General features: G+C 37.7%; 2 protein-coding genes across 3 annotated transcripts; both read left to right on the top strand.

The window, feature by feature from the left end:
• The first annotated feature begins 8198 nt into the window (after positions 1–8198).
• Positions 8199–10990, top strand: LOC128869270 (uncharacterized). Of its 2 annotated transcripts, XM_054111805.1 has the most exons (3): positions 8199–9070; positions 9132–9514; positions 9582–10990. In XM_054111805.1, the coding sequence occupies exons 2-3, from the start codon at positions 9347–9349 to the stop codon at positions 10932–10934; spliced, it is 1521 nt and encodes a 506-aa protein (XP_053967780.1). In that variant the 5' UTR covers positions 8199–9070; positions 9132–9346; the 3' UTR covers positions 10935–10990. The 2 variants fall into 2 exon arrangements, with proteins under 2 accessions (XP_053967780.1, XP_053967781.1); XM_054111806.1 differs by lacking the exon at positions 9582–10990 and having other exon boundaries at positions 9132–9571.
• Positions 10991–24927: 13937 nt separating this feature from the next.
• LOC128870074 (uncharacterized) lies at positions 24928–25781 on the top strand. The gene is made up of 2 exons (XM_054112672.1): positions 24928–25142; positions 25197–25781. Exons 1-2 carry the CDS (start codon positions 25008–25010, stop codon positions 25779–25781), a joined length of 720 nt encoding a protein of 239 aa, XP_053968647.1. The 5' UTR covers positions 24928–25007.
• Positions 25782–72089: the final 46308 nt, after the last annotated feature.

The raw sequence follows: 72089 nt of genomic DNA on the forward strand, positions 1-72089 counted from the left end.
GAAAACTTCATATTTGATATTGCAGCCATGGAAGTTATCGACTGCAGGCCACGACTCGTAAAAATGATTTTAAGTTTCAACTGAACCTGCTTGCTTTATTTGATAATGTCCTATATAGTACAAAATTGCTTACTTGCTAATACAATTTGCTTACTTACTAATACAATTTGCTTACTTACTAAATTCCTATTTTGCTACAATTTACAATGAAATTGCTTACTTGCTAAATTGTTATTTGTGTAATTCAATATTTTATAATTATTATTGTTGTTGTTGGAACTCGCGGCGGCTTATATTCCGTTGCGATTGCTTCCGCTAAATATTGCATGTAAGTGAATATTGGCTAATCATCAAATTGCAAATGGAACAGGTAAGTAAGGTTCTTCACATTTTGTCGCGATCACTTTCGTTCGCACAAAATGTGATTTAGCTGTTTCTGCATTTTTATGAACAGAGAATATAAGTAAGGTTCTTCACATTTTGTCGCGATGACTTTCGTTCGCACAAAATGTGATTTTGCTGTTTCTGCATTTTTATGAACAGAGAATATAAGTAAGGTTCTTCACATTTTGTCGCGATGACTTCCGTTCGCACAAAATGTGATTTTGCTGTTTCTGCATTTTTATGAACAGAGAATATTGACTGTGTTAACTCCCCCCTTTTTAAGTATCAGCGTCTCGCTGATAAAATAAACAAAGATGATATAATCTAACATTTACTTATTGCGATTGGTTTGAAATCTATTATTGGAGGAGTGAATTCAAATTTCCTGTGGTAAGCTGATCTGGTGTGGAAATAGAAATTATAAATAATACAAGTCCAAGAAATATTGCTAAAAAACTGTAACTTATTGACATAATAAACTTGGATGAGATGTAATCTAATTTTTTTACATTCGTCAGATGGAGTTGGTGAAGGTATTCTAAATCTATTTTTATCTCTTTTTCAGTTAAGTCGCTTGAGAGTATAGGAGGTAAGATTTGGTGAGACGTGGTTTGCCAATTTGTATAATTTATACCGCCTATAGTAATAGTTTCGTTATAAAAATTTATGATAAAGGTCCCGTTTAAGACCTGCGTCAAATTATTGTATGTCAAATTTCCTATAAAGTTAGAAAAGAAGACTGTTCCATCTGTGATTAATTCTATTACAGGATCATTTCGAACTTGATAGTCGCAAGTTGCTTTTCCTCCCGCAAGGATTTGTGGAATACAATGGTTTTCAGCCAAAGGTTCTAATTGATTTCTTTTGCAAATTGTTATATCGTCTATGATCATGCATTTTTCACGAATGCCGTATTTTCCTTCCTGTGCAATAAAAAAATTACTAAATTGAAGGTAAATTTGTTTGTTATTTTTTACTGTCGACCGGATAAGAATTTTGTTATACAAAATATCTTCGGTTTGTGGCAAGGATATGACGTATAGGAGAAGCGAATCTTTGACTATCATTGACGGTTCTGCGTATCTGAGAGCTTCTAATTCATTTTTGAAAGGTACAGTTTCGGTTTGGGAAATTATATTGGCTATATCTGCTTTATTTAATAAATGAGAATGAACTATACCTTTTTTTGCAAGTTGAGTAGCTAAAACTATTTGCGAGATTTCATATTTTATTAATCCTAGCTTATTATATAAGGATTGTTCGAATCTAACTGTATCGTTTGCGTCGATTTCGTCGAGTATTCTATTGTAATTATCCAGTATTTTATTAGTCGTTTTAATTAAGTAGTTATTGATCGTGTACTGCTTGTTACTATTTCCTGTGAGGTCATTCGTTGTAGTCACGATTTCGTCCCAGTCGGTTGCATCTGGATTACCCGCGAGCCATTTCCAGGCTGAGCCAATCCAATTGATTGATCGTGTGTTCTTTTTAACGTTTCTAGTCCGTAACTGGTCTAAGAGGTTATCGATTTGCGAAATTTGGTAGTCGAGTTGCGGAGTTAGAGGACTTCTTCTGCTAGTCTGATAGCGTATAATGGGTTTAATGTCATTGAGAATACGTTCATAATCGTCCAAGTCGATGGCGTGTATGATTTTGTAGTAACCGTTTGCTATTTTTCCTGTGCCCTGTTTTATAGTCACCAATGAGCTTTTGTATTCGTATATGTTCACTATTGCTTTTGTAAACCATGGTTTCAACCTAGTAAACGAAAATTGTCAATTCTTCAGATGAGATTTATGAATCTTTCTGTTATTAGTAGTGGTGATTGTTATATTATTGTCTTTCCCTGCGGTTTCTTTTTTATAAATAGGTTTATTTTTCTTTTTGAAGTGAAAACTTCTATAGAATCGTTGGGAGTGATTTGAGAAAAAGTGAAACGAAAAAAGCGACACTCTTGGCTACGAATATTACATATACACGTAGCGACGAACTAAATAACTTTTAGGCCAGCGCCGACAGCATGGCGCGATAGCCGAGCGGCTAGCAATGTGAGCTTCCGATCCAAAATCCTTGGTTCGAATCACAAGAAAAAAATTTTTTTTATACATTTATTTTATTTTATTTTATGATATGTTTATGAGGAGCTTTTTTTCATGGCAGAAATACACTCGGTGTTTTGCCATTGCCTGCTGAGGGGTGAGCGCTATTAGAAAAATTGTTTTCCTTAATTTTGGTGTTTTCACCGAGATTCGAACTGACGTTCTCTCTGTGAATTCTGAATAGTAGTCACGCACCAACCCATTCGGCTACGGCGTTTGCTTAATTTTACTGATGCAAAAATGAGGAAAAATATATGAATAAAGTTTGCTTACTGTTTACACATTTTCCAAAAGGTGACGGAGAACCAAAAAAAAAAGTCGATTTTCAAACATATACGAGTGCATATGTGTAATTGTGTTAGAGTTTCGGTCACGCCCCAGCAAAACCTGCGTGCATATGTGTTTGTAACATTCAAAAAAATGTAATTGTGTTAGAGTTTCGGTCACGCAGGTTTTGCTGGGGGCGCTCATAATAGCAACCGCGTGTGTATTTTTATATTCGTAAATATTTTCATTTTTAAATATTTACCGCAATTATGCCCAAAAATAATGCAGAAAAGTGTCGTGAATATCGACCAAAAAAAATCAATAAATAGCATCACGGAATTCATTCACGAAAATTTAATAAAGTATACACCAGAAGTATCGCGGATACTTAGAAAAGATTACAATAAAGTTCCAATGATTTTAAGTGGGGATTTTAACGTAAATTTTGCATTGGACACAGCGGTTCCTTTAATTGACGTTCTCAATACAACATTCAATTTAAAAATGTGTAACAATCGCACTGAATCGACAACACGATCAAAAACAACCATTGACGCGGTATTTCAAAGACATGTTGACAACATCGAAACCAAAGCATTTGTATCATATTTTAGCTATCATAAGCCACTCGTATCATTTGTTGAAATTGAAAACATTGAGGATGAATAATAATAAAATGAAGAAAATAAAATATGAACTTTATAGCAATATTATAATGAACCTATAATTATCTTGCTCCTAAAGCTGCTTTCGTCTTATTCTCTCTCAGTTTGTTTTACGGAAGGTTTCACTTCTATCGCGTCTAACCGTTAGACTGGTGTTTTTTTTTATCTGTTTATCTTTCTTGAAAACGATTTCGCCTGGTTCATATGTTTTAATTTTAGTTCTTTTTTTGTTGTGCCAATTTAGCATATTTTTTTGGTTCCTGGCGAGTTCGTGTTTGATGTCGTTATTAACAATATCCTTGAAGTCCTTTAGTTCTTGATAATTTATTCTGTTAATCCTGCCAAGGAAGACGTCAGATGGTTTCTTGTTTGTTGCCGAATGGATTGTATTGTTATATCTGTCAACAGCTATGTTAATGATTTCATTAACAGAAAAGTCGGGGTATTCGGCTTGAAGACATCGAACTATTTCGATTATGGTAGAGTGGACGCGTTCCACCGCACCATTTACTTCGCTTTTCTGAGGAGGGGTCAAATAGATTTCTATTCCTAAGGCCTCCAAGTAGTTCAATGTGATTGAGCTAATAAAACTGCCCTCATTATCCATTACCAACGTTTTCGGGACAGAGTAGAAATGAAGAAGTTTTATCAACTTGTCTCGGATATGTAGAACAGATTTATTTTTTATTCGGAAAAATTTCACATACTTTGAGAATTTATCTAAGCAGGTTATATATTTTTCCCCTGCAATTTCGAGAATATCTATATGGAGAATCTCAGTGGGATATGATGGAATGGGTGTGGCTTGGATTTCGGGTTTGGGAGGTCGGCGTTCGTACTTGTTACAATGGCAAATTTCACACGATTTTGTGTAATCTTTGATTAATTTGGCCATTTGAGGGAAATACAATTTTTCCAGTATTTGTTCTTTATTTTCTCTCCCGTTCCGATGAGCTCTTTTGTGTTCTTCTTTAATGATGCGGAACTTCTCTTCATCGCTAGAGACGTCGCTCACTATCCTCTGGGTGATTCTAATTCTAAATTTTGAAAAGTATTCTTTGAAGATTTCTTGTAACAAGGGAATGTGTTTTTCTGGGATTTTGACCCCATTGACTAAATTTGGGCTGAGGTTATTTTTTAATATTGTTCTTATATCCTCCTTGTTAAGTCTTCTTTTTGACACGTAGTGTCTTTGATAATTTAGGTGTGGCTCTTCATGATGTTCTAGTTCTTGTCCTTCAGAACTGATTATCTGAGACTTAAATACATTAATAGGAGCCTCGCAATGAGGAATCAAATCTGTATTGTCCTCTTCTGCGCTATGTTGGGAATTATTATCTGAAGACGTTAAAACGTTAACTTCAGTTGGTAATCGCGATAGAGCATCGGCCACCGTGTTAGTTTTCCCAGGTTTGTATAATAATTTATAGTTGTATTCCTCTATTCTTGCCTTCCATCGTTTTAGTTTAGCATTGTTATTGCTATTGCTTAAGGCGAAGGTAAGGGGTTGATGGTCAGTTAATATTTTTATTTCCTTAGCACCGTAAAGGTAGGTCCTAAGCTTGTCGAGTACCCATATAATAGCGAGCATCTCCTTCTCAATCGTTGAGTAATTCTCCTCGGTTTTATTAAGGGATCTGGAGACGTATGTAATTGGCTTATCTTTGCCAATTTTGCCCTGAGAGAGGACAGCTCCAATAGCTACATTGGAAGCATCTGTTGTCAGGATGAAAGCTTTGGTGAAGTCCGGAAATGTAAGGATCTCCGAAGACACAAGTAACTCTTTTAAGTCATTAAAAGATTTCATAGCTTCTTTGTTTAGTGAAATGCTAACCCTTTTCGATTGATTTGCTTTTGTTTGAGCGTAAATACCTCTTGTTAGGTTTGTAAGGGGCTTAGCAACTTTCGCGAAATCCCTTATAAATCTTCTGTAGTAAGAAGCTAAACCTAGGAAGCTTTTTAGTTCCTTCAAATTTTTGGGTGGCAATGTCCTCTTTATGGAGGAAATTTTTTCAGGGTCGGGTAGGATTCCATCCTGTGTGACAACATGCCCTAAAAATTCTACGTGTGCCCTGAGGAATTTCGATTTTTCGTAGTTGACTTTTAGTCCTGATTTTTGAAGTAATTCAAACACAAGTTCTAAATTTTTTATATGTTCTGCCATATCTTTCCCTACGATGATAATATCATCAATGTAGACGTAACAGCTTTTGCCGATTAAGGGTTTCAGAACATCATTAATCATCCTTTGAAAGATGGATGGCGCGTTTCTAAGTCCAAACGGTAGCCTGGTAAACTCGTATTTACCATTGGCCGTTGAAAACGCTGTTTTCTTCATATCCTTTTCCTTCATTTTGATCTGGTGAAATCCAGATGTTAAATCTAGTGTGGTGAAGTACTTGGATTTGCCTAAACTTGCTAATGTGTTATTTATATCCGGTATGGGACATGTGTCAGGAATGGTTACTGCATTTAAGCGTTTGAAATCTATAACCACCCTGTACCTTTTTTCCCCAGATGGCCCTGGCTTCTTCGGCACTACCCACAAGGGAGAGTTATAAGGACTTTTTGAAGGCTTAATTATGCCGTCCTTTAGCAACTCTTTTATCTGTTTATCCACCTCTTCCCTAAGATTCGCTGGGTAGGGGTATGATTTTGTGTAAACGGGTTCCTCTGTTGTTGTTTTAATTTCTGCGCGGACACTCGTGTCAATAGTGCCGCTGTCCGAAACAGGACCAAAAATTTCAGCGTATTTTCGTTTAATAGTTTCTATATCATTAGTAGCAGTGGTTAGGGTATTTACTTGCCTACCCGTTTTTTCTTGTAATTTAATTTCGGTATCATTTAATCGTAGCGTATTATTTTTCCTATCAATTATAGCTCCTAAATTTTTTAAGGGGATTATGCCATCGAAAGATTTTAAATTTGGCAATACGAAAAAGTCGAGTTTAGTCATAATGCCCAAATTTTTGAAAAATTGACCACTTACTTTGTGGGTTATCAGTACCTGTCCGGCTGCAGATTGCACGGTAAATGGTTTATCTAACTTTTTGGAGCCTACAGAAATTTTATCGGAAATGAAATTTTTGTTAGCTCCAGTATCAATTAGGAATTTTAGAATTCCATTGTTTTTTATGTGGTAATTTATGTAAGGAAGGCTTGATCGGCGTCTATCATAAAATTTATTTCCTCGCCATTCTCTTGTTCATCAATTTCTTCGTTTTCTGACTCAATATTATACAGTTTTGCTTGTTTCCTTGGTATATTTGAGGTATTCTGTGACCTCGTAGCGTATGCATGGTTTGGTCTGTTTATATAATTTACCTTTTGAGAATGCAATGATGGATCAACCTCCATTGGGACAGGTGGTTTTGGCTGTGTAGGCCGTGGAGGTGGTCCTTGTAGTTGAGTTTGCCTAGCGTTATTTTGGTTTTTAAAACTATACATTTTATTCTTTTGTCGAACGTTCAATTCGTTTGATGAATTTGGTATTGCGGAATAATTGTTTTTTTTGTAGTTCGCATTGCCGGAACTTTTTGGATAAATCGAATGATTTCTTAAGTTCATATTTTGAATTTCTAAGCAGGAAGCATAGGCTTCAGGTAATGTTTCCGGCTTTTGGATTATTAATATCCTCGAAAGCTCACCTTGCACTCCTCTAATGAAAACATCGAGTGCCCTAGTCCTGTAGCTATCTATCAGAGCGCTTATAGCTTCCTCTGAATGTACCTGAGCCTTAATCTTATTTATTATAAGTGAGAGTTGGTAGTTAATCCTGGCGTAAAAGTGGTCTACACTAGAATTTCTCTGGCTTAATGTTGTTAGTTCGTATTCTAGAGTTCTGAGATCACGCTTGTCTGCGTAGTGTAAGGAGAGGCACGTCTTAATTTTTTCCCAGTCATCGTTAAATATGTTGTAAGAGATTAGGGCTGTATCCGCCGGTCCTCTTATTTTATTCCTAATATACTGCATTATAGCACGAAAGATGGGCCTGGTTTTAACTACCCCGTAATCTTTTAAAATAGATTCTACACTAGAGATCCATGAAATATATTGAATCGGATTTCCGTCAAAGATTTGCAGATATTTCACGCAGTCTGGCAACCTCCTCATTTCGTTGAGTTCCGCCTCTGTTGCTGGCGCACTAGGTACGGGGTTATTTGTTGAAGGAGGACTAATCCTATTTTCTAATTCACCTATTCTACTGCTCATAACCCTCATCTGCTCGATTTGCAAATTGAGCGCGCCTGTTAACTGCGTTATTGCATTTTCAATACTTTCCATTTTTTTATTTTTAATTGAAAATAATTTAGTTGTGATTTTTTGTATAAAGATAATTTCTTAATATATAAATAACTTACAATAATATGAGGAACAGCGTTACTTTGGTCATCACTTGGACGTCCTGATTTTTCCTTTTTTGGAGGTTTATTTCCTTACTTGGGTACAGGTGGTGTCACGTTACAAGGTAGTAGGCGGCTGCAGGCGGTTGTACTTCAATGCGGTCTCATCGATATTTGATCCTGATTTTTAATAAAGTTTTTATGGCTTAAGGATTTTATTTCACGCTTTTTTGAGAGCTTAATTACTCAATAACCAGGAAAATTTTGTATCCTTTTTAAATAAAAATCTTGTAGGATTTATCCGTTTCACACTTTTTGAAAGCTAGGATATTTGATCCTGATTTTTAATAAAGTTTTTGTGGTTTAAGGATTTTATTTCACACTTTTTTTTGAGAGCTTAATTAATCACTCAATAAACTAGAAAATGTTGTATACTTTTTTGTTTTTTAAATAAAAATCTTGTAGGATTTATCCGTTTCACACTTTTTTGAAGGTTTAATTTATGTTGGGCGCCAGTTATCGACTGCAGGCCACGACTCGTAAAAATGATTTTAAGTTTCAACTGAACCTGCTTGCTTTATTTGATAATGTCCTATATAGTACAAAATTGCTTACTTGCTAATACAATTTGCTTACTTACTAATACAATTTGCTTACTTACTAAATTCTTATTTTGCTACAATTTACAATGAAATTGCTTACTTGCTAAATTGTTATTTGTGTAATTCAATATTTTATAATTATTATTATTGTTGTTGGAACTCGCGGCGGCTTATATTCCGTTGCGATTGCTTCTGCTAAATATTGCATGTAAGTAAATATTGGCTAATCATCAAATTGCAAATGGAACAGGTAAGTAAGGTTCTTCACATTTTGTCGCGATCACTTTCGTTCGCACAAAATGTGATTTTGCTGTTTCTGCATTTTTATGAAGAGAGAATATAAGTAAGGTTCTTCACATTTTGTCGCGATGACTTCCGTTCGCACAAAATGTGATTTTGCTGTTTCTGCATTTTTATGAACAGAGAATATAAGTAAGGTTCTTCACACTTTGTCGCGATGACTTCCGTTCGCACAAAATGTGATTTTGCTGTTTCTGCATTTTTATGAACAGAGAATATTGACTGTGTTAACTTGGATGCCCTAGGTATAATGAAAATGCAGGAAGATAAAGACTTTCTTTTGCTCCAAAGAAATAGAGGACGTCCAGGTAGTATGTATGGTGCCGATACTGTACTCACAGGAAAAGAAAAACGCAAAGAGCAACGAATGGAAGGAGAAAGAAAGCGCGTAGAAAAGCATTTAGTTCATAGTAAGTTTATTAAAGTTAAGCTTTACTGGTTCTTTTTTTTAATATTTGATTTTATTTTAAGCTAATTATGCTCTTGAAGTCTCTGATACCGAGGATGCTGAAAAGGATATTTCAGCTGGCGAAGAAAATGCAGCAAAAGATATGAATGAAGGCGAAGATACAGACGGAAGTAACATTAATTTACTACCGAAAAAGGCAAATCGAGGAAAAATTAATTTTATTGATGATAGAATGCTTGCATGCATGTACAAATGTAACCTCTAAACAAGAGATGCCATGCATTTGGTGAGTGCAGCGGTTGCTGCCTTCATAAATACCATGCAAAATGTTAATGGAACGCCGTCAATAAAAATGGAAGATTTAATTCTTAACCGAACAACATTACATTCGATGAGGAGAGATTATTGTCGCAGACAAGCTCAAGAGATTATTAATGGATTCAATGTAATGGTTTTACTGAATATGTTTATAAGATTTTGGATTCTTGATCTTTCTTTTTACTTGTTTGTAGATTCCCGACGTTTTTGTCCTTCACTGGGATAGCAAGCTGCTTGCAGAAATCCGAGGCACAGAAAAGAAAGATAGATTGTCTCTCGTTGTCACAGGAGAAAATATGGAGAAACTGCTGGGGATACCAAAAATTGAAAGTTCAACGGGAGATGCAAGAGCTGCAGAAATACATAATTTTTTGTGCAAGTGGAAGCTCAATGATTTAGTAGAAATTGTATCATTTGATACAACAGCTGCTAATAATGGAGCAGCGTTCTTGCTTGAAAAAAGGTTGGGCCGAAATCTACTTTTATTTCCCTGTCGTCACCATGTTAGTGAGTTGCTAGTCAAAGCAGTGTTCGAACTAAATTTTGGCAAATCATCAGCACCGGAAGTTCCCTTATTCAATCGCTTCTCTAACAGCTGGAAAAACATTAATTCTAAGTCATTCAAAAGTGGAATATCGGAAAATGAAGTTCGGAAAGTCTTTACAATAGCTGAAGTGGAAATATTTAAGAATTTTTGTCTAACTGCATTAAATAGTCACCACACTTGTGCCAATTATAAAGAATTACTACAACTATCGTTGCTCTTTGTTGGGGAAGACGTACCAAATTTTTCACAAGTACGGTCACCTGGTGCAACATCACACGCAAGGTTTATGTCGAAGTGCCTATATTGCTACAAAATGTTTCTGTTTCGCGAGCAATTCGTGTTAACGACTTCAGAGATAAAGAGTCTAAGAAGCGTTTGTATTTTTTTAACCTGCATCTACGTTCCATATTGGTTTCGTTGTGTGGATCCAATAGCTGCTCCACAAAATGACCTTAAGCTCATTCAAGATGTGATTGTATATTTCGATAAGAATGTATCCAATGCCTGGTTACATAAAATTAAAAATCATTTATGTTATTTGTCGGAAGAGGCGGATGGCCTTTCATTTTTTGATGGTCCAATTCATTCACATAGTAAGCGAAAAATGGTGGAAGCAATTACTAGCGATAACCAGAAGGAAGATGCTATTCCAAAGAGAGTTGTTGCAACAATGTCAGAAATAACGCTTTACGGCAGCAAGAATATAAATGATTTTATTTCATCAAGAACTAAAACATTCTTTACCCGCTTAGGAATTGAAACAAGTTTTTTGGAATCAGATCCTTCAACATGGCAAGAAAGTGAAGGCTATATAGCGGGAAAACGAATTTGTCAGCTTTTGTCTGTAGTTAATGACGCTGCAGAGAGAGCATTGAAATTGATCACAGACTACAACAGATCGCTTACTTATAATGAAGAAGAAGAACAGTACTTACTGCAAGTTGTTGAGCACTACAGGCAATGGCATCCGTCTTACACCAAAACATCTCTCATTAAATAGACAATCTAATTCTTTAATTAAAATTTTATTAAATTAAAAAAAATTATATAAATAAAGTTGAATTATATATATTAAGTATACACATATTAAATTAAATTAAATTATATAAATTGGAAACAAAAAAAAATTTTGTAAAAATTGTGATTTTTTGAAATTGTCCACACTTTGGGATCAAATGGGCACGGTTAGGCGTCATCGGATCGGGTTAAAAAATTACACCGTTTTTCATTACTCCTAACCTCATGTTTTAAGACCCGAAAATTTATGGATTTCCATAAAAAAAAAATTACGGCCAGTCTACTGGACACCATCAGTAATGTGATGAATAGCACTCTCAAAACGATACACCAATGGACATCTCGCGCAGGACTAGGGATAAACGCGGGAAAAACGGACATGGTACTTTTTACCAGGAAGTACAAAGTTCCGGCGTGGAACCTCCCGAAGCTAGGCAACAACGAACAACTTCTCAAAGATTATGCAAGGTACCTTGGAGTAATACTGGACAGCAAATTGCTGTGGAAGCACAACGCTGGGGAGAGGGTGAAAAAGGCCAGTAATGCATTGTACGCATGTAAGAGAATGCTGGGCATTACTTGAGGTCTATCACCCTCTCTGATGCATTGGTGCTACACAGCAGTAGTCAGACCGATATTGCTGTACGGAACCTTAGTATGATGGACTGCGACAAAAAAACTGACATACTTAATGCCGCTGGAAAGGATTCAACGACTCGCTGCTCTGTGCATAACAGTAGCGATGAAGACCACTCCAACGGCGGCGCTGGAAATGATATTCAGCATACCATCTATTGACCTCATGGCGGAAAACCTGGCAGCGAAATCCGCGAGGAGGCTAAGGGCTGCGGGGGTATTTTCCTGCAGAACCTTCGGTCATAGCTCAATAGGAAAGTTGAGCTCAGGTGGCACAGACTACATGATTCCGTACTTTAATTGGGAGAGCAGGTTTCGCACTACAATTGAAGAGGAGGGATGGCACAAGGGCATGAAGCCTGGCCATAGAACCTTTCACATCTATACAGACGGCTCGAAAACTCCAGACGGAGTGGGAGCGGATATTTACTGCTCAAAACTAAGAATAAGGCAGTCTATCAAGCTGTCGGACCACAGCAGTATTTTCCAAGCGGAAATTTTTGCTGTGGGGAAGGCCGCGGAGCTAGCCTACACTAGAACAAGAAAGAACGCAACAATTAATATATACGTGGATAGTCAAGCAGCAATAAGAGCAATAAGCTCATATTGTATTAAGTCGAAAAATATTTGACGGAGCAGGGAGGCCATAGAAAGGCTAGCCGGAAACAGTAGGCTGCATATCTACTGGGTACCTGGTCACAAAGGCATTATGGGGAACGAAATAGTAGATGAGATAGCAAGAAGTGCTGTGAGACTACCATTTGAACAAGAGAACGGCATACCAAGACCGCTAAACACAATATACAACGAAATGGACGACCACATGAAAAGGCAAGTGGAAGTTAGGTGGACTAACCTGACCACATGCAAAACAGCAAAAGTCATGTGTAGAACTAACGACAAAATAATGACTCAATTCGTATTTACGCTCTCGCGAAAGGAATGCAGAACTATCATAGGTATGCTAACAGGTCACAATCTATTGGCTGCACATGCGTACAAGATAGGATTGCTAGCACGGACAAATGCAGAAAATGCAGAGAGGATGTTGAGGAGACTTTAGAACACCTTCTGTGCGTTTGTCCGGCATTATCAAAAACGCGACTAAGATGCCTGGGAGCCCCACTGTTTGAGGGTCTGGAAGACGTCTCAAAAGCGGAGCTCCCAGCCCTACTTAGATTCGCCAAAAGCGCTGACATCCTACATGATGTCTACTTTAGGTATTCATAGAGGTCGGTCTCCATCTGGTATCGCTAGGGACCAAAAGGTCTATGCGTGGCTTATTGCCAACCAGGCTAACCTAACCTAACCTAACAGCGCGTTGCCTACGGCGCGCAATAGCAGATGTTTGGCTGACTTTACTGCTGCTTCCCACAGGCCGCCGGAGTGGGGTGCCCTCGGAGGTATGAAGGCGAAGATGAATCCTTCGTCGGCGGCGTATTGGAGAATCTCCTCTTTCTGTGCCAGAAAGTCTTCCCGGAGCTCCCTCAGCTTCCTCTCTGCTCCCACAAAGTTCGTCGCGTTGTCGCAGTATATTTTGGCTGGCATCCCTCGGCGCCCAATGAGCCTTTTGAGAGCGAAAATAAATTTATCAGCAGTTAAATCAGAAATAAAATTCTAGATGAATTGCCTTTGAAGCGAAACACACGAAAATGGCAATATATTGTACATTTTTACGGGAGGGCGACCGCGAATTTTCCAGGTTATGTGAATAGGCCCGCAGTAATCTACCCCACATATTGTGAAGGGCCGTTGGGCGCGTAATCGATCGGCGGGTAGCGAACGAACTAAACAGTGAATGCATTCTCTTACAGTTCGACTACAGGCTTCTCGAGCATTTACCAGCCATATTTTTTCCTCGCAGAAGCGCTACCAATGCTTTTGGACCGGCATGGTGATTGCGAAAATGTAGGAATCGGATGTATGCCTTCACAAAGTGCGAGTCTTTGCGTAATAGCAAAGGAAACTTAGCATCATAGGGGATTGGCGCGTTTAATATGTTAAACGGCCACCTACTCGAATCAATTTAAACGATAATGATGATTCCGAGTGTTCATGCAGAAATGGAGTTAATTTCTGCAAACTTGAGGGTAGTACGTTATATTTCGATAATTCATTAATTTCATCGCTAAATTCAAAATGTTGAATCATTTCGACAATTTTAAGGAAGCTCAATTGTAATTCCTTTGCCGTGGGTATCATTTCAGATTCTGCTTTTCGCTCTCGTATTTTTCGAAGCCATCGGAGTATATATGCGAAAATCCGAAGCACTTTTCTGTGAGATGAGAGCCTGTCAATTATATCGAGAAGTGGATTTGTTGTGGCATTGATTGCGGTTAACGTAATTGCGTTCTTCTTCTTCTCGAGTGCTTCTTGTTCTGGAGAGAGACTGAAGTTGACATTTTTTGGCCATGTAGCAGGATATTCTAGGAGGAACTGCGGACCACTAAACCATATTGAATTACCCAATTCGTCCACGTTACAACCCCGAGACACTTGATCCGCTCGATTTTGTTTTGTGGGCACATGACGCCACAACACATTCTGGGTTCACTCTTGGATCTCGGACACTCTATTTGCGACGAAAGTTTGCAACGACGATGGAAGCGTTTTAATCCAATGCAGAAATATTTCGGAGTCTGTCCAGAAAATTGTTTCTTCTATTGGTCGACTCAACATTATTGAAATTCTTGGTCATAATTTGGCAAGAAGATGGGCTGGCGAGAGCTCTAAACGCGGAAGAGATTTAGTCTTCAGCGGAGCTACTCTAGACTTTGAAGTAAGCAGCGTGCATTTCGTACCACTAGCGGATTGGCTACGTAACAGGTGGCGCAAAATTAATCAATTATGGAAAGATTTATAATATTTGCAAATATCGTCCTACGGCAATCATATTTGACACTTGTGAGCTAGACAGCTGCAGCATACAAACAGACAAGCAATGGAGCACGTAAGGGTCAAAATAAAGATTTCCGTCATTCAAAATATTTTTTGTTTTTAGTAAAAAGTTGAATGGTTAATTTGCGCCACCCGACTAATTTTGCGCCACCCTTTATATATACGCAGCAGCCATACGCTCTTATTGAAGCGTCGGAAAAGCCATGAATTTGGCAGCTGGCACTCGAATCTGTATTTACATACCGAGGAATGCTACTTGATGGATGCTGCAAACAAATGGCTTTAAAGTTTTGCCAGCTAGTGTCAAGCCGCAATGGAATCGACTCATCCCAGTCTAGCTTTTGAATCCAAAGCTCTTGTAATAAAATTTTAGCTTTGGTGACTTGCGGGGCTAACAAACCAAGAGGGTCAAAGAGGCGAGCGGAAACTGATAAAATATTACGTTTAGTTGCTCGCAGCTCGCTAAAATTATCTCCCAGAATGAAGCGAAAAATGTCATCTTTCGGCTGCCAGTGGATTCCCAGCGTTTTGGTCAGTTTCGCTGAGCTGCAATAATTTTTGGAGACTCTCACTATCCGATGAGCATGTATGATTGGAAAACCACTTTGCTAATTTCAGGCCTGCCGATTCTAAAATTGTATTTACTTCCTGTTGTATCTGGGTGAGGCTTTCTATACTGTCGGATTCTGTTAATAGGTCGTCGACGTAAAAGTCATTCCGAATGACTTTGGAACCGAGCGGATATTTGGCTTTATTTAACTTAGCATTTGCAGACACCGTGGGGCGAGAAATGGTGCAGGCGCTGTGCCGTATGTTACGGTGTTTAGTCGAAAAATTTGAAAATGCTTCGATGGATCCTATCTCCATACTATGAGCTGGAAGTTCCTGTCGTCTTCGTGCACCAATATTTGACGATACATCTTCGTGATGTCGGCAGTCATGGCATATTTGTGCAATCGGAAGCGAAGGAGGGTCGAAAAAAGCTCCTCTTGAACGATCGGTCCGACCATCAAGGTTTCATTCAACGCAACTTGTGTTGATGTGCGACTCGAAGCATCAAAAACTACGCGCAACTTGGTAGTTGTGCTCTGCGGTCTTAACACACACTGGTGCGGAATGAAATAGTGCGGCTCACTCGGGAGTCGATTAGTTGTTGGGCTCATATGCCCCGATTCGAGATACTCTTGCATGAAGTCCTGGTGTGGTTTTTGAAACAAAATCCTCACATTTTGCCTGCTCTGGAGTCAGTCGTGTGGAATTTACTTGTGCAGGTTTTTCTTCCAATTCCCAGAATTTTCGGATTGTAGTATCAATGCTAGCAACGCTTTCCTCGAATTGACATAATGTGCTACTTACTTGGGCCCTGGAGCTATTATTTGTGGTATACTTGCCTGAAATTATCCAGCCTTACACAGTTTTTTGCAGCGTTGGCTGCCTTGGGCTGGTTCTGATCTGACCCAGATCTGAACAGATCAAAGAATATTTCAGCTCCTAAAAGTATGTATATTTCCTGACATTTGTAGAAACTTGGGTCAGCTAGTTCAATATTTTGTGGGATTTTCCAGCCAATTGTGTTTACAGTCCGATCTGGATGATTGACTGATATCGAACGCATTACCCAAAAGTCCGCCGAAAACTCAAAATTGTTGATCCTCGATTTATATAGGTTTTTAGTTTGCCTTGGACCTTTTTATTTAAATTGCCAATTCCAACTATATTTAGAGCGAATTTTTCTTTTCGGATTCGCAATTTCTGCATAAGCTCTTCGGTCATAAAGTTGACTTGAGAACCGTAGTCAAGTAGAGCTCGCGCTTGCACGTAAACACCGGAGCTGGCCTTTACATTAACTACGGCTGTAGCTAACATGACTCGGTCAGGCAGGCTGCTAATATGCAATACCTGTGACGTCGAAGGTTGTGGCTCGGTCTCACAGCAGATCGGATATTGATGCAACATGGTGTGATGCTAACGGTTGCATACACCACAGCGATCTGCTTTGTACTTTGAGACCGTATGTCCCTTGCGCAAGTAATTTATGCACAGGGAAATAGATTTTGCAAATTCAAATCTTTTAAGTGCAGTAAGCGCTTGGAATTTTGGACAAGCTGTCGAATAATGGTCCTTAGAACCACAGTGAAGGCAAGTCGGCAGTTTGAATTTGTCGCGATAAATGTTGTCTTTGAGTGTCGCAGTTGTTGATTTTTTGTCTTCTGCTGCGTATCTTCGTTGATAAATGCTGGTATCTCTTGTTTAGCATAGCTTCACACTCAGCCCAAAGCGGCAGCTTATCATAGTCAAGTTGCTCCTCCCACTTTAACCGAGTAGTGGGATCAACCTTCGACATGACTATGTGAATCAACATCGCATTTGAAATAAGCTTATCGTCACCCAGCGATAAAAGGGAGTCATATACTGCAGACACTGTATCAATCATTGATCGCAAAGTCGACGCAGAAGACCTTTGGATTTTTCACAATTCAAAAAGTTTAGACACTGTATTAAAAAATATCAGGCATTTATTGTCATACACCTTTCTTAAACTTACCAACGCCTTTGGACAATTTTCTTCCGACATTTGGAAGGACTTCAATGTGCCTAAGGGTTCACCGGATAGACATGATTAAATTTTTCAATATCCGGGATTGTGGGATCATTGTGCACGAAACTCTCAAACAGACTCATAAAGTTTTTAAAGTCGGAGTATTCTCCTTTGAATGTAGGTGACGACATTTTGGTAGTCGCGAGCTGTGAGGTGCAATAAAAGATGATTCGGCAATTGGCGATTTATTTCGCGCCAGAATGGACTTTATAATGGACTTTGTTTCTACAATTAAGTCCTCTAACTCTCCACGGGCAATGTCTTCTTCGTCGATTCCCTCAATTTTCGACTGACATTTCATGAGTTTTTCGCTGTGGGAGCTCAATATGTCGAGTTGGCACTCCAATTCGATTGGATCTAGCGACATGGTCTTTTCAAGCAGACCCGTTTTTATGCGTATTATGCTGGTTTTTGCAACAGTTCTCTGGCGCTTTAAAGATTTTAAGTCCATCATCTCCCTACTTGGAGAGAGACTGGAAATAGCCGACTTTGGTTTACTCATGTTTTGAGATTAAAGTTCGCTGCTTTAGCCTGTGGCTTTTGTAAAATAAAAACGGTTCTCCAAGTTTGTCAGCACGAAAACGAAAGCGATAAATACCAAAATATATACCTAATAGCTGAAACTTGACCAAAACCAACGAAAATAAGCAGCGAACAATTGAGTCTGTGCTCAAACAAATTTTGTATTGTCGAAAAAAAAATTTTTTTTTTTTGAAAATATTGCGGCTGATTAGAAACCGCAATTTTGTTTGATTTTTTGAAAAAATCCCGAAAATAAGCCGAAAAATAGTACTCGCAAATTATTTGGCGACAAACAAGTTCCTCTACCTCGGGTCCCACTGTATCCTTCACTTCATAGGCAGTATATGTATAGGTATATAGATATGTATATATAATATATAAGTATATAAGTATGGTTTATTTGCATATAAGAAGTGGATACACGAGATGCCAATAATTGAAGCCCTTTTACTGTGAGACGATTATTGGCAACTTTAATAATCTCGGTCAATCAATTTCTAGGTTGAATTTTTCGCACTCAATACCTGTTTATCGTGAATTGGTTTGTTTCCAGCTTCAACTTCCCTTTGGCAATTTTTTCTTTTCTTTTTTTTTTTTTTGTTTTGTTTTTTGGGGGCTCACATTCACTTCACTTTCCCAGCCACTCCACGTTTCAAGTCACTGCACTAGTTTTGTTTATATACATATGCGTACATACATATGTATATTAGTTTAGTTGTCAGTTTTTTATTTTTTTGGTTTTGCGAGACGACTTTTGTTTATGTTTGTCACGGATCGCGCAGGCAATATTCTTTCATTTATTCGGCTGGTTTTAATTTAATTATTAAATATTTTCCGTGCAGCTTACACAAATCACCAACTTGTAATCTTTTGTCACTATCAATGTGATTTATTTTATTTATTTATTTTTTTTTTTTAAATAACTTCCGAATTTTAGTTCACAAAATATGTAAACAAAATTATTGTTTATTTCTCGAACTATTATTTAATTCTGTAATTATTTTTTCACTTTCGCACTCACGCCCTGCTCGGGCGCCATGAAAATGCTTCACTAGTTTGTGAATATACTATATATAAATTGTTTAAAAGAAAAACTTTACTTAGGGAAGCGCGAAATTAATTGCCCGTGGAGAGTTAGAGGACTTAATTGTAGAAACAAATCCCATTATAAAGTCCATTCTGGAAATGGATGGAAAATTTTTCTACTCCAACCATTCTCGCTTTCTGACGATTTTCTGATTGCCTGCGAACAGATACAGCCTGTAGACGTTTATATGCACTATAGGTTTAGGACCACGTAAGGTCTTAACACACATATGGAATGGAGTACACGCTTTGTGGCCACATGCTGTTCTCGCAATGAATCACCCTCAGCCTCACCTAAGCACCTCTACGGTTGCACGGTTCCTCGGAGCCCACCAGAAGCTCACCTCCTACTCTTTCTCATCCAGACGATACGGACAACTGATAAAGGGTTTTCCAATAAGAGGTGATATTCCCGTAAAAGAGTAATGGTTTCGTCGCTTTTGTGGCACGTAGCGCCGTCTTGTTGAAAATAAACATTTTCTAGATCAATACCATCCAATTCCGGCCATAAAAAAATCGTTAATAACATCTCGATAGGGCAATCCATTCAACGTAACTAATGCTCCAACTTAATCGTCGAAAAAGTAAGGACCAACGACTCTGCCGGACCATAAACCGCACCAAACAGTCACACGTTGAGGATAGAGAGGCTTTTCAACAATAACTCTTGGATTTTCTGAGCCCCAGATCCGATGATTTTGCTTGTTGACGAAGCCACCGAGGTGGAAATGGGCCTGATCACTCAAGATGATTTTTCGATGGAATTTATTTTTTCATACATTTCAACGCATTGTTTAAGCGTGTATCGTTCCATTTTTAATAATGGTGGAGTTTCTACTTGTCAGATATCAAACAATGACAGTTTCAAAATAGACATATACCGAAATAGCGGGGTATACAAAATAACACCTGTTATTGGAAAACCCTTTAATTGCGATCCAAGAAACAAAATTGCATGGCAGTTCTTCGCTAATTACCACTGTTGGCTACAATGTGCACCGCAAGGATCGGCCATCACCTTTGTGGGTTTTGTTTCGTCGGGACGAAGTGATACGGTGCTATTTGACAATTTATAGTACATCCTTCGGTGAACAGATGCAAACGTCGAGTTATTAGATGGTTGCCAAAAGTGCCAAATAGCAGTGCACCGCTTACTTCCTTCAGCGATGAAAGCCAGGTGGCAAACAGGAAACCTACAGTTCCTTTTGGTCCTGATGAAGTCAGTATGCTGATGTTAGGTTCGGTTAGGTTGGTATGGTAGCTCAAGGAATCAGCACACTAGGACGAAGAAGAACGGTTTCGTTCTTTGTATTACCATTATGAAGGAGGTGAGGTGAAAGAGAAACACCGATGGGATGCAGGGAGAGGGCGGGGAGAGGTGGTGCTGGGATGGTGAAGAGGGTGGGTTTAGAGTGTGTGGATTACGAACTAGGACTGTGCTGCGTTTGCGTCGACCGCTTTGTGCTGCTGATGAAATTCATCAGATTTTAATTTCACTGCCAGCTATATCAGCAGGCGTAGCAAAGAAGTAAGAGCCAAGATGCCTGGATCTTAGCCCCCCAGAGCAGGGCAGTTAAGGATATAGTGCTGGGATGATTCTGCCTGGAGCACACTGCAGTGGTCCGGTAACCTGAATCTGGGTCTGATTCGGAGCTCCTAGCAAAAAACTCCTCCACCAACCTTTCTTCCAACTTCGATCCATCCGTGACAAGTTCACCAGACCATGTCTTAAAGTGTAGCCCCCGTCCACTCTTCCCTTGATGGAATATGAGTGGAGAAGGTTCCGGTTGGACTAAGCGAGGGTATGCACTGATCCGTTGACAGAGAGATGAACTCGAAGTTTCTAAGGATGCTTGAGAGCCCATAAGTGAGGTTGAGCTTATAGCCCGAGCCCCTCAGTCTGATTGCGGTACGTGTAGCGGAAATTCTGCCTGCGATGTCTACGGGTACCACAGTTAACATTGCGTTGAGCGCCAGAGTAGGAGTCGTTCAAAACGCCCCACTGATTCCAATGGGTGTCGACCTCTGAACTCTCTCCAGCTTCTTAACCAATGTCGTCCTCTCTAGTGAGTTCCACTAGACTATGACTACATATAACAAGATAGGCTTTAAAATAGTATTATGCAGCAAAAAAAAAAAAACTCAAGCCGAGAGGCCCCATCTTTTGCCAATTGCGCCCTTGCACCCATACAAGGCGATTGTTGCCTTCCTCACTCTTACCTCAATATTAGACTTCCATGTAAGTTTGCTGTCAAGGATAATACCTAGGTACCTTACCTTGTCGGAAAGTATCAGAGGAGCGCCCCCTAGTGAGGGAAGTTGAGCTCGGGATATTTTGTATTTCCTCGTAAATAGGACGAACTCCGTCTTAAGAGGATTCACCGACAGGCCGCAATCCGTTGCCCATCTAACAACTGCGTTCAGATATCCCTGCATCAAGTTGCACAGAGTATCCACAAATTTTCCGCTAACAATTAGTGCCACGGATGACGCGTAGGCAACTACCCTGTAGCCCCTTTCACCAGCTCTTCCAGTAAGTAATTTACAACAACAACCCAGAGGAATGGTGAGAGCAGACCACCTTGTGGAATGCCTCTACTCACCTGCCGGTGGATAGAGATCCCGCTCCACTTTGCCGCGACAGTTCTGTCGCTAAGCATTGTGTAGATAAATCTTAAAAGGCCGGTTCCGACTCCTACTTTACCTAGAGACCTGGTAATTGCCTCCGTGAGGACGTTGTTAAAAGCCCCCTCAATGTCGAGGAAGGCGGCCACCGCAAAATTTTTTTTGAAAAAGAGACTCCTCAATCTCTTTCACAATTGTTTGCAGGGCAGATTCCACCGATCTACCCTTGCAATCAGTCTCTGAAAGGTTTTTAGTAAGATATATGAGAGACTGATTGGCCTTAAGTCCTTAGGGGAGACATGGGAGTTCTTGCCTGCCTTGGGTATACAGACAACCCTCACGGGCCTCCATGATCTTGGTATATAGCCCCTTACGAAGCTTGCATAGATTGGGCTCAACCTACGGCATGATACCTCCACAGATTTCTGCAGTTGGCCAGGAATGATGCCGTCAGGACCAGGCGCTTTGAAAGGTCTAAAGGAGTCAATGGGCCAAACCAGGCGACGCTTATCCAGCAACCAGCCCCGGTTAATCAGTTAGCTTTTAAACGCAATCATAGTACAACGGATTCTTTGATACAAATTCAACACTTTGTTTTTGATTCATTAAGTACGAAACGTCATGTTACCATTCTAGCAACTGGTTTTGAAAGGCATTCGACCGTGTGGGAATACATACTGTACTGAGGCAGCTTGCTACATGGAAGACTGGTCAAGTGTATAGGCTTTTATGACACATTGCTGTTTTCGAGTTCGTGTGAACAATAATTTATCTGAATCCTATTGCCTTTTTAATGGTATTTCGCAGGGGTCTCTCCTATCCATAGTTTTATTTATAATGTAGGTATTTGAAAAGTTGAATGAAACGTGTATGAATATCAAAAATGTAAAATTAACTATGTACGCTGATGACGCAATAATTTATACTCATACTGTGAAAAACACCTTTAGTCATATTCTCAACATATGTAAAAAATTGATTACGCCCTGCCCGTTTTGGGTTGGTGTGCAAACTATAATATTAAACTACTGGAAGCTCCATATCATACAGCAGTTCGTCGCAGCATTAATGCGTTTCCAACATCTTCAATATTATGCATCCTTGGTGAAAGCGGATTTCCTGCAATAAAAGAGAGGGTATACGAATCTACTATGCTCATTCCAAAATTATTTAATTCAACCAACAGGGATATTTAAACTCAACTCCACTCTGCGACGATGTATTGCATACGCAAAACATCTTGCAATTTTTCCTCCTGAAAGTTGCCCCTTAATTAATAATCTACCTGTAGGTTTGCTGAATGATAATACTATTGGCACATCTCTACACAACTTAAAAAAGTCAAATACTAGTATACTGGTATAAAAGCAAAGATTTTTGGAGCTCATAAATAAATATAAATCCCTTAATTACACAGCGATATACACAGACCGCTCAAAACGAAATAATACACCATTTGCAGTCGTTACTGAGCATGGAATAACAATATCCGGCGGAATTCTACCAGGTTACTCATCCGTATTTAGTGCTGAAACATTCGCAATTTACAAAGGTATTGAATATGCTATTAAAAACAAAGGGAGGTTTATCGTCTGTTCTGATAGCTTCTCCTGCTTGAAAGCAGTCAGTAACGTTTACAACTTCACCACAGCAGTTTCTCAAATACGTGACATGTGCATCAAATTCAGAAATAAAATGAATTTGCTCTAGGTGCCTGGCCATTCTGGTGTAACTGGAAATGAGTTGGCCGACTATACCGCAAGTTATTTAGAAGCAGCACCGACCTTCTAATTTGCGTCTTTAGATAAAAAAGACCTAAAGAAACACATACAGCACCATATAAATTCAAAATGTATAAAATTCACAAGTATAAAAGAATCAACCCAGATCGTAGTAAGGTAGTTTACCCTAGTAATACCACCCGTCACCAATCAACATTTTTACCCGCCTGGGGATTGGCGACACCAACGTAACGCATCAGGATTTAATATACTCACTGGAGTTTCTCCTGCTTCCTGTCCTTTCTGCTCCAAATTAGCATCAGCGTTTCCTTTCCTCAATGAATGTTTAATTTGGCTCTGCGAACCCAGCGTCTACTCTAAAATCTGTAACATCGCGAAACATTTTAAGTACATATAATTTCATCCAAGAAAGCAATTTAAGTGTATGAAATTTTGTAATAATATATGTAATGTATATTATAATTTTAGCTCTTATATCTTTATATTTCACGTACTTCATATGTATCTACTACTTAACATTAAATTAAAGAGTCGATGGCCTAAGCTGCTTGTAGTCTCTTTCTTTAGACATTAATCATTTTATTTTATACTATGTGTCAATAAAATAATAATAATAATTGCTCTAACACATTTTTATCCTATTGGTATGGTAAATTAGTTTCGTATATGGCTTCCCACAGCAGCTTAGACCTTTTCACGAGACTGTGTTGGTGAAAGAAAAAAATTAACGCAGGTATACTGGTCATCTTACTTCATTGTCGAAATGTGAATTTTATATAACTTTTCGTTTTAAACAAAAATTGGTATACAAGCTGCGCGTTAACAGAGTTAGTAATGGGTGCCCGATTCCCCTATATCACCCATATATGTATACATTCATACCATCCAAATAAAACCAATCAGTATAACATACACATTTGGCCGCCATAGCCGAATGCGTTGGTGCGTGACTACCATTCGGAACTCAGAGAGAACGTAGGTTCGAATCTCGATGAAAGACCAAATTGAACAAAAAGTTTTTTCTAATAGCGGTCGCCCCTCGGCAGGCAATGGCAAATCTTCGAGTGTATTTCCGCCATGAAAAAGGTGCTCATAATAAATATCTGTCGTTCGAAATCGGCTTAAAACGGAAGGTCCCTCCATTTGTGGAACAACATCAAGACGCATGCCGCAAATAGGAGTAGGAGCTCGGCCAAACACCCAGAAAGGGTGTACGCACCAATATATATATTGTACATATAAATATATAACACACACAAACAGATAAAAAGCTGAAAAATTTAGATTTAATGAAATTGTCCTTAACCCTAGAACACACACCCAGAAAATACCACGTAAAGACACACCCGGGATACGTTTGTACCCGGGACCTTATTTTGCGGTTTTTTTAATGCTTATTCACCCGATTTCTATGATTTTTTTTCTGAAATGTATATTTTAATATATAACAAGTATTTTGTTTTTTGTTCCATTCGAATATTCCTACTGGTTCCAGCGATATGGGCAAATAAAGTCAGGACATGCAACAGTGGATTTTTGTTTTTGTTGTTGTCCTGATAAATGCAAAACAAAATAATCAGGCATGTTCTGCAAATCGTTTTCGGGCAATATTTTCGCACTTTCCGTTTTCAAATCGTTTGACATGTTCTGTAAATCGTTCCGTTTTCGTTTTTTTTCGAACATCAGCAAATCGTTTTTGCACCCTGTTCTGGAAATCGAAATCGTTAAAATTTTCCAGTTTTATTTTCGGCAACTTAAACGTTAGCGGTTTGTGACATTCTTATAAACTGTTTGTTGAAATAAATTTATCAAAATGTGAGTATTTACTTAAAATAACTGCATATATTTATGTAAATAAAAGTGTTTATTTAAAATATTTAAAACTTATTCAAAAACTTTTAGGGGAAAACACAAGAACTCCAAGCAAGAGCTAATTTTAGTCGAGTTTATGGAATCTCATCCAGATTTGGCGAAGAATTTTTCGAAGGGCGACAGAGTTGCTGTTGAGGAAAAGTGGAAAGAGGTAACGACGCTGCTAAATGCAGAAGGGCCGCCCCAAAAAGATGTTAATGGATGGAAAAAAGTAAGAATTTAGTCTAATATTAAAATAAATATTTTTGAGTTGTCTTTTTTCAAGATATGGTCTGACTGGAAGGGGTGCATTCGGAAAAAGGTTGCCCATAACAATCTAGAATCGAGGGCAACAGGAGGTGGACCCTTTAATAAGCATGTACTGACGAGCAATGAAGAATGTGTTGCAAGAACTTGTGGAATTTTTGCAGCCGTTGAGGGCATAAGCCATTCTAGAAGCTTTGGGACAGAAGAAAATAATAGCGCTATCGAATCTGAGGAAGAACGTCCCCAAACAAGTAGGGAAGCGGTGGCTACCCCGAGAGCTGCAAAAAGGCCACGAGTGTCAACGCAGGACAGCCTTCAGTCGTGTATGGCAACGCAATCTAGTTGTATGGAGAAAATATCCACCACTTTAGATAACATTTGCGAAAACCAACACAAGATTGCAAAATCGCAGGAAGATGAAAGGGAAGAGATTCGACGACTTTGTCGTACTGTTGAGAAACAAAATGAATTGCTGGCAGAGCAAAATCGCTTGAAGACTCAAAGTATAGAGCAAAAGCAAAGACATTACCTCAAAATGGAGCAGTTGCAACAGGAAACAGTTAATATTAAAACTAAAATGCTTGAGATAGAGACTAAAAAATAAATATAAAAGAATCTTATTGAACTATTTACTTTTAATATGAATAAATTTTATGTTTCATAATATTACATTTCTAGCAATAGAGTCTCTTATATTTCTGCCAACACTATATAAACTACTATTTTCCTCATTTTCAGCAATTTCCTCATCAATTGGATTGTTTTCTAATACGGTTTCTGTTTCAATGTCATCTATTTGATTACTCCTACATATGTTATGTAGTGCGCAACAAACATTTATTATCTTCACTACCTTTTGCGGCGTATATGGCAGGGTAGTTTTCAAACAACGAAACCGACTTTTTAATACTCCTATAACACGCTCAACGATGTTACGTGCTTTTGCATGCTGCTGGTTAAATCTGTGTTCTGCTGATCTTGGGCCTGGGTTTCTATATGGAGTCAGTAGAAATGGCTCTATACCAAAACCAGAATCTCCCAGTAGCCAAGACCCTCGGTCACCAGCTTCATACTGCGATAGGTAATAGTGTTTTGCACTGCTCATACTAAATACGAAAGCGTCATGGCTTGCACCAGGCCGAGTTGCATCTACTGCTCTTATTATCATATCAAAATCACAAATCTGTAAAATAAAGGCAGTAAATTTTAAATTTTAGAAACACAATTTAAATTCATTCTTACAATCATTGCGTTTATGCTAAAAAATCCTTTTCGGTTAAAAAATAGATGCTCGTTCTCAAAAGGTTTAATCAGAGCCACATGTGTTCCATCAATACACCCTATTACTCCTGGAATACCGAATTTTTCTACAAAATGAAGTTTTGATTTTCTAGAATCCTCTTCAGACATTTTCAGCTTAATCCACTTAGGACACAGAACATTTTCCAAAGCATTGATCATTTCGGATAATATTTTTGAGACTGTGCTTCTACCCATAGCAATATCTGTATCCTCTCCGACGGAACGTTGATAGGAACCTTCTGCGAAAAACCTAAGACTTGCTGCCAGCTTTAATAAAATAGGTATGGACGTTTCCTTGACGAAAGATTTTACTTCATTCAGCACTTCTAAAAAAGCGTACTTGTTTAGGCGATAGTTGGAAACAAATCTAAAGTAGAAAAACTTAATGAATGCCACAAAGTATAACCATTTCTAATCTTACGTAGAATCCGGTGCACTGAGAGGATTCGAATGGTCTCTTAAACGCCGCCTATCTATTCTACTTTGGTAATCTTGCTCCTGTTCGTTTAACACATAAGCTGCCATAAAAAACATGATAATTTTTTAATTAAATCCGTTTATTTTGAAATTATTTCGTATTTTTTGCCAACGAATTCTTTTGTCATTTGGTTTGTTTAATTGCCAAAGAGAAATCAGCTGTTTCGAACTTAAATTCGAATTTAAATGAAATCGGACGAATTACAGAACACCCAAAACAAAATCGTTCGAATTGCCATTTCGGATCCGAATTGAAATCGCGCGATTTTCAGAACATGCCTGAATATAATTTATAATAATATACTTGTAGAGTAACAACGAATACACATTTTGGTTTTTATTTCATTGAAATATTCTACCTGGTTCAAAAGATATGTGCAAAAAGGTCGCGCAAGGTATGGGTACGTAGGTAGCAAATACACTGGTATAACTGGTTTTTGTATTTTATATGCAGCTGCAAGGGTTGTTTTCACACGAGGTGTTGTTATAAATGCTGCCTGTTGATATGTTCATTATTGTTTTGGTGCTCAAAATTGTAAGAAGTGAAAATATAAGTGAAAATAAATATAACTGAAACTATAAATAACTGGATACGAATTGACTTCAAGAAGAAACGAATATTTATCAAGTGCAGCATATAGAAGGTAAAAAATGTAAAATAAGCAACAATGTAAACATATACTATTTTTTTATTATGCAGGCTAACTGAGGAACAGCGAGAATCATATATACAATCTTTATTTGATGAAATTTGTGACGATGACGCTCCCTATGACTTTGACTCAGAAGATGAAGAAGAAATTCAATTCAATGACATTGAAATTGCTGATGACGATGCTGAAGTTTCGCAAAGTGCCGCAGAAGTATTACCTGATTATGCGGACTATGAGGATGATGAAGAAGACGATGAAGAAGAAAATAATGAATTACCTGCTAGTGGCGAAAAATTTGTTGCACGTGATGGTACTGAGTGGATGAAAGAACCAAATGTAAGTCGTCAGGTACTCAGACAAAATATTATAAGAGAACGTTCTGGACCAGCTAGATGCACTGAAATGTGAACATGTTCGAGATTTATGGAGTGCCAAAAACTATCCTTTATATCGCGCCACAATGGGAGTCAACCGTTTCTGTTCGATATTGCGGTTCCTAAGATTTGACGATAAAAACACTCGTGCAACACGCTTACTAACTGATAAAGCAGCACCGATCAGTGAGTTGTGGACGATGATGAACAATAATCTTGCTGCACATTACAAGCCCAGCTCATGCTTGACGATTGATGAACAATTATTTCCTTACCGTGGACGCACACGGTTTACGCAGTACATACCGTCAAAACCTGCTAAATATGGTGTCAAGGTTTGGTGGATTTGCGATGCCACAAATGCATATCCACTGCATGGACAAATATATACTGGCCAAGCAGAAACTGGTAGGGAAACGAACCAAGGCGAACGAGTGGTGAAGGATTTGTCTGCCAAATACCAAGGAAGTGGCCGAAACATTACAATGGACAATTTTTTTACGACCTTGCCAGTTGCAGAACTGCTTCTCACCTGGAAACTCACGATCGTTGGAACTTTGCGCAAAAACAAATCATATATTCCTCAAGAAATGAAGCAGAACAAAAACAGGACAATTGGTTCAACGACATTTGGCTTCAAAAATAATGTGACAATGTGCTCTTATGTTCCCAAAAAAAATAAAGCAGTAATTTTGCTTCCGACCATGCATAATGATGCTGAAATAGCTGACAGTGGGAAACCTGAAATAATTGAATATTATAATCGTACCAAATGTGGTGTTGATCGAATGGACCAAATGTTTGCGGAATATCCAACACAAAGACAAACAAAACGATGGCCACTAGCGATGTTCTTCAACATGTTGGACATTACAGCTCTTGCAGCCTACATTGTCTACGATTTGAATAACCCTATGTTGCCTTGGAGAACAAACAACAAGCGTAAGCAGATCCTGCGCAGCTTGGCTGAAGCATTGTGTATTGCCCATTATTGAAGCCAGAGCCATAAATCGTCAAGTGACGCGAAATTTTTCGACTAAAATTGCTATTGAAGCATATTTCAAGCGACCGCTGGAATCAATGGTGTCAACAGCAGCATCAACATCTGCCGCAGCGCGCACGCCAAAACCTGTGTCCGGATCTTGCTATTTATGTTGCGCACAAGAGGAAAAACGCCGTAGAAAAACCAGAAAGCTGTGCGCCAAATGTAAGAAGCCAATGTGTCTTGAACATTCGGTCAAATCAACAAATTGCTCTATTTGCCATGATTTTCCTTAGATATAAGATGCATTTTTATAATTTTTATAATAAATGTCAATAATATAATGTGTGAAATGAATATTTTTAATTTTTCAAATAAAAAAATAATATAAAAAATGTTTTTTTTTGATTATTATGAGGATTTTTACTATTGGGGTACAAACGTATCCCGGGTGTGTGTTTACGTATATAATGTGTTTGGAAGGCTGTAGCTCCTGAACCAATGGTCCGATCTGGTTTAAATTTTGAATTTGAACTCAAAACTAAATAATCTTCCTAGATCCGAAGTTAGCGGTATAGAGGTATAGCGGTTCAAAAGTTACAACACTTCAAAGTTGAAGTGGATACATTTGTATCCGGGTGGGTGTTCTAGGGTTAATTGAGAAACAAGGACAAAGCCACTTGTTTCCTTTATTTAATTTCAACCCTTTATCACTTTAAATCATGTTTACACTTCGTACGATTAACTTAAGACAGATTACTTTGTGGTCTCTCTGCTTATATGCATATGGGCATTTCTCCAATGTCGAATGCGACATTCGTACGCATTCAAAGTGAAAAAAAACATATACCAAAACATTATTTTATTTTGACAAAAGGCGAAAGCTATAGCACTTGATTAGCACTATGATTGGTGCTAAGGTTGTTTTTGGGAAATTGTTCGTTTTCAAGATAATTACAAAAAATCAAGCCATTCGCATGCGACAAAAACAGAAGTCGCTTTCAAAGCAAAAAAATCAAACACTTTTTTCAGCGAAACCTGAAGAAATATATTAATGCGACTAATTTTTAAATGATATGCATTGATGTATCTTAATAATGCTTTTTATTTTATTCAAAAATATTAAGTAGTTTATTTTTTATTTAATTTTAATCACTGTCGCACGTGACATGTCGCATGCGACATTTTGTTCCATCATACCTTTTATGTTTATTTTTTTACTTTTTATGTAATTAGACAAGCAAAAGATGATTATAAATGATTTTTAATATATTCAATATATTTATTTTAACAACCAAAATTATAAACTTAACAAAATATCTTCAATAAAGAAAAACAAAAATAAGTATATTAATCTTATATACTATGTAAAAGCAAAGAACGGAAACTAACTTAACTGAGAATAGTATTACTAATGTCAAATAAAGTTCTTTTAATGGAATATGCAGTCCTAGCAGCTTCTAGCTGTTGGCCATCGCAACAAAACGAATGCAACTAGGATATACCTGGAATATTTTTCACTTCCTTCCATTTTTCGTCCAACTTATAATGAAGAGACAAATTTTCAATTTGAGCAGATGGCATAAAATACGATTTAATTCCATTTGTGTTGTTTTGTGCACATTGATAAAACGATAGTGCATCTGGTAAAACAAAGTTTTTAGATTTTGTTATTTGCCACACTTTTCTTTTAATGACGGCTCCAACTCCATCAACGGCTCCCTTTCCGTGAGAACTGGCATTACTAGTCATTAACATAAAGCGCTTAGCTACTAATTTGCCTTCAATTATAATGGCGTCTTTCTTTCCTGAAGCTTGCACACTAATATTATCATTCTGATAAAAAGCATTGATGGCATTAATTAGGCTTTCTGGTACGGTTCTGTTGGATTGGTTAACGTTTTTCTTTTCTTCAAACTGCTTATATTTTTTTACCAGGACTTCAAGAACTTTTAGCCTTCTGTGCATGTCTTTTGGCATCGCTTTCTCCACTTTTGTAACAGCTTTCGCCAAGGTTTGTCTACATTCGTAAGATGCGTTTCGGCTTTGACGTGCATATGACATTCCATTTTCTAAGAGTTTTTGGCGCCTCTCTCGTTGTCGTATGCGAATATATTTCCGTTTTTCTTGAATTATATCTTCTTTGCCTTCAGCCAGTGCTCTCCACGTTTGTCTAGCTTTCCGCATTCTTTCCTTGTTTCTTAATTTTTAGTTTTGTAATTTTGTTTCATCATCCTTTAACCTTTCTCTCCACCGTTTACAGTTCGCCTTATTTTTCTCGCCACCGTTTTTACTCATCTACATTCAAAAATTTTATATTTTGTATTTACATATACTAATAAAGATATTTTCGAACGAAAATTTATTTTGAATCTGTACATTTTACACTTACGATGTCGCACGCTACAAGCTTTAAATAAGTAAAAAGAGCAAAGCGCTGATTATTTTCCAGCAAAGTTTTGTTTATTTAATTAGCAATAAAAATATCTATTTGCTACTAATATTTGATGCAAATTGTACAAACACCTTCGACTCACTGATAACAAATGTTCTTTTTCAATGTCGCACGGGACATCGAGTTATACGGTAAATCAAAGAAAAAATTTACCGTAATTGGCAATCGCATCGTTCCTTTTACATTTTTCTTACATTCTTTACATATAAACCGATATTTAAAAAAGCAAATGTCACAGCATAATATATCTCATCAAGATCATTAATCAAAACAAAACATGCAACAGAAATGTTTAAAACGGAAATTTTGCACTGGTTCGATTTTGCATTCGAATATTTCAAAATGTGGTTTGTACAAATGTAAAATTTGTTTACATTAGTTACATTTAATAGATTCCCTATAAAAATATGTTAAAACAACATAATTTTATAGACTTTGAATTTTTTGGCTTCGGTTGACATTTCTGTGGAAATGCCCATATGCTTAACAGCTATCGTAATTTCTAGATATCGACTTGTTGTCTTGTCATCTGTCAAAGCGAATTCATGTTCTTATTTTACTATCTCATTCGCTCGGCTTTTGTTGCCGGTCGGTTCGCGAAATTTCGTGATTTGTGACAATATGTACATACATACATATACTTATGTCTTTCAAAAGTGACGCCTAGATGTAGTGAATCATTTTTAGACGATATCTGTTTTACGTCTTCTTTGATATTTGTCAAGTAGGTGTACAATTTTACACGATAAAATTATTTAAACTTATTATGAAAATAGTCGATCTTTAAGAAAAAGATATCGCAAACTCGTAATTTTTTGGTAAAAATAGTCGCCCGAATGAGTCGCCGATTCAAAGGTTGGTGAACAAATTTCAAGAAACACGTCCTGTTGACGATAGATGGACACCTAAAATTTAACATTCTGTTTAAAATATTGCTGCTGAGGCTCAAAGTGTTGTTGAACAACCTTCAACATCGATATCTCGACATTCTTAAAAATCAGGAATTTATGAATTGACCCTCACCTCACAGTCTTTTCCCTCTAAACCCCCCCTGTATCATCCACCCACTCATGCTGCTTCATGCTTCCTAGGCTTACCGTTTGATGAGATAAACGAAGATAACAGGGCCTTGAGAGTTGCTACAACAATAGCTCTGAGTTTTTCTCAAATGCATATATCAACCCTTCTAGCATGAATTTAAATGACGAACACCCAATAACATTGTTGTGAGTTCGCGGGTGTATGTACTGTAACGTGCCTAAGTTTTGGCATATTTCTTGGAAAATTCCCCTAATGGTTCCAAGTTGCCGCCAATTATCTGATGAAGAAATGCTTCTGTGGCGGTGTCCAATAGTTCTACTCATAGGGACGACTCAGGATATTTCAATTGATTAAGATGGTGATATTTGATGGGTCTTGCATTTGTTATGGTAGTCTGCGTTAAGCAGAGCTGGGGACGATCCTTTTCTTTTTTTTGCAAATGCACATGACAAACAGAGGTGTGAACGTGTGGAATAATTCGTCTATAAAAATTATGCTAAGCAACGGTCAAGTTTACTAACGATGGTTGACTTTTCGGAATCCTGAATTCGCTTGCACACGTTTCTTTAGGGGTTTTGCGACTTAAAAATTTGATCTCACCCTTGCCAGAAGTTGTGTATACGAGGATGAGGAAGAGACGATCCCGTACCTGCTGTGTTACGGTCCTGATCTATCCAGACGTAGACTCGCCATTTTGGGTAGACAATCTTTAAATAAGGATGGTTCCATGTGTAGAAGTCCACGCAAGTGGGGAAAGTTACTGATCGCCATTCACTTGGGAGTGGCCAGGACGATTCTTCTACATATGGTTCAAGCAGCTCACAACGGCCGGGATTAGCCCACGTATACTCTGGGTAGCTTCCGAACACCCGTTCGGGAGTGAGCTAACGTGAGAAGGCGAAACATTCCAGGATAGCTGGTTGTGCGCTGGGTTTGGGACCCGCCACTTAAAAATCCCCTCCAATGAAAAGAACTGCAAAGCCTCGGATGAGAACTGCCTTTACTGATGACGACCCCTGCAAACGAAATAAGGAATATGATTTGAGGGCATGCACCTGGAATGTCCGGTCCCTTAATGGGGAAGGTGCCTCTGCCCGGCTGGTTGATGTCCTCGTGAGAGTAAAGGCTGACATCACTGCCATCCAAGAGATGCGATGGACGGGGCAAGGTAAGAAAAACATAGGGCCTTGCGACGTCTACTACAGCTGCCATGTAAAGGAGCGCAAATTCGGTGTCGGATTTGTTGTGGGAGAGAGACTTCGTCGCCAAGTACTGTCGTTCACTCTGGTGGACGAGCGTCTTGCAACAATCCGCATCAAAGCGCGTTTTTTTAACATATCGCTAATTTGCGCCCACGCCCCGACGGAAGAGAAGGACGATGCGACCAAAGACTCCTTCTATGAGCGCTTGGAACGGTCCTATGAGCGCTGCCCCCGCCACGACATAAAAATCGTGCTTGGCGACTTCAACGCCAGGGTGGGCAAGGAGGGAATTTTTGGTCCCACAGTCGGAAAATTCAGCCTGCACAACGAAACATCCGGTAACGGACAGAGGCTGATCGACTTCGCCGGGGCCCGAAACATGGTAGTCTGCAGCACCAGATTCCAGCATAAAAAAATCCACCAAGCTACCTGGCTGTCTCCTGATCGAAAAACGCGAAACCAGATCGATCATGTTGTGATAGATGGAAGACACGCTTCTAGTGTATTAGATGTACGTACGATCCGAGGACCCAACATCGACTCGGACCATTACCTTGTTGCAGCCAAACTGCGCACACGCCTCTGTGCAGCAAAAAACGTACATCTTCCTGCGCAAAGAATGTTCGACATCGAAAAGCTGCAATCACAACAGACAGCCAGAAGATTCGCCACTCGACTCTCACTCCTGCTCTCAGAGAGTACTGCCCAACAAACCAGCATGCGCGAGCAATGGAGCAACATTTTTCGCTCCCTACGTACCGCCGCCGAAGAAGAAATCGGATTCCGGCGAGCCCGAAAAAACAATTGGTACGACGAGGAATGTCATGCTGCCGCCTATAGAGCCGCGCTGCGATCGGGCGCAACGCGAGCCATGTGGAATCGCTACAGAGAGCTGAAAAAGGAAGAGAGACGTATTATCCGACAGAAGAAACGAGAGGCCGAAATACGTGAGTACGAGGAGCTTGAGATGCTGGCCAATAGGAACAACGCCCGAAAATTCTACCAGAAAGTTCGGCGGCTTACAGAAGGTTTTAAGACCGGGGCGTTTTCCTGTAAGAACAAAGACGGCGATCTGGTGACTGACGTACAGAGCAATCTTAAATTATGGAGGGAACACTTCTCGAACCTGTTAAACGGGGACAGCTGCGCATGTCATAGAGAATGTGAAGATCCCGATACCCCAATCGTTGACGACGGAATTATCGTTCCGTTACCCGACCATGGCGAGGTGAGAACAGCAATATCACGGCTAAAGAACAACAAAGCCGCGGGCGCCGACGGACTGTCGGCTGAGCTATTCAAACATGGCGGCGAGGAGCTGGGAAGGTGCATGCATCAGCTCCTATGCAAAATATGGTCGGATGAAAGCATGCCTGCCGATTGGAATTTAAGTGTGCTCTGCCCAATCCATAAGAAGGGCGATCCTGCAATTTGTGCCAATTACCGCGGGATTAGTCTTCTAAATATCGCCTATAAGGTCCTAGCGAGCGTATTGTGGGAAAGGCTGAAGCCCACCGTCAACCAACTGATTGGACCTTATCAGTGTGGCTTCAGACCTGGAAAGTCTACCATCGACCAAATATTCACAATACGCCAAATCTTGGAAAAGACCCATGAAAGGAGAATCGACACACACCATCTTTTCGTCGACTTCAAAGCTGCATTCGACAGTACGGAAAGGAGTTACCTGTATGCCGCTATGTCTGAATTTGGTATCCCTGCAAAACTAATACGGCTGTGTAAGATGACGTTGCTCAATACCAGCAGCACCGTCAGAATTGGGAAGGACCTCTCCGAGCCGTTTGATACCAAACGAGGTTTCAGACAGGGTGACTCGCTGTCGTCTGACTTCTTTAACCTGATGTTGGAGAGCATCGTACGAGCCGCAGAACTTAATCGCTCAGGCACAATATTTTATAAGAGCGTACAATTGTTGGCGTATGCCGATGATATTGACATCATCGGCCTTAACAACCGCGCTGTGAGTTCTGCCTTCTCCAAACTGGATAAAGAGGCAAAGCGAATGGGTTTGGTGGTGAACGAGGACAAAACGAAGTACCTCCTGTCTTCAAACAAACAGTCGGCGCACTCGCGTATCGGCACTCACGTCACTGTTGACAGTTATAATTTTGAGGTTGTAAAAGACTTCGTTTATTTAGGAACCAGCATTAACACCGATAACAATGTCAGCCTTGAAATCCAACGTAGAATCTCTCTTGCCAACAAGTGCTACTTTGGACTAAGTAGGCAACTGAGCAGTAAAGTCCTCTCTCGACGAACAAAACTAACACTCTACAAGACTCTCATCATGCCCGTCCTAACGTATGGCGCAGAAGCTTGGACGGTGACAACATCCGATGAAGCGACGGTTGGAGTGTTCGAGAGAAAGATTCTGCGTAAGATTTTTGGACCTTTGCACGTTGGCAACGGCGAATATCGCAGACGATGGAACGATGAGCTGTATGAGCTTTACGACGACATAGACATAGCGCAGCGAATAAAGATCCAGCGGCTTCGTTGGCTGGGTCATGTCGTCCGAATGGATACAAACGCTCCGGCTTTGAAAGTATTCGATGCGGTACCAGCTGGTGGTAGTAGAGGAAGAGGAAGGCCTCCTCTGCGTTGGAAAGATCAGGTGGAGAAGGACTTGGCTTCACTTGGTGTGTCCAATTGTCGCCGGTTAGCACGAGAAAGAAACGACTGGCGCGCTTTGTTAAACTCGGCCAAAATCGCGTAAGCGGTTATCGCGCCAATTAAGAAGAGAAGAAGAATCTTTAAATAAATGGGAAGATGTCGGTTCTGTCTAAATTACAGATCATACAAAATTTTTGAAAAGTACACAGTGGGTTTAGGAGGGATAAGGGCGAGTTCCCCACGCTGCATCACAATGGGCCATGAGCCTGACTGTGGCCACAGTGGACAACCGCTTCAACCTAACCTAACCTAATTAACTTAATGATATAATTATTGTTTTATGTTAAAATAAATGTCTTCGGTAAACACGCTATCAACTTATTCCCCAACCCAATACAATATTTGAAATCTTGACTTGTGGACCACAAATTTTATTGAACAAATAATGAGTAAAGGGACAATATTTTTCTAAGCATTCATGGATAATACAAAGATGTGTGTACATGTACGGTAAGTGTAAAATTATCTACTGTGACATTAATATTAAAATACAATAACTACAAAATATTTTAAATAACATAAAAATCCTACAAAAATAAAAAAAAATAAAAAAAAACCGAATGAAAACATTACCAAATTATCAGATATGCTAAAGAATAAATGCATGCCTACATATATTTTACATTTGCGCGTGCACGTGCTTCGTGACGATTTGTTTTGTGTATATGAGTACGGATCACGCAAAGACATCGTTGATTGCCTCTACAGCTCGGCACTATTAATTGCCCTTCCTCTTCTTTTCAGGCACATGTAACGTTGCAACTGGTCACGAGTTAGGCAGAAGTAAATGTAATGAAGACTCGCCTCTCTTACAATTGAATCGTCCAGTCAGATGGTCCAGGTAGCCAGGCAGTGGTCCAGGCAGCCAGAAAATTCACCACACGACTCCTACTCCTGAGAGTACTGCCTACAAATCCGGCATGCAGAAACAATGGAGCAGCAAGTTTTTTTGTTCTCTACGTACCGCCGCTGAAGAAGAAATAAGATTTCGGCCCCGCTGCGATCAGACATAACGCGAGCTATGTGAGATCGCGACCGGGAGCTAAAAAAGGAAGAGAGACATATTATAAGAATGAAGGAACGAGAGGCCGAAATACGAGGAGCTGGAGATGTTGGCCAACAGGAAAATCACCCGAAAATTTTTCCCAGAAAGTTCGGCGGCTTACAGAAGGCTTTAAGTCCGGGAATTTTAGGGTTAGTGTTAATTCCACTAAAAATATGCACTTATTTATGAATTTTTTTTGGAAAGATGACTCATGTAAATTTATTTATCCAATTAGTATACTGTAAACTCATATTTCAAAAATATTTTCAAAAATTTTTACAAGAAAATATACAAAATTGAGCCGTTGACAGCAGATCTACGCAGACGTCTCGAAAAAAAGGCAATTTGCGGTGGACAGTTTTTCTCAGCATTGGATCATCTGAAATCAAAAAATCAAAGAGTTTTCATTAGGTAATCAATTGTCCGAGGTAACCCTGTCGAGTTTTTATTAAAAAAAATTTTTTTTTTAATTTTTTTTAACATTTGAAGTAGAAGTGCGATTTTTAGACGATAAATCGCATAATATTGTTTATTGTAAAATAAATAAAAATTAAAAAAAAACCTCCCAGGGTTACCTCGGTAATTATGTAGAGAAAGTGTGTACAAAATTTCAGGAAGATCGGTCGAGTAGATTCAGAGAAAAAGTGTCCACCGACTTGAAAAACGTCGTTTTCCAGAAAATCGATTTAAAGTTCGACCATAGCAGGTAGCCGAGTCGGAGCGGCCAACGGTTATAATGCTCTAACTTTGTGAGTTTTGCACCGATTGACTTAAAATTTGGACACAACATTCTTGAGATTATGTACATTCATTTTCTCAAATAAACCAAAATCGATTTTTTTTTACCCTAAAAACTTTGACTTGCTTTTGACTGTTTATGATTAAGCGTTGTGTCGTTGCTTTAATTTCATCAGGCGAAATTACGCAAGACTTTGCTTGAAATGCAGTCTTCGTATTAGGATGGGTTCTTTGAGAAAATCTCATAATATATGATAAAACTCTCAAAGCCCTTGGTAAATTGGAAAAACGGTCAAGAATATCGCTGAAATTGATTGTTGTTGTTGAATATACCTTTACCTTTTTCTCTTCCATCGTTGTTTCATAGTTACATTCTGATGTCGGCCATCGTGATTTGTCTTCTTGTAGGTAAGAAGGACCCTGCCACCACAAAGAATTGTGAACCAGTTCCTTGGCCGGAAGTCCTCTGCTTGCTAAGTCTGCTGGATTTGATGCCGAGTCCACATGACGCCAGTTATTGTTTCCTACCTTTTCCACTATTTTGGTTACTCGATGTGCCACAAAGGTTGACCATGAGCAGGGCGGTTTGCGAATCCATGCGAGGACGATTGTCGAATCTGTCCACAGATGAACATCCAGGTGTGCTAGGCTTAGATTTTCCGTAACAGTTTCTATAATATCCGCTAATAGGACGGCACCACATAATTCCAAACGTGGAAGGGATATCGTCTTAACAGGTGCCACTCTGGTTTTCGCGAGGAGTAGGTTGAGGTATACTTGATCCTGTTTCTTCACACGCAAGTAGACAGCAGCCGCGTATGCCTTTTCCGAAGCGTCGCAGAACCCATGGATTTCGGCGTCGTCTGCTGGTGAATAGTGCACCCAACGAGGTATGCGGATATTATCAATTTCCCCATAATTCTGCATAAATGTCTGCCAGCGGTCTAATGTGACCGCAGATACGGTGTCGTCCCAATCAGTGCCTTCTAACCAAATGTTTTGCATAATAATCTTGGCGGTAATTATTATTGGGGCGAGCCACCCTAGTGGATTAAAAAGTTTGGCGATTGCCGAGAGGATTTCTCTTTTCGTAAGAACATCGTTGTTTTTTATTGGCTTTGCCATAAAATAAAAATGGTCGTAATGAGCATTCCATCTTATGCCAAGTGCCTTTACCGAACTAGTATCTTCAAAATCTAAAAACTCTTCATTGAGCAAATGGGCTTTTGGGATACCCTTTAGAATTTTGTTGCAGTTGGAAGTCCATTTTCGCAATGCAAATCCAGCGGACTGCAAAACTTGCATAATTTCGTCTCTGGCTGTTATTGCAGAGTCGATGCTATGACCCCCGGCAAGAACGTCGTCAACATACATGCATTTTCAAAGTATGTTTGATGCTGTTGGAAAGGAGTTTTCAACATCATCAGCTAATTGAAGTAATGTCCTTATCGCAAGATAAGAAGCACAATTTATGCCGAAAGTAACAGTCTTTAATTCGTATAGACTAATTGGGTCTTTCGGGCAAGTGCGAAAAACTATTCGCTGATATTTAGTATGTGTATTGCTTACCATTATCTGACGGTACATCTTCTCGATATCGCTGTTGAAGACATACTTGTATAATCGCCAACGGAGGATCAGGACAGTCATATCTGCTTGCAATACCGAACCTGGATGAAGGACGTCGTTGAGGCTCATTCCATTGGCAGTCGGGCATGAGGCGTTAAATACCACGCGCACTTTGGTGGAGGTGCTCTCTTCCTTCATGACGGCATGATGAGGTAAAAAATAATGGTCAGTTGCATCTGCAGGTATGTTGGTTGTGATTTTGTCCATATGACCTAGCGTTTCATATTCTGCCACCACTCTAGTATATTCCTTTTGCAGGGACGGATTTTTCGCGAGACGCGTCTCATTCCGGAAGAATTGAGAGCAGGCGCTCTTGAGTGATGGTCCCAGCTTGATGTTTGATGGAAAATCCCGTTTGAAGGGTAAGGTAACGACATACTTTCCATCTTGGTTGCGCTTCGTAGTGGTCCGATATAACTCCTCGCAATATACGTCATCTTCAGTTTGCCTTTCTTTTCTGGGGATGTCTTCCAATTCCCAAAAGGCAGCTAGTTGCTTGTCCAGGGTGACTTCGCTGAAAAGAGAAACTATCTTGTTTGGTGAACTGACTGTTTCGGCTCGACCAGTTAGTATCCACCCGAATACAATCTCTTGGGCAAGAAGTGTACTTAGTATATTTTTCTTCAAGCCGCTTAAAATAATTTGGGGATAAATGTCTCCGCCAAGGACAAGGTCCACTGGTTCATTGACGAAGAACCTCTTATCCGCCAAAGTGAGATCTGGAAATGCTTGCCTTGTCATTGCGCTTACTAGGCAAGTTGGCAGATTTCCAGTTAATTGCGGCAAAACTAGCGCAATTGTGTTTATTTTTACAAAAGGGTCGATAGGCGACCGCAGTTGTAATGAGCACGCTTGTCTTACCTGCGAAGATATTGAATTGTTGATGCCCGAGACTTGGGCATGCAAGCGTTTAGATGGCAGGTTGATTCTACGTTTGAGGCGTTCAGTGATGAACGAACACTCAGAACCAGAATCGATCAGAGCTCGTGCTGCAAAATTAACATTATTGTGGAATATATTCACCATGGCTGTTCCTAGTAGAACCCCTTTGTCCGTATTGGAATAGCACGATTTAAAATTATGTGTCCTGCTATCCTTTGGCTTATTGGAGTCGAGTCGTTTTAGGGCCTCCTTGGATGTTGAGGGCAGGTCATCAGCGGGATCTCTGCTTTCCTTAAGAGCTGCTGCTTTTGGTTGAACTGCTGTAATGTGCAGGAGCGTGTTGTGTCTTGAGTGACATGTGCTCCAGTTATACGAGCTCGTGCATCTTGATACCGTATGTCCTGACGACAGGCAGTTCAAGCAACAGTTCTTGCTCTTGACGCACGCGATTCGATCGGTGACCTTTAACTTCCGGAACTTTGGGCAACTTAGCAATTTGCGGTCGTCAGTGACACATAATTTGCACATATGTTTGGCGACACTTACCTGAAAGTTACCCATCCTTTTGGTGTAGTTTCCGTGAAATGTTGTAAGCTTTGCGCCTTGGGCGCTTTGTAGGCTTTAATTCCTTTTAAGCCTGACACTGTTTCAATTGTCTGAAACCTGTTGGAAAGGAATTTGTCCATGTCTGCCCACTTTGAAATTTCAGATTTATTCCCTATCGTTTGTTCCCAAAGCGATAGAGTACTCTCTGGCAATTTCGTGGAGCATAAATATGTGATAATTGCATCCCAGTTTGAAATGTCAATTTGGTGGTTCTGTAAGGAGGAAATGCAATTATTAATGTCTCGTTGGAGCTTTTTATCGAACTGCCACATTCAGTTTCGATTGACTGTAGGTTAAACAGGATCTTCAGCGGCGTGTTCACCAGAATCCGTTTGTTCTCGTACCTTTCGCAAAGATTTTTCCACGCCGTAGCAAACCCGTCATTAGTGAGCGGGCACTTCCTCACGATGTCTCTGGCTTCACCCTGCGTTTTTTGGTTGAGGTGGAACAGCTTTTCGACCGGGGTGAGGCGTTTATTTAATATGTAAATGGCCGTGAACATATCGCGGAATGTTGGCCAAGATACGTAATCGCCTTTGAAAACGTCCGTATCGCACGGTGGAAGGTGAATATTAAGTTCGCGTACTGCTAGTTCTTCGCCTTCCCGGTCTGCCTTTTCCAGCCTGGCAGAGAGGTCAGCCATCGTCGACATGCCGCGCAAATATGTGTGGTAACATATTTTATTCCTTTTCTTGATCGCGGCAAGATCCTTAGGAGAAGGAGTTTCTGTTGAAAGCAAGTGGTCGTACGCTGCTTTGGCCTTTTCCCACATTGCTTTCAACTCCTCCTGTTGGATCCGGAGTGAAAATTTCGAATGGTCACTTGACGGAGTGCCATTAAAGTCGGCTTCGAATTCCGTCACGGCGTCGACTAAACGAATATAGGTATCCATATTGTAAGTATGGGATACAAAAACTTACGCGGTATTAAAAAAAATGCTCCTTCGCGAAATGGAGACGAATTCACAGCGAGACCCAAGCCCAAAATGCACCACCGAGATTAAAATAACAATATATATTATGTATCTATATATATTTATTGACCAAAAAGTTAATATATTTATATTTATGTACGAGAATTTCGCCACCCACACAATAATCAGCGGTATGTACAATATATACCGTAGCAAAAAGTGCGCTGGGATCGATTTTAATTTACTGCGGCGTTGTTTGTGTAGTTGTGTACTCAACTTCACAGCGGGAATGTACAAGTAAAAGGAACGGAATAAGAAAAAAAATTGAAAAATTCCCAACAACGCGCTGTTAGATGGTTGATTAGCTTGAAAATACCGCGCGCACTTGTATTGTCTGTTTGCGGACAGACGGAGTCGTTGACCCTTTTTTGATTTTTTTGTTTTTTTTTTTAATTAGCTTATTTCCACCAAAAAAAAAAAGTGTGCAATAAATCCACGTACCTGGTTTTGCTGGAACGGATTGTTTGCTGGTTTTTAGTGCTTTTTTGGTGCTTGCTGGCTTGGTGCTTTGTTAATTTCAGCTTGGTAATTTGATGCTTGCTGGTGCTTTTGAAGCTTGCTGGTGCTCTTTAGCTTGCTGGTGCTCTTTAGCTGGCTGGTGCTCTGTTTAAATGGATCTTTTATTATAACTTTCGGCTCGAAGGACCATGTTCTCATCGGAGTGCGACACAATGGGCGGTTTAAAATGTGGGACCTCCACGGTATTTTATAAAAAATAGAGAGCACAAAGGCGTGTCAGTATATATTCATTAATATTTTATTGCAGTATATACATAGCTATATGCATAGAAAGATATACATGTACATAGAAGTATAGGCAATAGATATACGTAGTATAAGTATAATTTATAACATATTACCTTTAGCTGGCTGACACGTCCTGATGCTTCTGATTGGAAAATCGCAGTGAAAGTTAAAATTAGAATTAAAGTGAAAGTAACCTCGCCGAACAACGTTTAACACGGTAAACGTTTTAACTGTTCGGCGAGGAAATGCCAGGGTTAACGGCCTTCACGTTGCAGAGACTGGAAACAGTGGTTAGCAACAGTCGGAACGGTAGGCGCAGTTACCATAAGGGTGGCTAAAAATGTATATTTAATATTAGGGTGTGGCCTAAACACCTGGAAAGTCTACCATCGACCAAATATTGACAATACGCCAAATCTTGGAAAAGACCCATGAAAGGGGAATCGACACACACCATCTTTTCGTCGATTTCAAAACTGCATTCGACAGTACGAAATGGGGTTACCTATATGCCGCGATATCTAATTTTGGTATCCTCGCAAAACTAATACGGATATGCAAGATGACGTTACTCAATACCAGTAGTGCCGTCCCAATTAGGAAGGACCTCTCCGAGCCGTTTGATACCAATCGAGGTTTCAAACAGGTGGACTCTCTGTCGTGTGACTTTCTTAACCAAGTGCTGGAAAAGATCGTGCGAGCCGCAACTTAATCGTTTAGGCATAATTTTTTATAAGAGCGTACTTCTTCCTTTTCTAAACTGGATAAAGAAGCAAAGCGAATGGGTCTGGTAGTGAACGAAGACAAAATGGAGTACTTATTGGCATCAAACAAACAGTCGGCGCATTCGCGTATCGGCAACCACGTCACTGTTGACGGTTACGATTTTGTGGTTGTAAGAGACTTTGTTTATCTGGGGAAGAGCATTAACACCGATAATAATGTCAGGTTTGAAATCCAACGTAGAATCTCTCTTGCCAATAAGTGCTACATTGAACACTTTGGCTCTCATCACGCCTGCTCTATCGTGTGGCACAGAAGCGTGAACGATGACAACATCCGATGAAGCGTCGCTTGGAGTATTTGGGAGAAAGAATCTGAGGAATATTTTTGGATGTTTACATATTAGCAACGCCGAGTATGGCAGGCGATGGAACGATGAGCTGCATGAGCTTTGCGACGACATAGACATAGTGCAGCGAATACAGCCCAGCTTAGGTATAAATTTAGGTGCGGGATGAATGAGTATAAGAAGACGCTAGTGATGGTTAAGGAGGAAGAGTGGAGACCATATCTGGTAAATGCACATGGGATGGATATTCCCTCGGGAGTTGGAGGTGGCTAGTTTCGTGGTTCTCTTGAAGTCGCCCAAAAAGATCAGGAGCGATTCTCGATCTTATCGTGGTATCAACCTCCTCCTATTACCTTGAAAAATCCTTGAAAGGGTAATAGGTCGGATTGGTAGTATGAGTTTTGGAAAGGACGGAGTATAGAAGATGCGTGGATGTATGTTCAGAATGTAATTAGAGAGAATGTCAATGAATATGTCCTTGACATGCGCTGGAATTGAGTGTTGCAACGACTGAAGAAGCTTTGCTGTCGGGAAATTGCCTTGTGGCGGAGTTATTTTTTGGTCAGAAAAGCCCCCTTTGTTGGTATAGGTGCAAGTGTGGTGATTGGGGTATATTGATGCTGTCAGGGGTCCATTTATGATCCTTTTTTTTTGGAACATAATGATGGACTCCCTGCTTCAGTAGTTAGAGCAACTCTGTAAATGTTGTGCGTAAACGGAAGACTTTCTCATTTTGGTGGAGGGCCGGCACGTGTGAACTTTGAGCGAGTAGGAGGGCAAGTTAGTACAGTTGCTCGCAATTAGGAGTGAAATGTGAGGGTTGGCATATCGATAGGTAAAACGGACGGAATTCAAATACCTGGGATTAGCCATGGGTGAAAGGATGTGTTTTACTCCACACTTGTTGCGATTGAGGGATCGACTGCAAGCAATTGTCGGACAGGTACGACGTATAGTCAGGTGTGACTGGTGCTTCAGCCATCGTGCTGCTCGTATTGTATATCGGGGCCTGCTTATGGCCTGCACCAATTATAGAGCCGCTGTATGGTACGAATCGGTATCAACCGCTGTTGGCCGCCGGCACTTTATGTTGTGTCAGCGCACCATGCTGCTTGCCTGCATTCCTGTATTCCGCAGTGTGACTATGGATGCTTTGCAGGTGTTATTGGGTGCGCCTCCTCTTGACCTTGTAGTCATATAGCGTGCTGTTGCATGGAGGGTTTAGTATGCCGCTGCTGCAGCATGTATGGATATCTGACGGTGATGTGGAATGCGGGTACTTGGAGTGCAAGAGGCTCCTGGCTCACCAAGGTGGTTAGTGTGTCCATTCCACACTGCCAATCGGTACCGTAAATGCTTTTAGCGTTTTGGGGTGTTAATCAATGTATTAATTTGATCCGTTCTGCTTTTCAGCACCGTGGAGTAACACCGACGTCGGTGGGCATACACGTAAAGCACACCGAACGCTTTACCAACCGCGAACTTTAAGCTTTAGATTGACAGCAATAAAGAGACATTACGAGAGTGACCACTGAAAACAAATGTTCCAAATGGAACTGACGAATTGCAGCCAGAGGAAAAATAAAAGCCTGCAAGAATATGTGACAGAAATCGAGCGCTTAGCGCATTTGGGGGTGTGCTCATAAGGGGTGTACGAGATGCGGATACGAAACGGGCAGCATACTCAATACCAAAAGGAACAATGGCTGAAACAGTGGTCACATTTGAGCCAGTGACCGTGGATGTTGATGGTCCGTTTCCAACTAGTGACTCCGGCTACCAATATGTAGTTATTGTATATACTATATAGTACTTTAATGAATGACCAGCAGTGTGCGCTCTACAAAACTAAGACGACAACACCATGGCAATGGTAATGGTTGTACGGGTTAGGTTAAAGTCTAAGGAGCATTTGTAAGTCTTTATCCCTTTTTCTTTCTTCATCACAGCAGAATCTGCATAAACTAGTGCTAGATAGTCCTATTGTATTGAAATGTTTATTGCAGGCAAAGTGGCTTGTAAGTGCCCCACAAAGTAATCTAAGGCAATCTAAGGCCCTTTTTATATAGGGTTAGAGCAGATTTTCCTTTGGTGGTATTAAAGTTCACGAACTTTTTGGAGTGATTAAGGCCATTTGTGTCGTTCCAGTATTCTTCAGTTTTTATTTGGATACATTTTTTGGTTTCCTATTTTATGTTGTTGTTGGTAAAGCCGAAAAATGTTGTTGCTCAAACAAATAGCCTTCTGTCCCTTTTTGGCCATAAAAGCCTGCGTTTCCTTCATGTCCTTTCACTCAAATCAAGGAGATCTGATTGATTAAGAGGTGCCAGCTAGTTGATTAAAAAAATTGAGTCGAACATGTTTCCGAAGGAAACCCATGGTGGGTTTTATCAGAGTTATAAATAATAATGTATACTAGATTCTGAATTTTGATAAAAGTAAGGATAATAATATAAAAAATAATGATATTTCAGGGTGTAGTCACATCAGCCCCTGGATTTTAAATATAATAATAACAATGTAACAACAATGGAGAACTGTTCACCGCTGAAATTTTAACTTCTCCAAACATGCTCCCTTCGAAAACATGAACGACTTACAATCAGGGTGACTAAATAAGGCTGCCTTCTAACGGATCTCTCCTGATATCAGGCCGCCTGAGGTTGTAACGATGGCCTTGCCATGGTATGAGGTGCTGCCTTGGTCGAAAGGCTGTTTCCCTTTAATCCCTCCCTGAGAGGGGCAGGTTACTGTACAATAGGGTGTCCGTTATTTACCAATTTAATTATTTTTCTTGTGTCGCCCCCTAAACTTTTAGTTTTCCGTCTAAGAAAAATTATCAGATCAAAATCAGCTCTTAATATTCAGCATACACCTTGCCCCAAACACGATATATTTCGCATTTACATAACATGGGATTTTGCTACTTTTTGGAATAAACTTTTTTTTCTCTAGTATGCTAATTTACAGCTATGAAAAATACATATTCTGATGGCAATTTTAACTCTCTACAAGAAAGATCTGTAATAATTTTTCGATAAATTGACTCCTTTAAAAGTTAATCGAAGTTAAAGTTGAACTGTGACTTTTTCACTTTTGCAGCAAAATCATTACTGTTATAGCAAAATTCTGACGTTTATGTAAATAAAAAATAGTTTAAAAAAACTAAAAAACACGCTTTTATTGCCAATCGAACTAAAAAGTAGAAAATAAATGTTAATGACAAAGAGAAGTAATAGCAAATCGAACGACCAGTCATAGTCAACTACCTCAGAACACAATTATAACAAAAATTAAGATACAAATAGAATAATTCAAATTAGAGTTAAAAGCGTGTGATGCATTTTGCTTCACTTTCATAACCTTCTGTACATAGGTAGTTGCCAATAGAATGATTGTAATATTTACAAACAATTCGAAATCTTTTTGAAATTCAATATTTCAAAAAATGTATTTTCTTTTTTTAACTTTTTCCAAATCAAGAGAACACCTCAAACTTCAATTGAGCTGAATGCCCAGGAGCTGAAATGGGTTGTTTTTGAGTAAAAAACCTGTTTCGCACTTTTTGTTTTTTGCAAAATAAAAAACGTTCAACTACTTTATTGCAATTTTTTCTACATGAAATCGCTCGTGCAAGTAATGACGATTATTTTGAACCCAGAATCAATAAAATCGGTTCATTTTTGACTAAGTTATGAGCATTTAAAAAAAAAATTCTTATATAATTAAAAAAAATCGATTTTGAGCCGAAAAACAAAATTGCCGATAAATCTTGGAAAAAAATTTTTTCGGGCGAACAAAAAAATACGTGTCTCATTATTTTGACCAGAGAGCAACATATTTGAGTTACATCGAAATCGAAGAACCTGATCCGAATACCCCGGTTGAATTGAAATGGAAAGCACCTATAATCATTTAAGTTACAGATAGAGTAGTTTTTCTTATAGAACCCATTTCGCTTAATGTACCCACTCTTCGCTTTAAAAATCAACGAAATTCTGTGCCTATTCAAATCGTCCCTACAGTAGTTATGTCTTATATTATGTTCTATTCAGCATTATTTCGCATTTGTCATTCCAATTTCTTGTGCCATTTTCCATTTCATCCCATTTCCTATTTTTTTTGGTTCTCTAACCCAGAAAACTCTTCATTTTAAAACTGGTTTTAACAGAATATGTGGTAGTCTTTCATTCATGTGTTCGAATAATGCCTTATGTATATATTTCGAGTGTAGTGATAGAGTATAAATGTGTCCCTGCCTCCACACCTGAGTTGCCTATTTTTGAAAGGCTCGAAAAACAGCCTGGAATATCTACCACTTAGCGCTTAGATTTATTTTATTTTTCCCAAAAAAACTATTCCCAAGCTATTTATACTTACTGTTGCCGCGTTGCTTTTATTTTTAAAATGTTTTTGAAAGGATAATTTTGGTGTAATAAACACCTCTAAGTAGCAATACTCATTTACAATTATTAATTCTTTTCCCATGTACTGCATTTTTCTTCTTTTATCGCCGATTTTGCAAGATATTTTCCATATTCCATTGTTCGCAATACCTTTCTGATTTTTTTATCATTTTTTGTAATTTATATATTTCCTCCGAAAGAAGCACTATATCATCGGCATAAATTAAAAGTCTTACGTTGTAACTATCAATTAATAAGCCACCCGATAATTCTTCACCAAGGCCATTGAGGCATTAGGCGAAAAGTATTCGAGACAACCTTGTTTAACTCCAGAAGTTGCTTCAAATTTTTCGGATACATTATTGCCTAACCAAATGATGGAGATAGTTTTCTGATATATTTTCTCAATGAAGGTAACAATTTTTGTTGAAATTCTCCTTTCCTGTAATGTGTAAATTAGTAGTTTCATAAGTACCTTTTCAAAGGCGGCTTTAAAGTCAACAAAAAACGCATACACTTTTTCTCTCATGAAACTTTAAGTGAACATTGAAGCCAGTTTGTAAATATTGTTAACTTTTTAAATCCTTCTTCGAATTCTTTTAGAATTATATGTTCTTCTACCCAGTCAGCTAGCCTGCTATATGGTTTTCCAATAACAGGTGTTAGGTGGTAAACATGAGAGATGATTAACGATTTTTTATGGCCGGAATTGGATGGTATTGATGTGGACAACGTTTATTTCCAACAAGACGGCGCTACGTGCCACATAAGCAACGCAACCATTGATCTTTTACGGAAAAAGTTTCCGGACAGAGTTATCTCAGGACAAGGTGATCACAATTGGCCACCGAGATCTCGTGATTTAACACCTTGTGACTTTTTTTTGGAGTCACGTGGAAGAGAAGGTCTACGCCAACTGCTCACGGTCGATTCAAGACCTCAGAGATGGATTTCGTGAGGCTATCGAGGACATAGGACAGCCACTTTGCAATTCGGTTATGGAAAATTTCATGAAAAGGATATTGTCCTGGAAGCGTGGTCCTGGTGGTCATTTACTGTTATTTTCCACTATTAACGACATACCTTCCTCTTTATAATGCAATAAACATCCGATCATTTATATTAAAAAATAGCATTCTATTTAAAACAGATTTTGGCTACACAATTCATAAAGGAGATTCATCGGTAGCTCTTTACTTCTTTTCTTACTCCCCTTTTTTTTAAATTTAAAACTGATCACTAAATCAGCATAATATTTCTTTCTGATTTCTTCACAAAAGCCTAATATCGCGCATTTGCTGCAATACGTACGCGTTTCATTATACGTTTGTAAGGCTTTACATGCTTTTTTGCGAAATTATTCACATCGATTGTCATACCATTTTTCTTTTTTGTAGAAATGCTTGTTTGTACTTGATCCTGCGCTCACTACACCTGATATAATATATATAATATCGATTAAATATAATTGCTGCTTCTCGGTTTTGATTTCATTTAATTTTCTGCCTATGTTCTCTTTATACCTTTCTCCCATTGAGTCTTTGCATACCAATTTAGGTACCAAATTTATGTTTGTCTTTACCCTCCCCTCACGTTTTTTAAATACCAAGCCTAACAAGTTTGGTATATGGTCCGACCGCACGGAGTACTTCAGAGAACGGGACAAGTGATTGATGTTACTTTACTGTCTGAAAAAAGATCCGTAAGGGTCTCCAATAAACGGTCGTTCTCGGATAACAGTTGAATCCTCTACGATTTGGATCTTAAGGTAGATCCACCCTTGCCGTATCGTAATCCATTAAGAACGAACTGGAAGAAGATCAAAAATGTTGTAAATAACACGATAGGTGGGATTCTGATCCACCAAATCACCCTCACGGAAAACCTTTACAATAGAGTTATAACCCTGGAGAAAGCATTTAGTAGGGCATTTAATAGGTAGTAGGGGACATGAATCAGTGAAGGGCTTTAGGCCAATCAGTCTTTCATATTTCTTGTTAAGAACCTTTGAAAGACTTTTGAATATACACCTCAGAAGCTGTTTGTTTAAGAATGTTAGTATAGATACCATCCAACGGGCGTTGATAGACTTAAAGGTGGACAATTGCATTAGTAATTGGGTCGTCTCTATGCTAGAAACCAGGATCATCAAAGCTAATATGGGTAATATCAACATAACCAAGAAGGTATATAGATGCACTCCACAGGGAGAGTATTTTATCTCTACTTCTTTGGTTATATGTGATTAGCAAAATCTTAATAAATCTTAATAGAGGTGGAGTAAAAGGGATGGCGTACGCTGATGATGTGCGTAAGGTGAGCTTAACAGGCTAACACAGGCTGTGGCCTAAGTTTAAACGTAAACGTAAAACAGAACTTATGCTTGCCAGATACAAGGAACCAATCACAGATACAAAGGCGAAATTACTTGGCCGTACAAAGATCAGCCTGTGCAATAACAGTCGGTTCAATCAGATCATGTTCTAGGGATGCTCTCAATGCACTGACACACGTTATTCCAAAAATCTTACATATTAGGAAAATTGCAATCATGGGTGCATTTAGATTAAATGAAGCGGGTCGCTAGAAAGAAAAACCGTATGGTCATGCAAGAATATTATTGCGTCAAGCTCAGTTAACGTCGGAGATGACTGACTACATCACCCCGACGGTAGCATTTAATAGGAATTTCGCCACTCTATTTTCATCTATAGAGGAATATAATAAGGGTTTCTCACTAAATAACTTCGACACTACAGTCTATACAGATGGTAGTAAAATAAATTGTGGTGGTGAACGTATATATTCTCATAGACTTAAAAATGAAAAATATATGTGCGTCGCCCTTATACCAGCTGTGTCTTCCAGGCGGAAATACTGGCAATTGGGAAGGATTGTAGGCTACTGATCTCAGATTTCTATTTTAAGGGTTATATCGGTATTCTTTCGGATAGCCAAGCTGCAATCCAAGCACTGGATTCGACCAGAACAACGTCCAAATTGGTGGAACAAGGTATGAAAAGTCTTACCACAATGAGTGAAAACCATAAAGTTACTTTAATCTGGGTCCCGGGACATCGGAACATTGACGGTAACGAAAAAGCAGATAAACTGGCAAGAGAGGGATCTGCCATGTATAACGCTCTTTCTGAATCGGTATGCACATCATTAGGTGCAGTCAAGAATACAAGTTCTCTAAAATACCTCCGAATCGCGGGTTCAGAGACAATACGACATGCAAAATTAGCAGAACGTTATAACTAACCTACAACCTCAAGCAATCATCAACATTGATAAACATGAAACGACGAGACGTTTAGAGACTCACGCCAGTGATAACGGGCTTTTGGTCTGCCGGAGAACAAGCAGCCAAAATGGGCATCCTTCCCAACACATACTATCACAGTTGTAAGCAACCTTAGAAAAAGAAAACAATCTTTCATATCCTGACTTGCCCTATTGAAAGACAGAATATTAACCCTGGTTAAACCGCTGTTCGCGAGTCCCGAACCACTGTTTGGCTTAGAACCGCTAGTTGGATTGTAGATGAATCACCACTTTAACCAACCAACCAGTCAACCAATGCAACCATTAACCCACCAAGCCAATGCAACTTCATAGAGAAATTCCATTTAAAGTTTATTACTTTGTTTGCTCCAGCAGAGATAAGAAGTCACTGCTAAATATAGATCAAGAGCTAATATTATTCACTACAAGAACCGTTTTCAAAGGAAACAAATTTGTTACACAAACCAAAAGCTTTTATTCAGCTTTCAAGCTTTTTAAAGCTTTTCATGAATCAAACCGATCGGCGCCGATCGAAAAAAAATTTGTTTTATAATTTACTTCAGAGAAATGGATGTGTAAGTAGTGTAAATAATATGTTTCGTATAATATAAATTAATTTCATAGGTTTAAAGACCTGGGCGAAATCGTAAAAATGGGTGCGGAAAGGAAGTGAAAGGCTGAAGAAGCTGTTTCTATAGCAATGAAAATGAATTGCCTCAAAATAGGTCTCAGTTTCGGCGAGCCTCTTCATTCGAGCGAATTATTCTTTATTATGTTCCTAAATATACGAAGTCTTTTACCACCTCGAAATCATAACTGTCAGCAGTGACGTGGGTGCCTATACACTAGGGCGCCGACTGTTTGTTTGAGGACAGGAGGTACTTCGTTTTGTCCCAGTTCACCACCAGACCCATTCGTTTTGCCTCTTTATCCAGTTTGGAAAAGGCAGAACTAACAGCCCGGTTAAGGTCGATGATGTCAATATCATCGGCATACGTCAACAGGTAGCTTGGTATACCTTTTTATGCTGGAATCTGGTGCTGCAGACTACCATGTTTCGGACCTCGGCGAAGTCGATCAGCCTCTGTCCGTTACCGGATGTTTCGTTGTGCAGGCTGAATTTGCCGACTGTGGGACCAAAAATTCCCTCTTCCCGGGTACGTAATTCATTAAATTGATTAATCATATCTTCTATGTGTCCATGTTTTTTTTTTTTTTTTGTTAACAGAGTTTTGAACAAATAATATGTAATATCAGAATCATAAAACTTTGGCAAGATATTTAATAATATATTTGTTTTTCCACAATTACTTGGTCCAGAAATCATCGCTCTTAAAATGTTTGGAAATAATTCATTTAATCCTCTCATTTGTTTATTAGTATCAAAATTTTTAATAGTTAATTTGTTTTTCATATCGAGAGTTTTAAATTACTCGTACTCATTTATTTAATTTTTAAATTTAAAAAAATATTAAGTTTGTGTATTTGTTATTTGTTGTTTTTTGTTTAGAAGTATAGATGCAAATAATTGGATTATCTTTTAAAAATGTATCATAATTGATTATGGATTATTACTAGAACCATAATAACAATCTTTGAAATCTATAAACATGATGTAAAAAGCATCAAACTTATTATGGTTAAATGATAATTGCAAACTGTATTCAATTTAACTACGATATTTTCTAAATTACAGTGATCAATTTTACATTGTTTTTATTATTATTTTGATTCGTTTGTGTTTGAAATGATATTTAAAAAAATATCTTGCTTTAGAATTAGCTGAGATTATATTCCAAGTATAATTATTTACTGCAGGAATTGCACTTGTGCAATAATATCTCCAATTTACAAAAAGTTGGCATTATTTGAAGTATTTTTACTAATTTCATGTTCAACTTCAACAGAAAATTTAACATGAGGCATCCTCCAAATCATTTTATTAATTTTAAGAGAAAAGGTATGATCACTTAAACTACTATCAATAATTAAGCAATTTGAATCATCGCTTGATCCAATTAATTCTAATTTTTTATTTATTCTGAAAATTAAATGTTTGTACTCACCAAAAATCCCATTAATATTATATATATAATGGAATACTAACAGAAAAATATAGTATACATTACCTTTCTTCACAATTTACCAAACAGCATTATTTAATAAAAGGTCATTAGAAAATAAACCTTTAATTGATGTTATTAAACCAAGATTTTCTATTTTATAAATTCAACTGAATTAATTAAGTAGGTAATTTTAGTAAATAAATTTAATACACCATTATTGACAATTTTTGTCTGAATTATGTTTACATAAAATTTTACCATCTTTATCTTTTGCAATCTATCTATTATCTCTCTTGTCCCCTAACAATAAAACTTTTATATGGTAATGTTTTAATGTCCTGATTACACTGGTTTACAGCCAAAATGCACCAGAAACGCTGTTATGAAATTCCTATGTAAAATCACCGTCCGATTCCGAAAATCAAGGTTATTTTTTATTCTATGGTAACGTTTTTGAGATATTTACGAATTACCGTTATTTCAAAACAAAAAAAATTGGGCCCACTTAATCATATATATCTCGAAAACGAATTGAGCGATTTGAAAACCGTTTAAAGCTTTTAAAAGGTAATAAAATTTGCTATATACTGTGTGTAAAACACTTTTTGCTAGGCCCTGCAGATTCAAAGATAACGAACTATCATAACGGATTTTTTTTTTTGTAAAAATATAAAAACATTTGTACTTTGAGAGAAAGGATCTCGAAAACTTTTTATTTTTTCGTATATTTTTTGTTTTCACTCTAAGCTCTGTTTTATTACAAAAAAAAAATTAACTTTGATTAAACAAAATCGATGAACTAATACAAAAGTTACAAGCATTCAAGTAAATATATCTGAAAATTCTTCACTGGTTTGAGAAGATTTAGGTATTGTATTATATTAAATTTTTTAAAAAACACTTTGCTTAGAGTGGAAGCGCGAAATAAAGCGAATATTGCCTGTAACGCCGCGTAATTAAAAGGAACACCGCACTCGTCCGATTACAATTCCAAAAAGTGGAGTTTATTACACATGTACTGTCCTTATATTAGGCCTAAAACTAAGATACGAGAAATAGCGGAAATGGAAGAACAGTAAGTGGAGAGTTAGAGAGAGTTTGCAGTTAAGTAAAAAGAAATAGGAAGAACGGAAAGTAGGTATAGCTGTAGAAATAAAGCCAATGCTCGGAAGTAAATAGAAACAGGTAAAGAAATAGCGACAGCGAGAAACAGTAAAGTATACTACATACCTACTTATAAATAAACAATATAAAATAACTCAATATTAAGCTTTAATACAATTTCAATTTTTAAACAATATAAAATAACTTAATATTAAGCTTTAATACAATTTCAATTTTTAAATTCACAATTATTTAATTTATTCTATTCTAATTTACGTTACATTATTCTATTATAATAGTTTGCCAGAATCTGGCTTAACAATATCCATATAGTAAAACTTAAGTACCCTACAAATAATATATTAGCATATGTACATATGATTCTGTCTTAACTCTATAATCTTATTTTATAATTGAAAAAGTTATGTGACCTGTTTTGACGCTTATTTATATAAGGATCGGTTTCCCATATGAGAAAGCAACAGTAGTCACCCATCATAGCGAGATCCCAGAATCCTTGATACCGACTTTCAATCATTTTCATTTGCTGGTGAAACCTTTCACCATGCTCGTCACTTTCGTCGCCAAGATTTTGCGGGAAAAAATTTAAATGGGACGCACTCCCAAAAAATGAATTTTTAAAGCCATATTTACTCCTGAAAGAAATTTAAAAAGGGAATTAGATAAATACATAAGTGACACATTAGCATATAATTTTCTTAGGCTGGATTAATCTTCCAATTCAGAACAAATTTTGGTCGTTCTTGTTTGTTCGGAGCAGGGCAATAAATTCAGATTAAGGGCTATATATTCATATGTAAATTTAAAAATTTGCTTTCAAATTTTTTGTTTAGTTTTAAAGTTAACTGAGAAAACGGTCTTATATGTGTTTTTTATTTGCCCATTTCCGCATAGTTTTTGATTAAATCGTTCACTATCAGCTCGAAGTAAAGACTTTTGTGTTTGCCTAAAAAAGTAGTAACGACCTTTTCAAAAGAGTCCCAAGCCGCTGCCTCCACTGGTGACAATAGTTCTTTGAAATGGGTATTGGCCATTATTTTCCTTATTTGCGACCCCTCAAAAATCCCTTATTTTATTTTTGCTTCTGAAATCTGTGGAAAGATTGTTTTCAAATAATGAAAAGCTTCGCCCTCTTTGTCCAAAGCCTTGACAAAGTTTTTGATAAGGCCGAGCTTGATGTGGAGCGGAGGTAGAATTATTTTTTCCTTCTTTATAAGTGGTGAGTATTTTATGTTATCCACCCCAACTTGAAACTCGATTCGTTCTGGCCAATCCTGACGTGCTCGGCTATCCCATTTGCACAGAAAGCAACAGTATTTTGTGTATCCAGATTGTAGACCACATAGCATTCCAACGACTTTTAGATCGGCACATATTTTCCAATCATGTTCTTCGTATTTAATTAATTTAAGCAATTTTTGCATTGTCTCATGTGTTTCCTTCGTATTTACTGCATGCGCGATCGGGATAGATGGCTTTTGGTAGCCAATATGCAAAATTCGGCCTTTAAGGGGTTATACCCAGTTATGAAGCAAATAAAAGACGGGTTGTCAAGGATTTATCCTGAAGAAACTTCAGAATATTTTAATTTGAAACTTTTTGGCGGTTATAAAAGCATCCTTCAAGAACGTAACAAAATTTTTTATTTATGAAAATGTTGATTGTAGAGCGCGCTGCAGGCGATTTCTGGAACCTCCTTTAAAAAAAGACGATTTACGGTGTACATCGTAACTCAGGATTGGATTATCTAAAATCAAAAAACCAAACAAATTTTGTTAATATATTAGATTATCTAGTAATTAATCGTTCGGCTAATCAAAATAGTGAATTTTCACAAAATGGCAGCTTTTAAAAGAAATGATTTAGATTTTTACGTTAAAATTTGGCCGTAAATTGATTATAAAATGGAAAATAAGTATCAGATTTACAAAAGGAACGATTAATTACTAGAAAATGTATCTTTAAAGATTGAGTTAAAACGGTTGACCGATCAAACAAGCCGTTTTCGAGATATCGTGTACACCGACTTGAAAAATGCCGTTTTGAAAAAAACACGTTTAAAGTTTCAATACCTACCTTCAAACGTGCCGAGGCATCTCTACATATTTAGGTATAACTCCGAAAGTATTGCTTAGATCTACTTCAAATTTCGTGCGTATACTTTTGAATATATGTACATTACAAAAATGCAATAAAAAAATCGATTTTTTTGAAAGTCATAACTGCGTATAACCCCTTAAACTTAATTTATTGCCGTCTATGAACAATCGCCACTCTTTTGAATCATATGGTTCACCTAACTGTTTAAATAGACCAGTGACCAATGTTTTTGCAATAACAAACACTGTCCTTCTTCGTATAGTACTGGGAGAATTGTTCGTGACGAGTCCTATAATATGTTACCTTAACATCGGATGAAACAAATTTAAATTGTTGCATACGAGAGGCGTGTAGTTCGGCCTTTTCTGTTGACAATTCCAAATCCCTTATCCAATCATTGAGTTGTGCTTGTGACAAAGGGTTTCAGTACAACATGATGCCGCGTAATCAGATACTGCTGTTGACAATGAACTAAAGTTAAATTTGATTCTGGCAATGTAGCTTCCGTTGAATTTAGTTCTGGTAATGACACTGTAGATACGCTCGCGTAGGTTACTTTTCTTGACTTTCCAACCCCAAATACTTTTGTAGTACAAATATAGCAGTCCGTTGAATGGCAAGTTGGTTCCCTCCACTTCATTGGTGTAATAAATTTCATATGTCGCCTAAATAGATAGTTTAAGAAATTAGTCAGATATGCATTAAAAGAGAGCAAACTCCTAATTTTTACAATGTACCTTTTGGTTCCGGTTTCCGAAAATATCAATTCGACTCGACATGTGGTGCACACAGTATTCGGTGTCCATGGTTTTTCATTGTTTCTAGGCTCAATTCCATAACACTTATGGTATGCAAATTTCAAAGGATTTGAAAACACACGTCGCATCCGTTTAACGATAAATTCCCCGCAGATGAAACAGAACATATCTGGATCATTTTTACACTCAAACTCTCGCGCCCTTTCATTCATATTATATTTTTAAGTAAATGACGGATTATAAACTGCAATTATAAAGTGAACAGTATCCGGCGATCCTTGCAGAAATTATGAAGGAACGAGGCACATGTATTATTATTTATACTTACATAGATCAACTAAAAATGCAAGCCTACCTATACAAAAAGGTTCCCTAGTTATACATAGAAAATACTACCTGCCTTAAACATATGATCTTGCTTGAAATGTATCTGTGTTTGAGATAACGACACTAACAATTTTTTGTATCTAATAACCCTTCCAAAATCTACCTGTAACTAACTAATATGCGAATACTAACACATATTACCTGTAGGGTACTTAAGTATTAAATGGATATATTTACTTGAATGTTTGTAACTTTTGTATTAGTTCATCGATTTTGTTGAATCAAAGTTTTTTTTTGTAATAAAACAGAGCTTAGAGTGAAAACAAAAAATACACGAAAAAGTAAAAAGTTTTCGAGATCCTTTCTCTCAAAGTACAAATTTTTTGATATTTTTACAAAAAAAAAAATCCGTTATGATAGTTCGTTATCTTTGAATCTGCAGAGCCTAGCAAAAAGTGTTTTACACACAGTATATAGCAAATTGTATTACCTTTTAAAAGCTTTAAACGGTTTTGGAATCGCTCAATTCGTTTTCGAGATATATATGATTAAGTGGGCCCAATTTTTTTTGTTTTGAAATAACGGTAATTCGTAAATATCTCAAAAACGTTACCATAGAATAAAAAATAACCTTGATTTTCGGAATCGGACGGTGATTTTACATAGGAATTTCATAACGGCATCTCTGGTGCAGAAAAAAAGTTGAAATTTGTGATCCAGTGTTATTAATATTTATTGCTCTACCGTGTTCATTTAAAAGATTATAATTGCTGGGCAAATGATCTTAAAAATCATAGGATTCTATATCTTTTTCTTCTTTCATTTATTTAACAAAAAAGTTCCTAACATATTTAAAATAATTGCAGTGTTGTCTTTAATTGGTTTATCAATTTATAAAAAAACATAATTATAACAATAATAATTATTGCCATAGAAATGTATTAATTTTGCATTATTTTACCAACTCCATTTGAAAAAATTAAATCTTTTTTTTGACAATTGATCGTACCTATTCACTTTTTTATTCAATCAGGAGCATTTGCTAGTAAATCGAATTTTATTGCTATTGATTTAAATAATAATTATTTTTTTTAACTTTTTTGCTTGTTAAGTGATATTGTATAGTAAGTCTTTTAAATTTAGATTCTCCATATTCAAATCATCCAGTTTAATACTATTTTCATCAAATTTCTCAAAGTGGAAAATCCTGCCAGTCGGTACTGCAAAACCTTGTTGCTAGGATAGAGCTGGCCATCGACAGGACTGCGCTATGGGCATCTTTTTAAACTCTGCTAGTATACACGGCGTAGACCGGGTGCTAGTGAATTGGATTCGTTCGATGCTGGCCCAAAGAATCGTCTCGGTGCAAGCAGAGAAAGATATGCTGGTGTCATCCGGGGTTAATAGAGGTTGCCCCAATGCGGTGTGCTGTCTCCAATACTCTGGTGCATGGTGATCGATGACAGCCTTCTGGCAGTGCAAGAGTGTTTTTGGGAAAATGTAGGGTATTTCTCCTAGAAAGGCCCTATAGATCTACGCTATTATAAGACCTATTATCACCTATACATCAGTGGTCTGGATGAGCAGACTCTCTCTCGTGGGCGTCAAGAGGGCCTCATCGTCGTCAATTGTGGTCAAACTCTGAAAATGAGCCCGGCAAACACAATTGTCGCATTTTCACGGATGGCCCCAGGACCGAATACGGCTCCGCCTCTGGGGTCTACGTGGAATCCTGCGGGACAAAACTGCACTTTGCTCTTGGAATGCATGATCTGTGTTTCAGGCGGAGGTGTATGCTGTTCAAGAAACTATGTTGTAGAAAACAGCGACAGCCGAGCTGTGCTCATGGTCTTAGACAGCCCCCCAACCACTTCAATGGTAGTCGAGTCCTGTAGATACAGGCTGAACTATGTCGGTGGACATAATATTCTGATGTTAACATGGGTCCCGGGACACGTGGGTATCGCGGGTAACGAGATCTCTTTCGCCAGAAGGGGCTCTGAAGCCATCTTCCTTGACCCGGAGCCCGTTACGCCACTCCCTTGCTTGGCAGGCTGAGAGAGGCTGCAGATGGACTGAACTGATGTTACCTGTCATGTCCGACCGACTGTCGCGGTTCCTCCTGTCATTAAGCAGAAGGGACTGCAGACAGCTGGTTGGACTGATGATGGGCCATTTTCTGTGGGCGACGGACAGAAAGTGCTCTCTGCCCAGCATGTGGAGAGGAGGATGAGACGGTGAACCACTTCCTGTGCGTCTGCCCAGCCTTCGCTCGAATCAGGTTTGAAGGCATTGGCACTGATATGGCTCCTTGGCAACGCAATATCTACTCAGATTTCTTCAGAGCTCGGGTAGGCTTAAAAAAAATTAAAAAGGGAATTCGAGTGCAGTACAATAGATAATTGTGTCTGAGTGCTTTTCTTGCTAGTCTGTCCCGACAGAAAAAAAAGTTTATTTGAATTGCTAGATGTTAAGAGTTCCCATTCCAATAGACATTATGCATAAATAGTAAGCAAGTTTTCAAGTGGTATAAGTTTACAAGCACTTTTGTAGAGAAATACGTACATCACATTTTATATTAAACTAGCTGTGTAATCAAACAATTTATAAGAATTCTTTTACATTTCTTTATTTTTACTTCAAGCTGGGCATCTAGCTTGTAAAGCAATTGTTTCATTTCTGATTTCTTACATACTACGTACAAGCGTTTTTATAGGAATTTTAGTCAATGCAAATCAATAATACATTTTCGGTGTTTACTTATGTAATATGATTCTAGCATTCATGCGCCGAACATAAAAGAATTACGTTAGCTATGTTTGCATTTAATTTCAAGTGTAATGAACCTTTTTTAAGAAATATGATACTATTTAAACGGCACAGCAAAGTGAATGCATAAGTGGACAATAAATTATTTTAAAACCAAAACAAAACAATAAATGTTTATGAATATTAATGTTAAGGAATATCCGACTTATAATCATACTACACCTCCCTTCTTCAGAAGAATGCTTATACAACTTTTTTTGTATGAACATTCTTTTACATTGAATTGTTAAAATAAAAATATGTACATAAGAGTAATCTTAATTTTATATATTGTACAATATATGTATATATTGTATTAATTTTCTAAGTTTAGACGCGTCTTTAAAACTACTTATTGTTGATAAATCTTAAGCCTATTTTTGTGAACTATTTGTTCTTTTAAAGATAACTTATCGACTATAGTAACATTATTTTTATTATCTATTGCTTTAATGGTATAAGGCCCCCAATATTGGGGTTCCAGTTTATGGGCCACTTCATTCCTAAGTAAAACTAAATTGCCTATGCTAAAATTGTAATCTAAACTATTTTTATCATAAAATGTTTTTTGCTTAATTTTAGCTATATCTATCATATTGCGAGCTCTTTTATGTGCTACTTCTAGCCTAAATCTTACTTCTCTAGCGTAGTTATCTATGTTATATAATGGAGTAATTTGGTCTACATTTGTGAACTGCTGAAACATGTTTGGTGTTTTTCCAAAAACTAATTCATACGGACAATAGTCATGTACTGTAGAAGGAGTGGTGTTAAAACAGTATGTGAAGTATTGTAGCCACTCATCCCAGTCGTTTTTGTCAATCGATATGTAAGATCTTACGTATTGATTGAAAGTTTTATGTGATCTTTCTATTACTCCTAGTGTTTGGTGGTGGTAGACAGTTGAATTAAGTTTCTCTATTTTTAGCAATTCACATAGCTCTGTTAGTATTGAATTTTTGTATTCTGTACCCATGTCCGAAATGAACATCTTCATTGGACCCTGGGTAAGAATAAACTTTTCAAATATTGCTTTCGCAACTGTCTTGGCATTTTTGTCTTGGATGGGTATCGTGACTAAATATTTTGTCATGTCGCATATTATTGTGACTGCATAAGTATTGCCATTAATTGTTGTAGGTAGTGGGCCTATTGTGTCTACAAGAACTGTATCAAATGTACCTGTAGGTGTTGGTGTTATAGTCATTGGGCTTTTTAAATGCTTTGTTATTTTGGTTTTTGGCATTTTTCGCAAGTTTTTACGTACTTAGCAACATCTTTTGACATTTTATTCCAGAAGTAATGTCTTTTAATTTTCATAAGTGTTCTGAAAATTCCGCAATGGCCGCCTTCTATAGGGTCATCGTGGTATCTTTTTAGAATGTCCATTACAGTTTTAGCATCATTAATGTGGGTCACCTCATTCAGTAGCGCTACTTTTACTTTATTTAATATCATATTGCCCTTATTTTTAAAATCATTAATCGAGACAAATTCGAAAATTTTCTCGCTAGGTGCCACTTGTAAATTATTAATGCCATATTTGTCGGCCACTTCGTCGAGCCTAGAGAAGAATTGTCCTAAGTCAATTTTCCCATTAACATATAAGTCATCAATTTTTATATATGCCATTATGGATTTTCCTCGTTTGATGTAACATCGTGTGGGTGTAATCTTTAATTTATTGTATTTCCTGACGTCAGTGTTATTAATTGGGACATATATTTTGGGCTTATCATATGTTTTACTGTGCTGCTGTGTAGTTGGACTGCTGTTATTTTTCGACATTGATCTAGTCACTATCTATATATATAAAAATGAAATGATGTTCGTTTGTCCGCATTTTTTTGGGCCGATACGAGGCCAATTTTATTCGTTCTTTTTTCATATTATAGGGATCCACTAGGGGAAGGTTTTTAGCAAAAAAAAATTTCTTTTAAATATTTTCTTCATATAAAAAAAAGAAAAAATCAAAATATTGTACTAAACAAAACTTGCTCGATTGTTAGATTAAAGTAAGTTTCGAATCGACATTCATTTTATGTGTACAACTTTTTTTGAATTTTTTGTATTTGTATTGTGATACAGAAATGTATTGTATACAGACATTTCAAATGATTCGAATGAAAATTGTTTTTTTTTTTTTTTTATTTCTTCCATAAAATATTACACCTGTCGTTAGACAATAAGTAATTTGATTTACAAAAAGATGGAATGAGAGTGATATTGAAGGACCAATGCCCCCAAGCTCATTTAGAAGAAATATATACATATTATTTAAAAACAAGTGGTTAACAAACAATGATATATACGATTAGTTGACAATTGATTACAAGGATTTTGCAAGATCTGTTGGTGTTTGACGGTTAAGCCGACTTTGGGTAGATTTTTCTTTATTTGGTAGTCTTCTCATCATAGGATTTGTATGCGTTAATAGTCTATTTATGTGTCTTCTGCTAGCGCTTTGTATTGTTTCATCAATAGTATCGATGTCAAGGTCGCGATGAATATCTGCGTTAGGTATGTACCAAGGTGCATTAGTTAAGGTCCTAAGTATTTATGAAAATAATCTATATATATATAAATGAAATGATGTTCGTTTGTACGCATTTTTTTGGGCCGATACGAGGCCAATTTTATTCGTTCTTTTTTCATGTTATAGGGATCCACTAGGGGAAGGTTTTTGAGCAAAAAAAAATTTTTTTTTTTAATTTTCTTCATATAAAAAAAAGAAAAAATCAAAATATTGTACAAATTGTGTTTTTAGTGAAAATTCATTTTCTGTGTACAACTTTTTTTGAATAAATATACGAATTTTTCGTTATTGTGAAACGATTTGTGTCGTGTTGCTAAGTTGCAAATTTTTTTCGACGGAGAGTAAACATAAACACAGAGGTTTGTATGCTCTTTATGAAAAGAAATGCTTCAGTACACATACACGAACGCCGAACTACTGATTTGTGTTTTGTGTGCAGTTCATTTGTAAGAGCAACAAGTGTGTTGACCAAGGATAATAGATTTACCAAGGTTTCCCAGACAAGAAACAGTTATTCTGCTCTCGGAGAATTTGACAGAAGTTGTTTTTGGGTTTACGTCAAACGAGATATACATTTTGTAAGAACAAAGGAAATGTTCAAACGGTTTGTTTACGAATACCGCACACCAGAGCACACCACTTTATACCTTTCCCCATGTGATGTGGCAGAACAAATTTTTTTTTCAGTTTTCTTTGGGTATTCACATCGATAAGATTACAATAGAATACATTGTTCGCGGATTGATACGAATTGAAAAAAATAACATTACATTTTCGGAATGGCAGATTTAAATAAAGTTGTGGATTTATTTACCGAAGAGGATGAACACATGAATACACAAAATTCAGATAACTCCAACGATATGAGCGTGTTTGAAGACATGGGAATTCAGATCGATGAGGACAATGTGATTGTTGTTTCAGTCGAAAATTCAACGAACAACGAGTCAAAGACGGAAATTGTTCATCACGAAACGAAAACACAATACGAAGTTCTCAATCGAGAACTGGAGCGTGAATACCATTATGATTGTAATGAACTAAACACATTTGTAACGTCAAATATAACGAAATTGAATGACCAACAGCAACATGTTTATGATACAATCATGAATAATGTTAGCCATGGAACTGGTGGATTATTTTTCTTGGATCCTCCGGGGGAACAGGAAAGACCTTTTTGATTTCATTGATATTAGCAGCAATTCGATCAGATAATAACGTTGCATTGGCACTCGCTTCTTCCGGAATTGCGGCTACATTACTGGAAGGCGGTCGCACAGCACATTCTGCATTAAAGTTGCCTTTGAATATGCAGGTAAATGAAACACCAACATGTAATATTTCGAAAACATCTGGAATGGCAAAAGTTCTTAAAGTATGTAAGCTCATCGTATGGGTCGAGTGTACTATGGCACACAAGAAACCATTGGAAGCACTTGATAGAACTTTGAAAGATCTACGAGGAAGCCGAACAGTCTTTGGAGGTGCCATGATTTTATTGGCTGGAGACTTCAGGCAAACATTACCTGTGATCCCAAAACCTTCGGCTGCAGATGATATCAATGCATGCTTAAAATCATCGTATTTATGGAGACATGTAAACACGCTTACACTTGCTACAAACGTACGTGTTCAACTACAGAACGATCCGTCAGCAGCTGAATTTTCACACCAATTACTGATAATCGGAAATGGCCAAATGTCTGTCGATCCAACAGGAATGATTACATTGCCTAACAATTTCTGCACTTTTGCACAGTCTAAAGATGCATTGATACAGAGTGTATTTCCAAACATAGTTCAACATTACAAAAACCATGGTTGGCTCAGCGAAAGAGCAATTTTAGTTGGGAAAAATAAGGTCATCAATGATATAAATGCAGCTATTTTGGATCAAATACCTGGTAACATAGTTGCATATAAGTAAGTCAATGGACACTATTACTGATCAAGATGATGTCGTAAATTATCCAACTGAGTTCTTAAACTCACTCGATTTGCCAGGCCTACCACCTCATAATTTACTATTAAAAATTGGAGCACTGATTATTATGCTGCGCAACATTAATGTGCCACGATTTTGCAACGATACCAGACTCGCTGTGACGAAGCTAATGGGTAACGTTATCGAAGCAACAATTTTGAAAGGGAAGTACAAAGGAGAAGACATTTTGATAGCCTGAATTCCACTGATTCCGACGGATTTACCATTCGATTTCAAACGTTTGCAGTTCCCTATTCGCCTTGCCTTCGCTATGAGAATTAATAAGGCGCAAGGACAGTCTCTACAAATGTGCGGTATTAATTTAGAATACCCAATTTTTTCTCATGGACAATTGTATGTAGCTTGCTCACGAGTAGGCAAACCATCGTCATTATTCATTTACGCGAAAGATGGAAAAACCAAAAACGTTGTCTACCAAAAAGTGTTACAATAAAGTTCGAATGAAATTGTATCAAATAATTTGCTTTGTTTCGTATTAATTTTATTCTCTTTCAGCAAATCATTGAATTTATCGCCTAGCGAAGCGGGCGAGGGTACGCTAGTTTTGTATATATTTTGATTTTTTTCATTTATTACTTTTAAGTCATTGATTGTAATGCGAGACAAAGCGTCCGCAACGTGATTATCTTTTCCTCTAAGATATTCTACTACGAAATCATACTCTTCTAAATCAAGTCTCATTCGTGTTAGTTTTGAACTTGGATTCTTCATTGAGAACAGGTAAGACAGGGGTCTGTGATCGGTTCTAACTAAAAACTTTGTACCATAGATATAAGGTCTGAAATGAGTTATTGCCCAGTGTATGGTAGCTAACTCTTGTTCAATTGTCGACTTGTTGCTTTCTCCTTTTGTGAAACTTTTGGAGGCATATGCTACTGGTAAATGTTTTTCTTCATATTCCTGAGTAAGTACTGCACCACACGCGTATTTGCTTGCGTCTGTTGTTAAGCAAAATGGTTTTTTAAAGTCGGGATATTGTAACAATGTAGGACTCATTTATGCCCTTTTGAGGTACACAAATGCATCATTGCATTCTTTTGCCCATTCGAAAGCAACTCCCTTTTTTGATAACCTTGTTAGGTGTCTTGAATATTCAGCGAAGTTTTTAATAAACCTGCGGTAGTAGTTGCAAAAGGCGACGAACCTTTTTGCACTATCTCCGTCTGTGGGTGTAGGATAATTTTTTATTACCGAGTACTTATTGTCGTCTGGAAGTATCCCCTTGTTTGTACATTTATGCCCGAGGTAGGTTAATTCATGCATAAAAAATGAACATTTTTCAGGGTGTAATTTTAGATTATGTGTTCTACATAAATCGAAAACATTTTTCAAGTTTGAAAGCATAAGCAACCAAGGACTACTAAGTCATCCATATATAAGAAAGCTTGCTCTGGTTTTAAACCACTGAAAGCAATTGTCATCATTCTTTAGAATGAATTAGGTGCTACCTTTAAGCCATATGGTAGTCTAGTAAATCTGTATGAACAGTTGTTGGTTAAAAAAAATGTTAAATTTCTTGAATTTTTATCAAGTTCTATTTGATGAAATCCAGTCATTAGATCGAGACATGAAAAATACTCTGCCCTTCCGAGTTGGTCTAAAATATCATCTATTCTCGGTAACGGGAATTTATCTGCAATTAATTTTTTGTTGATTTGTCTGTAGTCGATTACTAATCTCCATCTTTTTTCAACTGAGTTCGGTAGAGACTTTTTTGGTTCCAATAGTATTGGACTATTGTATTCTGAAAATGATGGTTCGACTATTTTGTCTTCTATAAGTTTGTTTACTTGTCTCTCAATTTCATCCTTATGTGTGTGGGGTATACGGTAGTTCTTTATGTATACCGGCTGTTTGTCTTTAACCATTAACTTTTGCTTATAAAAATTATTTGTTGTTATTGTTTCTGTTTCTAACCCAAATATGTCACTGTATTCGGAACATAGGTTTGTCAATTGTTTTTCATATGTTTTAGGAAAATTTTTTCTCAATTTGTTGAGAATATCCGCTTTTCTTTGTGCATTACCTGTGTCATTGTTTATTATGTCGTAATCAGAAACATTTTCAGTTAAAATGTTGCTTTGCTTTAAAGATACTGTATTATAATTTGTATTTAAAATGCGGATATAGGCGTTGTCAGATTTTACCAAGGTATTGGCTATAAATATTCCAGGGTGTGGTTCTTGATTTGGAATCAGTGAGTCAGTAAGTTTATTTTTCGTATAACTTCTGACCTTGCGGGAATAGTTATTTCGTCGTTACATGTTGTTGTTGTTGGTATTTCTATAATTTGTTTTAAATTGTCTGGTCTCAGAATTAGAGCATCGTAATTTTCAGTAAAGTCTAATACACAATTGAATTTTTTCATGAAATCCATGCCTATTATACCATCACATGGGATTGGAAAGTTATCTGGGATAACGTGAAATTTATGTGGAATTAAAAAGTTCGTAAATTTTAAATAAAAAAATATTGTACCAATAGAACTGATTTTGCCTTGCCCTATACCGCTTAATGCTGTAATGTGTTTATTTTTTGAAAAGTGGATTTATTGAATTTTAAGAGTGATATATCTGCACCAGTATCTACAAGTAGTGTAATGTTTGTATTTAAATCTGCTATTTTAAGTTGTACAAAAATGCTAAAGTTAAGGTTAAGCGTATGTATCTTAGAGGCGTAGATTAGTTTTTTGAGTTGTTTTCGTCCGATTGGGCAACTCGTACATTGTGTGTCATGTTCCGGTTGAAATTTGGTCTGCCTTGTCGGTAACGATTTCTATTTTGATTATTATTTCCTAAATTATCAAAATTTGAACGATTTTGATTTCTGGGGAAGTTATTTCTTCTTTGGAACTTTCCATTTCTTGCAAATCGTCCATTGAATGGTCGTTGACCAAAATGTAGTATTGTGTTTTGTTGTCCTGTAGCTTCAGTACAGCTACCAATGAATTTGCTTATCGCATCGTTCATATTTGTAAAATGGCCAGCTTCCATTATTAATTTGACCTTTTCAATGCTGCAGTTTTTGGCCAATGCTTTTACTGCAGTTTGTGTCGAGTATCTGCTTGCAAGTTCTGCCGACAACCCATCTGTGATATAGGCACTTTCTAAGGTTTTTGTAAGAGCTTCTATCTCATTACAATAAATATTAGCTGGTTTGTTGTTCTGTCTGATACTCATTATTTTTGCAGCTAATACTTCTACCGATTCTCCTTTAACCGACCTGTTAAGTTTTGTAATTATTTCAGAAATTGTTTTTTCTGTGTCTATGAGATTTCTGGCATTCCCTTTTAGTTTTGTTTTTATGAGTGAAACAGCAACAGTTTCGTGCTCACCCTTGATCACTTCAACTAATTTTAAGGAATCTAAGAATGACCGTAAATTTTCCGGTTTACCATCGAATTCAGTCACTAGCTTTACAGCCGTGCTGAGAAACTCCACAACTGTTTGTGTCATTTCGCCTTCTTCTTCTGATTCTATTTGTGAATTAATAATTGGACAATCTGTTTCCTCAGAAACTGTTTCAAGCTTTGTTACTAGATTAGCTGGTAGGTTTTCAATAATATTTATTGAAATTTTCTCATTAATCGAATGAGATACTTCTTGTTGAATGTGGTATTTGGTTAATACTTTTACTAATTGATCTCGTAGTTGCCAAAATATGTCAAGAGCTTCTTTTTGATGATCCTTTGTAAGTCGCTCGAAATTTATATGATTTAAATTTCTAATTGATTCTAATGCTAACACTAAATTTTCTAAATGTTTTTTAACTGTTTCCTGCTTTATTTGTATATTTTTATTAATGCATTTAAACGATTTTTTAAAATTTTCTTTTTCTATAAGTAAAGTTTTATGAATTTCGGACTATTTGTTCATTATATTTTGACTAACTCATTAGATCTACTCATATACCTTTTCTTGAATTTTTTATTATGCATAGCATATAATTTTAATGCTAATATCAATAAGGTTATTACCGTGATTATAATTAAACAAGTTTCGATATTCATTAAATTTAAGCCAGTATCAATGACTACTTCGTTTACTACATTGCCATTGGGTTTATCAACTTTCGATAAAGTTTTTCCCATTACTGAAAAATTAGCTATTGGGAACCTTATACCGTAAATCAAATAATTTATAAATTTTGTGTTTGTATTTTTTTTTTTTTTCTTTTAAAACGGCAAAGTGTGCATAAACATTTTGAAAAATTTTTTTTTGTATTAAATGAAAATTTAAAAAAAAGTTTTTTTTTTTTTTTTTTCTGCGAGCGGTTAACGCTTGTCAGCCTATACTGTCTGCGTGAAGCACGCACAGTTTTTTGTTTTGTGTGTATTTGTAATTTATTTAATCTGCTTACGCTGTTGCAGCAGGAATTCCAACTTTGAAATGCGTTCCCAAATGGAGCAAGCCTGGTTCCAAGGTGGTGGTGGCTGAGTGTTGACTTCTCGTAATAGATATTCAATCTCTCGTTTAATGCGCTGGGTATAGCCCGCCTCTTTATTAGGTTATTTTTTCTCCTATACTCCTCAATGGAGATAGCTTTCGGCCCTTCTGTGGTCATCTATCTTCTGGTCTATTGGCCAGACCTAGGAACTTCTACGCAGCTGGCAGATCTTATCGGCTGATCAATACCAGGACTTTGGAAAAAAATCTTAGCACCAAGCTGGCAGGATCGCCATGTAATCAAATAATTTATAAGAATTCTTTTACATTTCTTTATTTTTACTTCAAGCTGGGCATCTAGCTTGTAAAGCAATTGTTTTATTTCTGATTTCTTACATACTACGTACAAGCGTTTTTATAGGAATTTTAGTCAATGCAAATCAATAATAATTTTTCGGTGTTTACTTATGTAATATGATTCTAGCATTCATGCGCCGAACATAAAAGAATTACGTTAGCTATGTTTGCATTTAATTTCAAGTGTAATGAACCTTTTTTAAGAAATATGATATTATTTAAACGGCACAGCAAAGTGAATGCATAAGTGGACAATAAATTATTTTAAAACCAAAACAAAACAATAAATGTTTATGAATATTAATGTTAAGGAATATCCGACTTATAATCATACTACAGTTGTACCCGGCGCGCGTTGCTACGTCAACAACTGAAAATAATTTAAGAAAAATAACTTCAAAGAAAAATCAGTACACAAATATTCAATTCCTTCTAAGCCATTTTATTCATTTTATTTATTTTGAAAAAATTGTGACATTACAAAGTTTAGTTCCAATTCGATGTTTATTGAAGTACTGTGGGATACACAATATTTCTGGTTTTTCCATCTGGTGCGTAAGCGAATAAATCAGAAGTTTTCCCGCACGTGAGCAAGCCACATAGAGCTGTCCATGTGAAAAGAATGGATTCTCTAAATTTAATCCACACACTTGTAACGATTGTCCTTGTGCTTTGTTAATAGTCATTGCGAAAGCGAGTCACACCGGGAACTGTAAACGTTTGAATTCGAATGGCATATCTGTCGGGATCATTGGGATACGTGGCAACAGTACGTCTTTACCTTTGAATTTTTCAGTCAAAATTGTTGCCTCGATAACATAGTTCATCATTTTATTGACTGAGAGTCTGGTTCCGTTGCAAAGTCGTGGTAGATTTATGTTTCGAAGAAGAATGATGGATACGTCAATTTTGGATGTAAGAACGTGCGGTCACATGCCTGGCAAATCAAGCGAATTCATGAATTCAGTTAGAAAGTTGACAACCTCGTCTTGATTCTCCACAGTATCGTTGGACTTATATGTTGTCGTTTCACTGAGTATTCCATGCTGAATTGTGAAGTTGATGGTATTGACATCGATGTTTTCGGCTGCTAATATAGCACGCGTAGTGAGCCGCTGATGGTTTTTGCAGTTTTGTTTAATGTTTGGGAAAACTTTTTGCAGCAATTCGTCGATGCTTTCTGTGATCTTACATAAGTTTGCTGGAAGTTGTGTTCATTCACCAATTTCCATTCGCCCATTTCCAATATCCAATAATTGTTTTGCAAAATTTCCAGCCGATGCATCCCGTTGTAGTTATACAATTTTCTGTAAATGACGCCATAGAACTGATGATTTAAGACATGCATTAAGTTCATAAGCGGGTGTTGAGCGTGGTATAATGGGCAGTGTTTCTCGAAAATTAGCAGACAATGAAATTAGTGCGCCATCGAACATCCGTCTGTTTCTACTCAAATCTCGCAGTGTACGATCAAGCGCTTCCAATGCTTTCTTGTGAGACATTGTACATTCGTCCCATATGATAATTTTACACGTTTGGAGTAATTTTCCCATTCCAGAGTTTTTGCTGATGTTGCATGTTGGTGCCTCAGTGTTATGCAAATTCAACGGCAGTTTCAATGCTGAATGCGCTGCTCGGCCACCATCCAAAAGAGTTGCCGCAATTTCAGATGATGCAATAGCCAGTGCAATATTATTTTGTGATCGTATGGTTGCCAATCTATGAAAAACAGTCCACCGCTTTGTTTTGTGATTGCACGCATAATTCTGTCAAACGCAATGCGTTGTTCTGAAATTTAAACCCCGGATTCGGATTCTACGCAAAAAATTACTTCGGAAATGACCCTACACTTTCCTAGAACAAAACGTTGTTGACC

Source organism: Anastrepha ludens, chromosome X, assembly GCF_028408465.1.
Source record: "Anastrepha ludens isolate Willacy chromosome X, idAnaLude1.1, whole genome shotgun sequence".
NCBI classification, from domain to species: Eukaryota; Metazoa; Arthropoda; class Insecta; order Diptera; family Tephritidae; genus Anastrepha; species Anastrepha ludens.

Bases quoted from the DNA above. Each gene is read 5' to 3' on its own strand.
- LOC128869270 (XM_054111805.1), top strand. From the start codon at position 9,347: ATGCATTTGGTGAGTGCAGCGGTTGCTGCCTTCATAAATACCATGCAA. The intron at 9,515-9,581 runs GTAATGGTTTTA...ACTTGTTTGTAG, and splicing joins AGATTATTAATGGATTCAAT to ATTCCCGACGTTTTTGTCCT.
- LOC128870074 (XM_054112672.1), top strand. From the start codon at position 25,008: ATGGAATCTCATCCAGATTTGGCGAAGAATTTTTCGAAGGGCGACAGA. The intron at 25,143-25,196 runs GTAAGAATTTAG...TCTTTTTTCAAG, and splicing joins ATGTTAATGGATGGAAAAAA to ATATGGTCTGACTGGAAGGG.